The sequence below is a fragment of the Lepeophtheirus salmonis genome, chromosome 8, assembly GCF_016086655.4.
Source record: "Lepeophtheirus salmonis chromosome 8, UVic_Lsal_1.4, whole genome shotgun sequence".
NCBI lineage: Eukaryota > Metazoa > Arthropoda > Copepoda > Siphonostomatoida > Caligidae > Lepeophtheirus > Lepeophtheirus salmonis.
The window spans coordinates 13,814,882-13,886,970 of record NC_052138.2 but is presented as its reverse complement, the minus strand read 5'-3'; the positions used below and the strand labels follow the sequence as shown (position 1 = coordinate 13,886,970).

Genomic DNA, 72,089 nt, shown 5'->3' with positions numbered 1-72,089 from the left:
TCGAACAGTCTCAAATAAAATTTGGTCTAGATACGTCCTTAAAAACATTTGGACTGGATCGATCTTTCAAACAAAAATAGATTTGGATCCATCTCAATGAAAATTCGATATGAACCGATATTTTATATATGAATTATTTATAGCTATTGACCAGTGACACCAGAATCCATTGGGCATTAAAAAAATCCCCAAACGTGAGATGGCAATTCCAGGGATGTCAGGAGAAGGACTGTATGAAATTTTGTGTCTTGAAGAAAAAAAATTAGTGGAAAAAAGAGAAAAAAATATATTTAAGGATTTATTTTCCAGAAAAACAAGGTCTCAAATTCTGGGGGGGTGGAATTTTTTTTTTTTTTAACCAAAGGTGCCCCCCCCCTGTCAAAAAAAAAATATATATATATCAGCCAAGGTACCCCCCCCCCTTTTGAGGAATTTCTATAGTTATATCAATAACAAATATTCGTCTCACCTTAAAAAATATATAAGTCAAAATCTTCAAAAACTATATAATTTTTTTTTTTTAATTAAAAAGTTGTTCGTTCAATTTTTTTCTTTCCTAAAATTTTTAACTCTAATATTTAAAAAAAAAAGTTTATTGCTTCAAATCTAGTCTCTTTCAAAAAGTTTAAAAGAAAAATACTTAGTCAGTGCCCTCCCCCACCCCAAATCATAATTTGGCACTCCACTTGAAAATACATTCCGGTGCCAGTGATATTGACATATAATGACGTCATATGAAGTTAAATGACTTGGATAAATCATATTTGAACAGTTCATAAATCAGAAGAATAAAGGAAAAAATCGGTCAATAGATTTTTCGAAAAAATATAATTTTACATTTTTTCGAAAGAAATTTGCAAAATCCACAAGTGTTTAGATAAAATTAAATTTTTGGAAAAAAAATTTCAAAAATTAAACTGTATATGAAATTTTTGAAAAAAAAAATTGAAAACCAATTTCTTAGGAAAACTATTTCAAAAATCCATGGCTATTCACAAAACATTTCAATTTTTTTTTCTGCTCTGCTACTTTATTTGGCCGAATTACCTTTTTTATTAAGAAAATAAATGATCAAAAAAAAAAATTTTACCCTTAATTTTCCCCTAAAATTTTTTTCATCCTGACACCTTGGGGACGCCCCCTTTATTTAAGTAGGTATGTATGGTGTCTTTTCATTAACAAAAGATACAAATATCTTCCCACAGCCTTAATGTATATAATCCCAGATCTTGGAGCATGTGAAATTAAAATAACATCACTAGCGTATTGTGTTCCAAACATGGGGTATACTGTACACGTAAATAATAGCTATACATATATTTTAAGACTCCACCTGTTGGTAGAAATAACTCTTGGAATTAATTCTTATTTGTACATAAAAGGAATAGTTGGTTGTTGTTTTTTTGTGCTAAGGAAGCCCCTCAAAATGTATAAATAGATGTATTTACTTGTTACTTTTGTTCATATTACAGTGGTTGAGTAGTGTATCAGGCAGGTTTTTTCTCCGTTTGAGCCGCATTAGATCAATTTAATGTCAAATCCAAAAAAATGCATTCCTTATCCCTTGGCCCTGTTGCTTAAATACACTTATTAAATGAAATCATTTCAAGGTTGATTTGACTGATTTGGGTATCATATTAATTATTCTCCAAGAGTAGATCGGTTTTAGCGTGAGTGGGCCGTTTTTCAAAGTATTTTTGCTTTTTCATACAATAAAATTCTACACTACTTATTATTATATTAGAAACAATTAATATTTTCCAGCGGACCTTTTTGATACATTTTTTAATTATATATAACGAATCACTTTATTTATTAATTTTTAGACATTTTTGAAGGAAAGGATAAGACTTACCATGGCCTATTTTTTATCAATTGTGTCCATATTTAATTTAATCACCTTTTTTTTTATTTAGAACAAATATTTCTTTATGGTTTTTAAGGTATTTCTATAAAAAAAAATATTGTTTGTGTATTTATTTACTAGTGTTGGGTTTGAGTTTGGAAATCCTAGACCGGTCTGAGACCATTATATTTTTTGTTGGGCCTAATTACTTCGGTCTAACAAAAAAGCACGGTCTGGACCGGTCTCATATAAATATTCAGTCTAGATCAATCCAAAGGAAAAGTTCTGTTGGTCCGAAAAAAATCGGTCTAGACCGATTTTACAAATCAATTGTTTATAACATGACATCATATGTTTTTCAAGTACAATGACATTATACGAAGTTTAAACAGAGATAGCTCGGATTAATTTTGATCCCCCGTCTTTTATATGTATACAGTATTTTTTATAGAGCTTATAACTTAATCTTACTTTTAAGATTTTTTGGAAAAAATGAATGACAGTTGCTCTTGAAAAAAAATTGGTCCATGAATTAAGACCGAAAAACAGTCGTTCTTTAAAGTGAGACCAAATCAAAATAGTTAATCAAAGTGAGACCGGAAAAAATCGGTCCGCGGTCTGGACCGAAAAATCGATCCAAATCGGTCTAGAATGTATAACTTAAGACCGAACCGAAAAAAAAATCGGTGCTGGACCAAGTTTCAACACTAATATTCACATTTGTACTAAATTATACTCAGCAATTATCTGCTAACCATTTCTATCTAAGATTACTTATGAGATTTTCCAAGCCATCCAGAGGTCCAGGTCTATTTCAGGTAAGACTTCCGTAGTTGGTTCCGTCACTGCCTCCCCGTTCAAGATCGTATGATCCTAGCCTAACCCCTTGATTTATCGAAATTGTATAGAAGCTTTTCACAGGGGTGTTATCATTATAGCTAGTCTGCTTTTCGGGTGTATTAACCTTATTGTACTTTCTGGATAAGAGAAACTGTGTGATAGAAGTAACCTTTATCTCCAAATTTATGGCAAAGGCTTTTTTGCAATTGCTGTGTCGTCCGAAAGACATGAAGCATATTTTTCTGTTTGCTGGCCTGTCTTGCACGTTAAGTATTCGCATTTTTGATTGAATCATAAGAGCGAGATCTTCTGGAAAATATGTGGCAATAGCATGAATTTCCATATGAGAGTCAACCCTGTGCCCCCCCTAAAATCGGCCCTGACGAAGAGAATTGAAACAGAATACATCTGGATTTATTGGTATATAATAAAAAATTTATATTATTATATAAGAAAAGAGTCAATCCATCACTTTATCTTGTTTATAGGCGTGAACTCATTGATTGATTATGCTTGAGTGGTAGATAACCAAACAAAATTTATCTACCTATCTACAAAAAAATATTTAAGATATTTTATATGTTTTTAAGAAAGATTAAATTCCTCTTGAGGAACCCTCTATGTAATCCCGCTATTCGATAAACAAATTAAAGTATTGTTAATACATAAGAAATAGTGATTTGAAATGAATTTGTTGAGTTACCTGCTCCCTATTGACGATATAAAAGATTCCAAGAACCATAAACCGCATAAATAATTATAAATGGAAGAATGATTCCCTCGTAATTTGTTTCATGTGGGAGAGTCCTGAACATTAATATAAATGTATGCAAAGATGTAACCGCAGAACATTTATCTCATAATGTGTATACAATATTCACATGCTACAGGCCACGTGCATTCGGTTATATATCTATCTGTTTGTTGAGTGTAGCTAAATACTTCAATACCAAAGGATTATCCCTTTCAAAAAAGTAATTACAATGGCTCTTTGTTGAAGCATTATAAATACATAACCTCTCTAAAATATGTTTATTCCTTTTGAAGAGCCACTTAATAAAAATGCATATGGGGAATCAAACGTGAAGAAAGGAACTTTTGTCTAAATCCAATCTATAGAAAGCTCTATAAATAATTATCAATTATTTGTGAATCATCAGTAGAGACGACTCCATAGTGTTTTTCCTTCAAAGAAGACCTTAAATGTCATTAATTAATAATTCATGGAGTTTTGGCATTTACCCATATCAATCAGTTTGATAGAACAAAATAAACTTCTGATGAAATATAGGACTAAAGAAGAATTTATACTAACAAATAACCTTGATTTCCGTTTTATATCTATTGAATTATGATTTAGGTATAATATATTTTTATGATACTTGGATACTAAGCAGAAAATGAGTGCCGTTCCTTTCATATTCTCCTCATTTTTGAGCGCCTGGTCGCTTAACGTAAAAATATTTAAAAAGTTTCCTTTCTTCATTGTTATTTTCTATTCTTTTCCAAAACATCAGTCCGGTCCTAATAAAATTGGTCAGTCCTAGGACCGGTCCATAATGGTTTTTTGTAGTAACCTAGAAATAATTAATATAGGTCTAGCTATCATTCATTATTTTCTTTGTTTTTATATTATTCAATCCTACAGCGTTAACTCGCAAACACAAAAATACCCTGTGTATCTTTTTGTCGATTCCCCCCTCTCCCTTGATACGTCATGGCTATTTCATAACATATTCTTTTCGATAAATAAACAAAGTAACAAGTTATTCAATAAGTTAATAACAAGTTAATAATACAATTTCTTGATGATAACTCGAAATTTGTCTGGAGATTTGTTTGCATATAAATTTGCCTAATAAAAATTAATGTTTGACTGAAATATCTGTGATTTTCTTAAAAATTTTTCCAATTCTTTGATTTTTCTTCACTTTTCTTTTTTCATTTTTCATCAAATGTCAATTTTCAGTTTTTTTTTAAAGGAAAAATACACAAAACGATGCTTTTAGCGCAAAGAAATGCCAAAACAACTTAAAAGACGGTGTATTTTCAATTTCCAGAAACCTTTACTACATAATTTTTTCAATATTTGCAACAATGACCCAGCTATTGAGTGTTATTTTTTCGACAACATTATTCTTCATCACTTTTTTTTTTTTCCTATTATTTTTTTATATAATTCATTTTAAAAATGGTGAGGAAGTTAAATGACGGTAATAGTCTGGGAGTTGGTATGATAGACTTATTTAGCTGACTACCATTTGATTTCGGGCTTCTTTCTGCCCCCCTCCCCGGAGGAAAGGTTGGGTAATACAATAAAGGTAACAACGTGAGCTAGGACTAAGGACCTCTCTTTATAAGCTAACTACTTAACCGTTATAAAAATACGATGGATTATATAAGAGAAAAACTTATGATTTATCCATAGTATCTCAAAATTGATATTTCTTGAGGGGAAAATCTAATCATGAAAATTAAATCATATTAAAAGATAGAATCGATAAAAAAAATGACTGTAAGGGGGGAGAAGAATGATTAGGAAATCAGTTCAAGGACCGATCCAACACTATCCAGGACTAAAAATAAAATCAAGAGGGGAAACGATGAACAACGTGATTTATTCAAGTCCAAATTTAATTAACTACAAGAATACTTTTTTATCAGCTGGGATCACTGAGGGTATCATGAACTACTCCTTGTCAACTAACTACTCAACCTTTATAAATAAATAAGATGAATTATGTGAGGGAAAAAATTATGTTTCATCCGTAGTTTCTCAAAATTGGCATCTCTTGAGGGAATAACAGTTTTTTCTTAGAAAAAACTTTTTGTCTAAAAAATAATCACGTGGTTGTTGTTTAATTTGAAAAAATGAATGAATAAATGGAAAATTAACATTAATTAACTAGGGAAAATTTCAAAAATCCATAACTATACACAAAAAATTAAATTTTTGGAAAAATATTTCAAAAATTCACAGCTGTTCACAAAAAATTAATTTTTTTTAGTAAAAAGCCAAAATTCCTTTATTATTTTTGGTGTGTGGGGGGGATACGCCCCTGTTAAGGAACTGCAATTTTTCAGAAATGATCGGATGAACAAAAAAAGATTCCACTTTTGATTTCGATTTGTCATATAAAAATGTACTTATCGCTTCATTTAAATGCAATGTTTGGTGATTATAAATGGAGTAAAAAGTCTTTGATTTATGGTTCATAATTGGAAGAATTAGGCTTTAATGTGACAAAAAAAAACTTTTCCAAAACAAAATTGCTAAAATATTCATGATTCCCTTTAGTATATAATATATGTATGTATTCCAATTCTGTTGTTAGAGTCTCATATATCAAATGAAATTTTTTCTAAGGAACTACACATGAGTGGTTTTGTAACATTACAATATCAAAATTGACTTGACAGGATCTGACGACTTTTATCAAAATGAACGTATGTATTTATAAACATATAATAATTAGATTTAGGTACTCACTATACGGATCAATTCATTATAACAATTACTTTAAAATAATTTTATTTCAATATTTGTTAAATTAGTTTTACCTTCCTGGCCTCAGTATTCAATGAAATAAGATTACCCATCATTTCAAAAATTATTGTAAAATGTAAATTATTTCATGGTAAGTGATTAAAAGAATTTACACCATTTTATAATTCTGCGTATTTTGATTTGACCCTTAAATAAATTAGTAGACCAATTACTCAAACTTTTTCTTTTTCCTTTTCAGTGAATAGTCTTGATTTTTTAGCAATACACCCATTATTGTCATAAATAATTAAACATTACTTTTTAATTCATATTACGTGTGTAACGGGGGGAAATTAGACTCTGACTTCATCCAGAACTGAAGGTCGTAAAAAGTCTTAAATTGAAATTAATAATTTCTATATAGTTTTATTTTAAATAAGAGACAAAAAAGAATATTTCCATTCAATATAGTCCCATTGACAGCAGAAATAGTCTTCAATTATATAGGCCTCGGACATCATTGCAGATGTATTTGCAGCAAATTAAAACATAATTACTTATCAATTATTGGTCCGATTGCATAATTCAAAGAGTTGAGATCTGAGATGTAGGGGGGAGGGAGGGACAGATAAACATTAGTTCAATGTTTTTATGCTCCAAAGAAGAACTTCTGGGCCACTTTAGCAATCTGTACTCATCCTTCTGCAAATCCTTCAATATATATTTTTTTTTATGTTTCTGGATATCGACAAATTGAAGTTACCTAAATGAGCATGTATGTTTTTCAGTCGTGCGACCTTGACAGCATCCTTCAAAAAATTGTGATTCAATTTATGCTTCCTGTTAGAGCCAGAATGTATATCCATATAATACTATAAATCTGTTAGTAAAGGCTCAAGTGTGCCTTCTACAAATGACGTAGAAAAACTAAGAAATTACTACAATGATATAACATAAATTTAAAAGTCCAATTGTCGACCATTTGTCATATTTTTATGGGGGAAAAAAGTATTTATTAGATTTAAATAGTCAAACATATACCTATATATAAAAAAATAAGGACTCTGAAATTCATAGTTCACGGGTTGTATGAAATTATTTAATTCCAATACCAGGCCTATCAGAGGCCTCTTTTTAGGTATAGATACACATTTGACTCTTTGAATCTAATAAATATGTGATTTTTCCATAAAGATTTAACAAAGGGTTCACAAATGGCCTTATAAACTTATGTTATATCATTCTCATAATTTCTGAGCTCTTCTACCCCATTTGTTGTGGGTGCCCTTGAGCCTTCCCTTACAGGTTTTCTAGTATTATATGAAAGAACTGAGAAATAAGTGGAATGATATAACATAAGTTCAAAAGGCCATTTGTAGACCATTTGTCATTTTTTTATGCAAAAAAAATGTTATAAATAAGAGTTAAATAGTCAAACGTGGATCTTTATAAAAAAATGGGGCCTTTGAAATTCATAAATCACAGTTTTTATGAAATGATTTAATTGCCATTTTTTAGATATACGTAGGTATACATTCGACTCTTTGAATATTGTTATTTTTTTCATAAAAATATTTTAATGGTTGACAAATGGCCTTATGTACTTATATTATGCCAATCATTGTAATAATTTTTCCGATCTTCTACTCCATTTTGTAGCCAACGTACTTGACCCTTCACTTATAGGTTTTTAATATTTTATGGTCTACAGGGGCGTTCGCAGGATTATATATATATATATACTTTTTTTTAAGGGGGCTTGGTTATTGGAATTTTTTGTGGAAAAAATCCAAAGATTTCGAAAAATTTAAAAAAAATTAAAAAGTAATAAATTTTTTGGAAACAAATTTCGAATATAAAATTTTCTTGTAAAAAGCAAAAATATATACTTATATATCTCATCTTCAATTAATGTTTCTAAAGTTTATTTAAAAAAATCAGGTAAACTTTGCCAAAATGAATTATGTCATGCCCGGTAATGCTATTAGTATTCCAAATATAATCCAAGTAGAATATTATTAGTTTTTCAATTAAATAAATTGAAAAAAAAAATCCTGTCTAGAAATTGGACTCAAATATACATAAAAATGCATAGTCATAAAACCAAAAGGTTTCTCTTCTTCCATAATGATTCCACTGCTCTATTAAGCAATACTTTCAACATGACTTTGCAGAATATATTTTTCATATATCTTTCGTGATATAAGCATTTTATAATCGTAGCTGAATAACTTGACGATGATTTAAAACAATTGGCTGGAATTTTTACATTCCCATGGATATACATCGAATGATATCAGGGGAAAAACAGCAGACAAAACGCCAATTTTTCAAAGTTCTAAAGATTTTGATTCCATTTTCCAATCAACTCTTGAAGTTATTTTAAGTTTATGTTCTTCCATGGTGAGTATTCGAATAATATTTGCTTTGAATATCTCTATTACTATAATTTGATCTATGGTAGAATCGGTTCTGAAGTTAATTTTACATACAAATTCAAGCTTTATAAAGTGAAATGAGACATTTTTATTCGCTATGAATCATTTTTTTCTGCAAACCTGTCGCAAAAAGTGCTCAGGCTCAGTCTATTTTGTTTATACTCTACAAGAGCTTATAAAATATTGAGTAATTATACCAAATGACGGATATAATATTTAATATTTTATCCACCAGGATTTTTTATCATAGATCAAGAGGCGAGGCTTTGGACTCGAGTCCATATTTTGAAGACTTGATCACACAATCACATGGGTCTTGACTTGGACTTAAATGTAATTTCAATTGTTCCATTACATACATATAAAAATACTCTTTAAAGTATGTTTTATTTTGGAAGACTAAAACTAGACTCGATTAAAATATTCAAGAACTTGGATTTGGCAGCGAAGACTTGAGACTCAACTTAATAAGGCATAGAACGATATCTTATGACTTTGAATTATAATCAACTCTGTAGTTTAGTCAAAAAACACATTCTATTGAAGGATCAATTAGTCGTTTCGATCCTGAGCCTGTTTAGAAATAAATAGGTTGAAATTCCTTCGATCCGACAGACATAATTCTCCAGACAAATCAAAATATCTAAAAAATTCTTAGAAAGAGTAAGGATTGATGAAAGCTGAAAGATGGGTATAAGAACAATTGTGAGTTTTCAACAAACAATCTTGAACATAAATCAAGATTATAATGAGAAATTACCGATTAATTTGTATTGTTCATATATACATAAAAAGATCTAATAAATATTTCATCAACATATTTCAGTCAATTATGTTCCTATTTATGAGATGGATTCAAATCTCTCAAATAATATGTGGAATCACACATTTTTTTCTTTGATTGTGACTGTAAATGTTTACAACTTTAAAGTGTAATTAGCGGTGCCTCCAAAAGATTAATCAGAATAATATATGTATGGATAAAAATTGAAGTTGAAGAATACAAAATTTGTAATCAAGAGTCTTTTTTGAGACAAATCAACCTAGCTTGCTTTTGTTTTGGAGGGCTCCATTTGTCTTTCTAAAAAAATCCTTTAGATTTTTGCTTTTGGCTCTTGAAGAACTATGATTGCCGGACGGTTGAAGGAAGTGTCATATCATATTATCTCACATCTCTTAGATACCAAAGCGATGTTAATATTATGTTCGAATTGATAAATGAACACTTTATTTTGGAGTAGTTATTTCTTTTGATTAATTATTTCATCGCAAACAAATAGTTTTCTTGAGTTTCCTTTCAGAAAAAAATACAAGAGCTGTTCACGTGTTATTTTTTAAGGGTCTGAGTTATGTTTGTAGTCTGTATTTTGTCAGAAGTAGTAGTTTAACCAGACATAAGAGCTACTCGAACCCATGAGTATGTGTTTCCACCTTTGGTACAAAATACTATACAACAGTGTTTTTGCTCACCGGCTGAAACATATATTTATTGTTGTTATTTAAGCCGTAAAAAACAAAAATGACGCCTAAAACATTCACCAACATAGATTTGGCCAATAGTCTTTTTTTTTAAATCACATTTTTAGAGTACAATTTTGATTCAGAGCCTTGTTTCGTCGGAAGAACTATCTTTATACAGTCTGTATATTAAATACTGTAAAATGAATAAATGTAACTAACTTTTTTTATTTACATAATTAGTAGCCAAAAATTTTGCATAAAAAGTACTGAATATCATCGCAACAGATGAAAAAGTGGCACAAGCCACTTTCTTGGGAATGCAGTCTCATTGCCTATTAGAATGAGGTTTCTTGCAGACCTTCTCTTCCAAAATGGACCAGATTTCAAAATCCTTTGGATTCAAATTCGGACTGGATAAAGGCAAAAAGCTGTTACTCCAAAAGCTAAGGAAATGAGTCTCATGCCATTTGTACATTATATTGGATCTGTAAAAGTGAGCATCATCTTATTGATAGGCCTAATTGATAATTGGTTCATATCTTGAGACTTTTCTCGAGAATGGTAATCAATGTTGTTAGTTTAGAGCCTCAGAGGCACAAAGATAATAAACACCTTAAAGGACCATCTGATGGCACCCTATACCATCACTGACTCTGGTTTGTACATTTAACAAATCCTATAACTTGATCATTTGGAGTGGTTGAGTTGAGCATCAGAGAAAAAACTTTAGAATCACTAAAAACTATGTTAGGAGGCGTGCCAAACTACAACAAAATAAGAAATTTCTTGCTTCTGCTTATTTTTTTATCTCCATTAAATTAAGGTTAACCAGAGGAAAAATTTAAACAAACTTTGTTGACAATTGATCCATAATTTATAACAACTTTTTTAAGAAAAATATCTCTAAATTTAGCAGTTATATAAGTTTGTTTAGATTTTGATTTATTTAAACTATATAGGGTCCCAAGTAGAGGAAAATAAAAGTTAAAATTAATTGATAAAAACATTTAACATATGACAGATAAATAATTTATTATGTTATTTTTATTCCAATTACTAAAAAAATATGTCTAATTATACAAAAATCAAGTAAAATGAAGTATCTTAGGTATTTGGAAACAAATATTTGCTCATATTTTTTTCAATTGCTTTATATTATAGCTAAAACTAAAAATACTCCTTTTATACAAATTTAAAAAGATTCGCTATCATAAAAAAGATCGATATTGATTGATTTTGTATGTTTAACATTTAATTTTATAGTAGAATATTTAATAAATAAGCAATTCGAAGAGAAAAGTTCCGAAATTAAATATAATTCGGTCGAATATTTGGATAATTGTAATAAGTAGTTAATATTTTAGAGACAATGAGATTAACTTCAATTTAAATACGTTTTATATCGAATGTATTTTACAGTATAATTAAACTAGTAATGTCAAGGTTGTATTTATTACAGATTTAGTCATCTAATGGACTTAATTATATGCCACTTATTCATTTATATAGTTCCAAAATGTCATTTTTGAATCGAAATAGTACAATAAAAATGTCACGGTTGAAGGTTTTTGAATCGAAATAGTACAATAAAAACTTGATTAAAAAAAATATTCTAAAGGCGGAGCCAAAACTTGGACTTGTAGCCGAGTAAACTCATAATTGGAGTCATTTGATTAGTGTTGAAGGTTTTAATGAGCATATCTCTAATTTTGAAATTTTTTCAAAAATTTAATATTTGAAATATTTTTCGTTACTTATCGGCCGTGGCACCAGAACCAATGGGAGCCAAGAGGCTTTTTTAAACAAAGTGTAATATTTAGACCCTAGTTGACAAATTAAACAATGTTGTTTTTTTTTTTTTAATTATTCTTTCATTATTGAGGAGAGAACATCTAAGTATTTAGTGCAACCAAAAGTGTGTGTGCACAAACATAATGGAAAGTAAGTAACGCTGAGGATTAGTTTGAAAGTTATATTGTAATCAAAGTAGAATTGAGGATTGACATAGGAGTAACTCCTTTCTATGGTCTTGCTTGGTATGGAGAGGGACTTATATTGAATTCCCTCATCTCAAAGCTACTCATAGCCAATTTAAAGGATCGTCATGACAACTAATCTACTCTCCTCGGAAACATTCTTCAAATGGTTTATTTTCTTTATAACCAAAAATACTCCCACTATTTGTGGCATTAGAAATCGTTAAGGATGTTTTTTTATTTAAAAAAAACTAAGTTTAGGAATCTTAGAAACAGTTTTTACGTGTGCTCTTTATTCTTTCTTATTCATTATTTAAGACATCATTGTGGTGTTAACTTCCCCCCTCTGAAGTAAGTATTATCCCCTATCTTTAAGGAAAATTATATTAAAATGGCATAATAAAATAAATATATACGAACTTAAATATCGTTATAATCTTTTCCCTGTACTGAAAGTATTTTACTTGACGAAGGTTCTCCTCTTTATAAGAGTAATTTATTTTGTCCTCCAAAATCGTATAAAAGGTAGTTTATATTAACACAGATCTTTATACAGGCGTAACATATGCCTCCTTCTCGCCTTCTCCTCGCAATCTTTTTTTGATCACAAACTACTCAACTTTATGTATGTGCAAGTATAATTTAGTATCGACATCGGAGTAACAACTGTATATATCCTTGCTTGAGTGGGACTTGTGTTGAATTCCTTCATCTCATAGCTACTCGAAAATAATTTAATGAATTGTCTTCACAACTAAGTGCTCTCCTCTGAAACATTTTTCTCATTGTTTTTTTTTACATCAAAAAATGCTTAGCATTTCTACAACATTAGTAATAGTTCTATAATAAGAGTGTAAGGTTGCATGACTTTTACGTCCCCTCTATATAATTTGGCCCTCGACTCCAAATACATTGCAGCACCGCAGTAACTCAGTTAATATTAATTAACCAAACGTATCAAACAAAGTCATGTAACTCTTGATTTATTAAGCTTGTTAGACTTATGAAACAATTGCAAGATCAACTGTTTTACGTTTAGTGCATTTTAAAACGTGTATCGCATAAAGCAAAACAACTTGCATATTTTATTACAACCACCATAGTATGTTTATGTACATAGTATCCAAATAAAATGTGGTAAGACATCCATCCAACACGCTTCTGTTTTGTGATCATAACAATAATAATATTAATAATGATTTTTATGGTATCGATGAAACGAAAGGAACAGCCGTTAGATTGAACCAGCATAATGTTGTGTTTGTATGTTGTATACTCTATATATTTATGTAGGTTGTACACAAGCGTATAATAAACCGCTGAGTCTTTCGACGAGGGTTAAAAGCTACCTTCAAAAATGCTATATACAAATGTAGGTATTTCCCCTTTTGTCAAATGTGTGTGTAGAGTACTAGACATATAATTTTACCATCGTCATGAGATGGAGAGAGAAGGGTAAGAGAGTTGACTCTAGTCCCTCGCTTACAACTACTTCCTACCCCCCTACATTTGTACCCCTTTTATTTTTATTATTATTATTAAATATGTTTATTTAGAAGAGAGTTTAATTATCATTTTGATTATCCCACACCATGTAGGAGTCGAAAGTTTGATGGATGAGATAATTCATTTGTAATACAGTTAACAAACTATTTGTGTATTCTACAATTATTAGTGTTGTGTTGGTCCTTATTTAGTCGGTTCAGTTTAGTCCAGTCAGTTTAGACTATTGGTCTTTGAGGTTAGATTTAAAGGACTGTAAGTACTAGAACTGATAATATAAAGAAGAAATAAAGTTGAGTGAAAAAACTTCATAAGTTTTTAAGACTGATATGCAGGACTGAATAGGACCAGACCGAGACTGAGCTGGATGGATTGTAGTCTTCACTTCTAAATAGTTATAGGACGATTAATCGGAATTGGCTTCTTTTTCTGGAATTGTAGGTGGATCTAGGAAAGCTCGCCTTTGGAAAATTTGCCGTGCGAAACTTTGCCGTGGGATTACTCGCCTTGGAAAAAGTTTAGCGGGCAGAGTAATTACTTTCCTTTATTTAATATAAATAATAATTGCATTAAATAAGGAAGGCGATTTATTTTATCAATTGTAATTCTAAGAAGTGAACTGCAAAAGGGTATTTTTTGACTTTTATTTAAAATATTCAAGAATTGGAAATTTTTACAAGAATTGCATCTGAATCGGCATTGGTATATGTATATTTTTTTTAATCGTCCCAGCACTACTTGTAGATAAAGACCGAGACAACACTACAAATATCTCTATAGACAACCATTATAAGTCAAAGTGAAACCATTTGAAGGAAGCAAATCCCTTAAATAAATACTTATGATGACAGTTTAAAATAGTCCCCAGGGGTGTCCGTAGAATGTGGGATGGAGGTGCTGTTGCCAAGCCCCCCTCCCCCCAAAATAGGTATATACAGTCCTGCAAACCCCCTTGGTCACGTTGCTACTTGTGTTGTATCTTGCAACCTTTCCTCTAAAAAAGAAACAGAAAAAAGGGACAAATCAGTTGGTAGTTAGTCATTTTTTTTCAACTAAAGTATTTTCTATAGTTATAAAGCCAAGTGTGTCTATATGTACATGTGCTATGTGTATTTATAATAACATCAACTCTTGCTTCCTTCAATCTAAAAGGATGTTCCATTCAGGAAATTGGTTATTTCATTATGTGACCACGAGATAAACCTTGATTTTTCCATAGAGTAGACACAACTTGACTGAGTTGAGTGAAGCATTTGTTCTTTTGGAAAAAATCTTGTCGTTGAAAAGTCTTTAACAATTAACATTGATTCAACTTAAGAGCCATATACAAAAGTGGGCAGAAGTATATACACATAACTTTAAAGCTCCATAATTTCATTATTTTCATAATTCAGTTATAACCTTAACTGAATAACATAATAATAATTTTTAGGCACCACTTTTGGGTTCTTTCTACTCAATATGGCCCTCATTAGCTTTAATCGCAGAGTCCAGACGACGACGGAGAACTCACAGGGTTACATTTTTTGGGGTAAACTTTTTGGCCTTGTGGGGAATGCACAGTGAATGTTTGATGCCCTGCCACCTTGCAGCCGTTTCATAACGTGGTATAACGTTTTTCTGTTGTACTTTTTTTCACAGATGATATCCTTCACAGCCTTTCCGGCCGAGTACAAATTGTGGATCACTTGCACCGCTGGTCATACACCGAAACTTCTGAAAAAAAGCAAACTCAACAGTTAGTTGAAAAGAGCCCGTGTAAAAATTTCAGGTAAGCAAAACTTGTGTAAATACTTCTGCCCGAATTTGTAGGTATTTCTGTAATCCGTCCAATCATTTTTGCTCATTAAAAAAGAAAAGAAGAGCGGAGTACATAGGTCATGGGCTAAAAATTCCCGGCCTTCACACATAGATGGCGCTATCCTTTAATTCACCTCATTTTAGTTTATACCAAACTTCAAAAGACGGTTGTCAAAATTTCAAAACAATCTGTTTTTTTAGTTATTGTACATTTCTTCTTGATAGGAAAAAATACGAGGAATATCATAGCTTATATTATAGAAAAATATTCTGTTTAACTTAAAAAATATATATATATATTTAAAATATTTGAATTATTTGGATTTTTGTTCCATTTTGTATTTTATTAAGTGTTCCTATTTTTATGCAGATGTACTAGCAAATAGACATCATTATCATCTTTTGTTAAGAATAAAGTATGTCGAATCGAGCAACGACGTGGAATCTTTGGTAGTATATATATGTTAAGGGCAATGTGAAAAATCGGGCATTTTGCATAATGCCCGGCCAATGAACAAAATGTCCGTCAGAGCGGACAATGTGCAAAATTCCCGGGCAATCTATAAAATGTCCATGGTAATTTTAACTTCATTTACATTGTCAGGTAAAATTATATGTTTAGGTGAGGCCCACTACTCATTCTCACTTCAAGTAGTATTTTTTAGCAAAATATTATCATCAAAACGCGCAGAACGCTCATAATACATACAAACATTGAAAAATATTTGACGGTATCTCATATTTTCTGAGACTCTAATAGGTTTGGCATCTTAACTTTTTTAAAGCAGTTTGGCCTTGAAAAATTCAATTTGGTCTTTATTTATATTTGGTCTAAAATTTACATAAATTTGTATTTAATAGTTTTGTTTTATATAGCCATTATTCAGGAAATTTAACCTAATAAGTTCTGCAGCCCATTAAAATATTTCATGTGGCAATGCGGCCTATTATATTAAAAGTTTAGATGTCCCTCATTAATTACATTATTTAAAAATTTTATTGTATTTAGACAATCATACTATAGTATGATAAGAAATTTTCACACGAAACTCCATTTTATTTTACAAAATATACTTCAGTCAACATATTTTGCAGGTGGATCAAAATCTATCGCCACTACTATCCTGAGTATCAAGAACTCCTTTGAATATATTATAATATACCCCAGCTCACAGGCTGTGCAAGTTAACCGCTTGTCCACAAGGGGGATCAAAATCTATCGCCGCCACAATCCTGAGTATCAAGGACACTTCTAATATCATATGATTCCTCGGGCCCACGGGTTGTGCAAATGAGCATCTGGTCCAAAAGGTGTCTTATTACCCACCACTACCCCTTCATTGAGCATCAAGGACATCTTTTACTATATTATAATACACCCCAGCCACAGGTTGTGTGAAAGACCTGTAGGTTCAAGAGGTGGATCATTACCCACCACCACCGCTTCCTTGAGCATCAAGGACCCCTTTCAATATCCTATAATACACCCCAGCCCATGTGTTGTGCAAGTGAACAGCTGGTCAAAAGGGTGGGTCATTAGCCACCGCGACTGCTTCATTGAGCATTAAGGACACCTTCTAATAGTCTATAATAGACAAGAGAACAAGACAAGTAAGTTGGTAGATGGACAGTTGTTTGTTCAGTATGTCAAGAATCACCGCTTTCACTATAGTATTGAGCCAACTTTATACCAAGCAATGTATGGCCATCCGATAAAGGTCGGACTTGAGGGCTTACATTTATCCAAAGAATCTGTTATACCCCCGGAGTAGAATCGATTAGATATGTGTAGAAATATAATGACTATGAAAGGCCTGAAGTGGAGGCATTGGCAGAACACCAGTTGATCACAAGCAATGGGTATTCTGTCAACAATTTGTATCCGGACAACAATCTGCGGCCTTAAATGCTACGCTTCAGAACCATCCAGCGTTACCGTGGGGGAAACTAAAGATGATTGGACATTTCGGAAGTGCTCACGTAGACAATCTGCTCAGGAAGGCCCAGAACATTAGAGAGGAACTAATCACAAGTAAGAAAACAAGCAAATAATATTTTGCAATCCTCCTCAAGGCAGTTTAAGGAGACTGAGTTAGGATAGTGCGTCTAAGTCCACGTCCCAAATATCGACCGTTAATAAATAAATCCCCACTGCGTTTTGGTAGATGCTATGTATAATTAAGTAATGCTGCACTCCTGAATATTTATAATGACATCAACTCTTGCTTCCTTTCATTTAAAAGGATGTTCCATTAAGGAAATTAGAGCATTTCATTATGGGATCATGAGATTCAATTTGAGTATTCAGTTAATTGATACAATTTTACTAAAGTAAGTAAAACATCTGTTCTTTCGCAAAAAAAAAAAAATCTTGCCAAATGTCGTTAAAAAGTATTTGAAAGTAACGTCGATTCAACTTATGAGCTGTCTAGCGAGTAAGAAATAATTTATGAATTATTTGAAAATACGTCCCTGAAAAAACTCACTTCACATCCGAAGGGACAACAGTGTCCCATAACTTTCTCGTATAATGAGATGAGCTAGATTTTTTATTTTTATTAATTTGAATAATAATATATTTTTTTAAATTGTCATATACCTTATGAAGAATTATATAACGTTAACTGGGAGCCTTACAGGCTATTTAATTGAGAATAAATCCTGAAGGGATCAGTTGAGTTCTTTTTTAAAAGAGACTCCATGTGAAGGCTTATTCACATAATTATATATTTTATTATTAGTGAGTATATTGATTATTTAATTATAAAACTCTTTTAGCATTTAATCATCTTGAAATATATTGTTTGTTCAAGAGGATTTTTATTCACCTTATGTGTCAGAAAGCGTTAAATAACAATAAAATAACCAATGTTCAGGTTGTTAACAATAAAAAAACTCGAACGCTAAAATCCTATTAGTAATATTACTCTAAGAGATGAGAAAATTGTCGAAATCTTCACGAGCATACAATAAAATAAAAAATATATGTGGGTAACATATATTTAACTACAGAAATTTATAAAATATGTCCTAGAAAGCGAGAGTGTGTTTTTTTTAGTTGGTGATCTGAATAGGGTTTTTTATTATAAAGCTGTTATCATTATTATTTTATTCTTAAAGAGATAACATAGAAATGTAGGTATCCATTTTTTCTGCTATTTATAGATCATGATTACTAGTGTTGAAATTCGATCCAAGGTCGTATTTTTTCGGTTCGGTCTTAACTAATTTTCTCAGCACCGATCTGGCCCAATATTTTATTCCACAAAAATGATATCTGTCCCAGACCTTTTTTTTTATTTTAAAACAGGAAATTAAACAATAAAAATTCAGTAGCAATATTAAAAGTTGGTATTATGTAGAATATCTTTGTCAAATACAGTAAAAATAAGAAATCATTTGGGGAAAAAAGATAAAACTCTCTGGCTTAACTTTAAATAAAGTAGTTCAACTTATTTTAAGTTAAGGTTGATCAAACTCTAATAATTTTTTGTAATGAATATTCACTGTCAGTTATTGCGAGAATTGGCCATGTTAATCCAATTTAACTTAACTAATATAAGTTAATAAGTTACGATAATTAACTTAATTAGTTAATTATTCAAACAGCGTTATTTTAACTTTAAATTAATTAGTTAATTTTTTATTTATCAAAATTAACTTTTAATTTAACTGAATTATCTTAACTTTAACAAAACTTGATTAAGTTAATTAGTTAAACTTAAATTAATTTTTTTATTCTAAGTTGAAATACTAAAAAACCTTTCTTGAAGTAACTGTTAGTTCTTTCATTATGTTAAACACTGTGTCGACACTATCTGTTTTATCAAACTTTTGAACTGAGTCATTCCATACCAAATCGTTTTTATATTATCTCCGATATTATATAATTTTTGCTTTCTTTGATCTCCACTTAATTAGTTAGTTTCTCTAGTATTGCTTTTTGCTTCGAAACAGAAGTTGTTGAGGGGTTTGAATCTGTATTTTTTTCTTGATCGTTCCATTGGAAGTTGAGAAAAACCCAGCCAGAGCGACTAACAGAATAATCTTTATTATAGAGCCTTGACAAATCTCTCAATGGACTAACTCACCATACTTTGGTTAAATTAAAATTAATTTCGATATTAAAAAATAACTTTAAGGTAGGGCGAGTTAATTTAACTTATATTACTCTAAAGTTAACTAACTTAAACTTAACTGGTTACAAAAATTAAACTCGAAGCTAACTTTAACTTAAATAGTCAATTTTTATAGAAATCGACATTAACTTTTACTCAACTAGTTATTAAAAAGTAAAATAATAGTTAACTTTAACATAACTAGTTAAAAAGATAACATAACTTGCCTATCACTGGTTGCCTTATTCTCGATCATTTTTAAATCATTGAAAATTATTTATAAAGCGGATAAATTTGGTTTTAAAGAGGGCTTCAATAAAGAGTTCACACCTTATGAACAGATTTGTGAGCGATATTAAGACAAATTTTTTTAATAACAAGAAATGATGGTTGTGCGTAAATTTTGTACTATTAATTATTACTGAATCGACAAGTAGTAGCTTAAATATTAAGTTACCAAGTTTAGTACTACCATATACATATAAAATTCGAGGAATGTGAAATAATTATAATAATCATTTTAAAGCTAAATAGTTTATTCATAATGTAAAAAAGTTAGACATTATACTACAATAAGTTTCCTATTTATCTAGCATAGTATATTTTCCAAATAATTTCAATGTACATGATTCAAAATATGATAATTATTCGCTTATGATTAATTAAGTTTATATTCGTAAAATAGTTATATAAATTATGATTTGTTTTATATAATTCTTAGACATTTCGAAAAAATACCTCCGGAAAAGGTATAGTTTTAATAAAATATGAAATGGAAAGTAGCTGTAAGAGATATAAAATAAAATAAAGTCCCACTCTACGTCAAGCAAGGACATTAGGAAGGAATTACTCGTCGCGATCATCAATTATATTCTGAGTCAAACAGTCATCAGTGTTACTTTTGTTTATTTATGAGCACTCACACTCTGATTACACTTAATACTAAGAAGTTATCTGCTCAAGAAAGAAAGAACAATGATAACAGCTTTAGAAAATACAAAAATACTGTTCTAGTTACCACCAACCACAAAACTCGCACGCTAAAAAATGTTTAGGATTTACAACCCTAAATATCAGTATTTATTAGGAATTTGATTTTATTCTAGGAGGATCCTCTGAAAAAGCTTAAAATACATTAATATTTAATGTAACAGTTTAATTAAGTCGATTATTTAATTAATTATAAGTAATTAAGATTTTAAAGGGAAGGAGATGGACTGCAATTTAAATATGCTTCCTATAAATATTTGATTAGTTGTTTAATTAGACCTTATTTATATTTAATTTCGGAACTTTTTTCAAGCAACCTTGCGGTGCTTATTTATTAAATATTTCATAAGAATATTACAAGTTAAACGGAAAAAATCAATTGAAATCGACCTTTTTTTTACAGCAGATCTTTTTAAAGTTTATTACTTAGTTTTAGCTAAAATATAAAGCAATTGAGAAAAAAAAATTATTTAAAAAAATAGTTTCTAAATATTATCCTTCATTTAACTTGATTTTTGTTTCATTAGGCATATTTAAAAAAAAATTGTAATCAAAATAACATTGTAAATCATAAATTGTTCATGTTATATGTTTTTGTCAATTGATATAAACTTATATTTTTATCTATAACGTTCGTTCACGTCAAAATATGACAGTAAATCGAAATTATACTCTACGACGTGATTTTTCAAAAGGCTTTAAAGTCCAAACCTATATCAATTGAAGATTATAATGGTTATTTTCGTATTTTACAGTTAAAGTAAGAATAATATATGTGATTTTTATTTGGTGGGCGTTGTAAGACCTAAACTTTGTTGCATGGTGTTCTTATTGTACTTATTTCTTAATAATTTCATTAAATATAACAAAAATAGTTTACTGTATATTCATATCATTAAATAAAAAGTAAATATATATATATATAAGTTGCAAAAACTTTTTATTATCCAAATCAAAAAGAATTTAATGTTTTTAATTCCATTAGATAATTCGATATAATTTACAAATAATTCGATTTGGGGTACAATTATTTTTGTATCTTAATATTTCCATTAAGTTGGAATTTAGGGGGGCTACTTTTGTAGTTTACAGCAAACCTTTATGATGGTACTTAGTTTATTACAGTAATTTGTAATTATTAATAATTATTATTTATATGAAATTGTATATTCCATCTCCTTGACAAATTAAATAAGTTTAATTATATTCTCTGGATTAGTAAGCTATTTCTAGAAATGTACTTGATATCAAATATATCAAAGATGAATTGTTATTAAAAACCTGTAACTTATTTTCTCTTCCAATAGAGTAACTGTATTCCCGCTGGTAGATGCTATCCCAAAATCAGTGACACTATTATTCCAAGAATAATTCCCTCAATCATTATTACTACTGTACGACACCCTCAAAAAGCAAATAAATGTTTTAAAAACAAGATATCAATTACCCTTGATATCATTTCTACACCTCGACAAAAAAGGAGGTTTTAGCCACTGATTAAGATTAACTCTCATACACACAGTAGGGCTTGAAAACGGGCTCACATGTGATGATTCCCATTTTTTAACTTTATTTGTTCCACTTTGGAGTCTGCTCTTGAAATCTTATAACTGCTTTACTACTTAATCCAAGAAATGGCAATGTAGTGTCTGTAGCTAAAACTCAGACTGAAATATAAAATTTACATATACATAATAAATTTGGGGACTTCCGAATAGATGAATCGCATTTTCTCCAAGTTAAAAGTAATTCGGAACAAAACCATGGTATTGATGATGATCCTGATCCCAGTTGCAAACTTAAAAGTAAGTCATAACTTTTCAGTGTGGGTCAAAAATGACAGGCAACGTGGAAACAAAATTATGAAGAACGTATGTACGAGAGCTAAGCCGTTCCAAAATCTGTATATAGTTTATGTTATGACAACTAGAGACAAGTCCACATAAAATAAATACTTGATAGAGAATATTAGTGGGATCTGGCACACTGCATTCCCAGATGCTGCCGTACTTCCATGTCCAACAAGATACATCCAATCAAGTACTACAATAACTAGAAAAAGCCATTTCAAGGACCAACAAATAAATTGACAAGTTGATCACATTTTACAATGTTACTTTTTAATATAAGTTTAGTTGAGCTGTCAAATTGTACTTTGAACCAAAATGTTGAACAATCTATTATATTCAATAAATATTGAATATAATGGTCTCAAAGAGTATCATATTTACAATTAAAAATAAATGAGAAACAGACGCTAACAACAAAAAATTTCGAATGTCAAGGAGGTTTCATAACTTTTCACATCACTATAGCTTAATAAAATTCGTAGCAAATTAGAAGTGAATAAGCTATTTATCAATTTTTTATAAATAAATAGTGTTGATGATTGGTGTATCAGGTCATTTGTTCCAGTAATAGAAAAGAAGCATTTTGGAATAATTAACGTTTAATAAATTTAATTAAATCGATAAAACTGCTCCAGTCATGTATGTATTCTTTGATTTCACATAAATATTATTTCTTATTTGAGAACGTGGACTTTTTTTTAATATCGTCACTGATATAACGAACTCTATAGAATTAAAGTACGACATTAAAAAAATATTAAATGATTACAACTTTTGTTTCATGTAGCATTGAAGTTATATTAGCAACAAAAAAAAAAACGGCTGAGTATTATAATTTTTTAATTCCAGGGAAATAATCTTGAGACCCAAGAACTTGGATAGCTATTACTCGTCATTAATACATATAAAATGAGCGTTGTTGAGACAGCATACATCAACTGCAAATAACATAGCAAAAACCCACATTTTAAACAATAAGAACACAAACAGAATTGTATTGCAACGTCGAGTCATAATACCAATTAGTACTCTTAATAGAAAACGTCAAGTTAACAAAACCATTCACCTAAGTAACATTTGATAAAAACTCAAATTCAATCAAATTCTACTTGCTTAATAATTGTTTTTAGGTAAGAAATGGGCGATTGCATAGCTACTACCAGGACTTGTATTAGTAGTATTTAATAAAGACAAACAATGATCTTATTCATGGTGTTAACAAATGAAGGGATCGCAATACAAATGGAGCATATATAAAGAGCAGAAACATTAAGATGTGGACGCCTGTCGTCTTAGCAAAATATAAATTTTTTCCTTAATCCAGTCTTTGTTGAAGGGCGCATAGGTGTTCGTGGATTTTTGATAGACTAAGCACGACAAATCCGCGAGTTGATCCACGAAGTCAAAGAGTTGACTAATGTCGTAGGTGATAGAGGGGATGTTGGGATTCTGTCTCTTCAAATGCTCTTCATAGATCTTGCAAACACCTTCCATACATTCATTGACGCTTTCATAGTCTGAATAGGTTCGAGTCTCTGGCTTCTGACCTGGTTGCACCAAAAGGATTGTGTGAGACATGATGCTACCCAGAAGGGACAAAAAGGGGGTTGCAATTAATCGATCCAATCATGAATAGTAGCTTTATTTCTTACCTTTCAAATGGATCTGTTCAAAAGAAGAGTCCAAAATCGAAGGGGTGAGGAGGCGAAAGTCTCTGTTATTATTGTTTCAGCGTGCCTGGTGATGTGCTGCAAAACTGAAAAGAGAAACAAATCTAGTCTTCTCTTTCTTTTTTCTTCTTGCTGTGGAGCAATTACCATGTAACGTCAGCTGTATTATTGATGTTGCCCATTGTGGGGGTCTAAACAATCAAGTTTGTTAACAATGAAAACTCTTCTTTCATTAATTATATCAAGAAAAATAGTCAACTACTGGATGCCACTGAACCAACAAATAAAAGGTCTTAAACCTTACATTCTATCCAAAAATTATCCCTCTAATGCCTAGTTTTATTTATGCCTACCCTAAAATGTATTAAAAGTATGTTGTTACATCGTTATACAATAGAAGGAATAAAATATTTTTCTCTAATTATCCTACTTTTTCGTCCCTCATACATTAAAAAAAAAAAAAAATTATACAAATTTAAACATTTCATTCACAACAAATATCTTAAATTATATTCAAATATCACTCTTTATTATTGGTATCAAGCAGGTGATAAGTCTATTTTATTATTCATAAAGCCATTGGATGTAGTTTCATAAAGACTTATTCGAAATTTGTTGGACTTATGTATTAAAATATCAACTTTGAGCCCCCAAATGGTGTCTCCTTCAATTATGATGCAAATTATGACGTCAGTGAAAACGTTCCATATTTCCTATAATTAGTAATTATCTCATTCAAAAGTCAAAACTTATTTATTTAATAATATGCACATTCAAAAACGTGTAATACCTTTTTTTATTCATTAAAATATACTATTTAATAAATCTTATTGCAAGCGTCATCATCACTTGAAATCCCTATCAAACATTCAACTATAATATGTAACGTCAAATCTCTATATATAACGTCAAACTAAATACATCACTATTTTTCTTTTCTTTATCGGAGAAAAAACAGCAGCAACAAATAACATACAAATGAATATAGCGACATCTATTTTTTTTAATGAATATTATTTTGTGGGGACATCTCTTGGTCATTCTTTGAAGTTGATTTAAAAATGCTACTATTAATATTACTATAATTTTCTATAGAAACAAATGAAATATATTATTAGATATTATCTATTGGCCTCGGGATAAAATCTGTTATAACTGAATATTTATTTATTTGTAATATATAAATATATCCACTATCTTTACAGAAATAGAGAGAAAAAAGTTGTTTAATAAATAGTTTTTTAGGTTAATTAAATATGTATGTATTTTAATTTAGAATGGGAGAGGGGGTGTAAAATAAATATTTTACAAAATGAAACTGACACTTTCTCCCAGAGATTCAATTTGATTAATTATAATAACATGTGTTCTAATCATTATTATATCCCATATTTATGTTGTTCTTTGGAAAAACTTAAAAGTAAAAAATATGTAGTAAGAGTTGTTACTTTTCAAGATATTCATTTATATAATACGTAAGATCTCACTGCAACAACATGCTGTTACTATTCTATTCGTAATTAACTTTCTATTGCAATTCATCAAGCCATACCTACATTAACATTAAGGTATATAATCCATGTCTGCATTTCTTTACCCCATTATCGGTCAAGACAATTTCACTACTCATTCCCTGTGTAATATCTAACGAAAAAAAAAGACAAAAATGAATCATTTTTCAATCACTATAATATGTTTTATTTATATATCATGTAGGATTGATCCGAAACATACTAGTTTGACGACTCCAGTTAGATACTAAAGTACATTGAAAGAGTGAGCAGGTATCTGGTTTGTACAATAAATATAATTATGACGATGACATCATAAATAGTAGAGACTAGATCCTATTAGTACTCGTGAAAAGCTATACAGACTATATAAGTCTATATATAATAATAGGGAGATATTCTTGTTAGTTTGCCATGAAACCCTTCAGCACACTACGACGTAAAAAGAAGAAAACTATAATACATGCATGACGTATGTACGTAGATTGGAGGCAATTGCCATGTTTGTTCATTCCGTGGTACTAGTAGCTGCTAAGTAGTAGCAGCAGCTAATATCTGTAGCAAGCTATAGAAGAGAGGACTGAAAACGAATGAACGAGAACAAAGAACGTTAGTTACTAGTCATGTAAATAATATATACACGTATACTATCTACTGAGATATCTGCTCCCGAAAGAAGTTATCTAGAAAATGACATAATGTGGATTCTCTGGATTTATAGTGACGATGATTTAACATAAAATAGAATTTTGAATGATTAATCATAAAAAGTTGATCTTTGAAGGGAATAATAATACAGAAAGAAGGAGATAACAAAAAATAAAATAAATTTAAAAAAAACAGAAGAGGAAAGGTGGAGGAGGGAGAATAAGCAGGTTTATTTTATGTCATAGCAGGGAAATCTTATTTAACGAGCTTGTTTGATAGAATTTGATTCCTACCTATTTCACAAAACAGAAGGGGAAAAAATCTTTTAGCATTAATACTATAATCATTAGTGGATCTTTGTTCAGAGGAAAAATAACTAAATGTAGCAGAATTAAATATAGACTTATAGATAATTAATCATTATTATTAATAAATATTACATCAGATGGATGCATGTTAACCTTTCTCTGATATTTATATAATAATATATGTATATTCCTAAAGAAGGGAAAAAATGAAAGCAATTTTTGTTCGTTTCCTACTTGAGTTCATATAGTTGAATTTTACTAAGATTAGCAACTAAACGGAAGAAATACCAATAGACTGTAGGAGAATGAAAAATCTCTAGTTATATCAGTAGTATTTCTCGTAGTGAGAGACATACCTGCCCATCTTTTTTTATTTAGTAGTAATGTAGTGAGAAATAAAAGAACGAAGAGGGGAAAGAGAGAGAGAAGAGAAGGAGAGGCTAGCCCCAAATAATGTAAGTTGAGAGAGATAGTAGCAGCAGCGAGAGCAAATAAATTAAGAATCGAAGAAGAGGAGAGAGAGAGCTTTAAAACAAAGTAGCGAAATACATGGTCGCAGAGTTATCCTTTTATCGCGTCAGATGTCGCTTTTTATGATATCACAGATGACGTCACTTGTTCATTTTCCATTATGCCTTTTTTAACTTTTTGTTCCCTTTGCAGAGTTTAGCTTGTAGATTGCGGGTAAGGGTAAATTGATAAGGGCTGTGAAGTTAGTTATGGAGGGATATTCAAGACTCCTAGCGGAGGAAAGAAAGAGTCCCTACGACGAGTGCTCGGTTGTACAAATATGGAGCACGTGGTCTTCGTATTTTATTTGAAGGCTAGGTGAGAGAGAGGGAGTGAGAGGAGCGAGGGGGACTGGAGTTCGGCGTGTGGTGGCTAAGGGAAGTGGAGGTAGATAGATAGGAAATGAAAGTGGCGTGAAGGGCCAAGGTTCTTTTCTGTTCCTTGTTCTGAGTGAATTTAACTCCTTCTATTGTCTCTGTTTCTTTTCTTTTTTCCTTTTCTTGGTGTCGTGGATGTGTTTGTCTGGATCTCGAAGGATTTTGACGTAGGCTCTGATTTTTGATTTATCTCTATGTATGATTGTTGTATTTGTAGTTGTGCTCTGCTCTGAATGCCCCCCACTAGATAATCCTTGGTTTGTGTGTGTTCGCAGGTGGAAGTGAGAAGAGAATTGGAATCGATTGTGATCCTTGGTTGTGGAGGGAGCGAGTGTTGTGAGTCTGTTGCGGGTGTGAAGGATCGGTATTCAAGCTGGAGAAAGAGAAGGAAGGGTGCTCTGGTAGCGGGGCAGCCGTGGTGATGGAGAGTGGAAGTACGAGCGGGGCCGGAGGAGTGAACTCCTCTCGTTCCGAGTTCATCGTCGGGGGTCGCTACCGCCTCGTTCGCAAGATCGGCTCCGGGTCCTTTGGGGACATTTATCTGGGCATCAACATTACGAATGGAGAGGAAGTGGCCGTGAAGATGGAGGCCAAAGAGGCTCGTCACCCCCAGCTGTTCTACGAGTCGAAGCTCTATAAAATCCTGCAGGGAGGGATCGGGATTCCGCACATCCGCTGGTTTGGAATCGAGCGCGATTACAATGTGCTTGTGCTGGATCTCCTGGGACCTTCTCTCGAGGATCTCTTCAATTTCTGTTGTCGCCGTTTTACTTTGAAAACCGTGTTAATGTTGGGGGATCAAATGATCGGAAGAGTGGAGTTTCTGCATTCCAAAAATTTCATTCATCGAGATATAAAACCAGATAACTTTCTTATGGGTATTGGGAGACACTGTAATAAAGTTTTCCTCATCGACTACGGCTTGGCTAAAAAATATAGGGATACTCGTACTCGTTTGCATATCGCTTATAGGGAAGACAAGAACCTTACGGGTACTGCAAGATACGCTTCTATAAACGCTCATCTGGGTATTGAGCAGTCAAGAAGAGACGATATGGAGTCTCTTGGCTACGTTATTATGTATTTTAATCGAGGTACTTTGCCCTGGCAAGGTTTAAAGGCAGCCACTAAAAAACAAAAGTACGAAAAAATCAGTGAAAGGAAAATGTCCACTCCTGTTGAAGTCCTCTGTAAAGGATATCCTGCTGAATTTGCTATGTTTCTTAATTACTGTAGGGGACTTCGTTATGAAGAAGCTCCTGACTACATGTATCTAAGGCAACTATTCCGAATTTTATTCCGAACTCTCCATCACCAATACGACTATACCTTCGATTGGACCATGCTCAAACAAAAGGTCATGGCTGACATTGCAAAAAAGAAAAAAGATCAATTCCCACGTTCTGCTAATGATGAATACTAATGCCGAAGGGCAATGAAATAAGACGACTTCTATCCACATTCCGTCGGCTATATTGTTTTTCCATCGCTAAGGTTCTGATTTCTGTGCCCCCTTTTTAAGTATTTTTCGAATGGACTCTTATAAAAGTTGTTGATAGATATAAATTGTGCAGTTCAATGGATACACCTTTTTTTAAATACAAAATTCCAAATTTAAAATACTTAAAACAATGTCTGGAGAAGAAGAAGACGTCATCAATGAAACAACTCATTTTTGGATTTTCTCAAATAAAAAGGATAAATGTAAATAAAATAAAATAAATTATAATCTTCATTAATATTTTGATTTTGGAAGAAAAATTGCGTTTTTGAGTGTCTTTCTGATTCTCGTAGAAGGCAATCAATCCCCCCCCTCATCTTACCTTCTTTTTCTCCCTTGAATCAATCAAAGCGGATTTTAAAGACGCGTTTACTCCTATTTTTGATTAAATAATACCCAAATTCTACGCGAACATTTCCTTACAAGTAATTCACTATAAGATTTCGAATTTTTGCAATTGTTCAATAAAACATTGGCTTAAATTATGGCGAGCTCAATTTGCTCCTACATTATATTTAAGTAAATTTGAATATTAAATTTTAAGCAGTCGTGTGATTGAGTTAAATTCTTTATTTTTACATATTCATTTTTTTTTTTAAATTTAGAAATATAATCAATAAATCTCTAAATGCCATCATGCAATTTAGCTTAGCCAGATAACGCACTCGGATTTGCTGAAACACGTCTATATATTTACTATTTTTTCCCAATTTCTCTATTGTACATATTGAAACTACTTTCAGCCTGCAGGAAAAATTTAATAATAAATATATCTTAAAATGATTTTTTACTACTTATTTCAAGGTCAAGTGTTATGTAGGTCTCATTTGTTCGTTTAGTTTAACTCGCTTAAGTTATTTATGTTCCCTTATGACGCAATACTAACTCCATTTTCGTTTCTCTCTTTTCTCACTCAGATAGACAATCTTATATTTATTTATTAAACTACATGACATAATTGAATGATAAAGCATTACGCCGTTTGTCTGTTTAGGCTTTCTTTTTAAGTTTCGTCTATTGTATCCCAATTGCCCTGAGTGACTAGGTCATTACTATGATGCTCCCAACTAATTTTTAATTAAGGCCTATACTTTTCAACGCATCGTCTACCCTATTGATCAGTGGGGTAGCTGAAAATTATTGGGGTTGTGTGCAATATTAACAATGGTCTCCCACGAAATGAAAGTATGAAATGTTCGAGCCCGTAGCATTACACCCCTTTCTGACGCTCCCTTTCACCACTGCAAGTATGTAATGTTTATATCATATGCATACATTAAATAACTGTATAACTGATTATCTTCTGACTACACAATATTTTGTGTTGAAAAAAATCATGCGCCACTAAGTCTAGATAGAATGTAGACTGTGGGCCTTACTCAATCAGGAAATGTGGATTCTCACTTACTTATCGCTTCTTAAGTTTCAAAATAAATAATGCATACATTTGAAGTGATAATTAGTCTACATAATATAATACGTTTTTATTACATGTTAATATGTACAGATGGTTAACAAATCATCAACATATAAAGCAAGTTTCAAGGACATTTTTTTCAAGGGGAGTAATTAACATATTTTATTCATATTCATTCCTTTTATTTATAACATGCTTGTTGGTTTTTTATTTTTTAAGGAAATTGAGTAGGCATCAGACCGTCTCTGCGCAAAAAGAAGCTTATCTTCAATTAAATTAACCGCATCTAAAGTTAACACAAGGGTTTTATGCTTTAACATGGAATGCACGTTAAGTCCGAACGACGGCATCACATTGACATGGAGAATAGATTCACTAGCAGCTGTGATGTTTTCTGGGGCAATGGAATCGCCATTAACAAAAAGTGTAGAAAGCCCCCATCTGAAATGCAGTAGAAAAAATTACTTAGGTTTCCCTCGAAATATTGAATAAAAATACCCCCTCTCAGAGATTAAATCCTCCAAGTCCTCTGGATCTGTTGACTCCAAATCATCGAAGTTTTGAACAATTATAATATCATCTTGTGCGAATTTGACACTTAACGTATGTATAAGGCCGTTCACTCGATGTTGATAGGGTAGCATGAAAAAATTAGTTTTTGGTCCTTTTGGTCCATGTGCTTTCCCTCCTTGTAACCAAATAGGAGATCGTTTACTCTTGTGTCTTGCTCTTCCAGTTCCCTAAATATGAAGAACATTAGAATGTAGCCATATCTAACAGGGTCGTCGATATGGTTTATAATTTCCGTTAGAGACAATAGGATCCCAGTCGGAAATTTGACTATGGACTTCTATTTAAGGATTATTAAAAAATATGTCAATTAAAAAAAAGAAGGACCAAAAGTTTGATTATGTATTTATGAAATGAGAAGGAAAAAAGTAAATTTTCTTTCTTAAAAATGATATAAAAAACAATTCAATCCTATTTACGGGCCTTACATTCCAGGGATTTGATAATTGTGTAAATCCTCGGTGAGTGTCAATCAAAAATAAAAGTATATATTGGCAACTTTGATAGACGACACATATGAGTATAGCGCTCTTTGATCGCTAATATAATACGTTTTTAATTAGAGAAAAATAATTAATAAAGAGTATAAATATCTTATAGAAATTTACCAATAGGTACTTCTTTCTTAAAGTGTATGCTCATGAGAATTTCGACAAAATTCACATCCCTACTGATATCAACATTGAAGATTCATTGTGCGCACAATATAAAAAACTTGACGTATATTTATGATTAAATAGGTGTAAAGTAATTATATCACATTTATCAAATGTAATAAGCAACTAAGACATAAGAGGTGTTTCTTAAAATTCTTGATTGTGAGACAATGACTTTACACCATTATTATATGGATGAAATTAATATTCAAGTGTATTGTGTTACTTTTTGAGGCCATGGCCTTGCACCTTTACCAGGGAGTTCATAGCGATCCTTGACGTAGTTGTATTCTACTTTCTTATAGTTTTCCTGCCATTTTAAGTTATCCGCAATTATATCCAGTCGAGGGGCAACTCCCCATACGTCTGGATGTAGATCAACGATTTGTCCTGCACTCCCCGTCGAGGAAGATCTTTTTAATGATTCAATCCAGCATTGACGAGGCACAACCCCCTTGGATTCAACCACGGGATACTTTTCAAATATGGCTTCTCTAGAGAGGGAAGAAAGTAGCCTTCGAGTTTGATGAATGAGGCGATGTGAGAAAAGCATCATTTAAACAAGGGATGGATGACTGATTACAGATTGAATCGTCAATAATTCGTAAATTCACTAGTTTGAGTATTTAATATTTTAATTTACCGTATTAACTCATTCTCAGTAATCCACATGATGCTATGTCAATGACGTCATTGATATACATAAATAAACAAAGCATGCCATGATGAATACTTAATTATTATTTCCCATCCTTTCCTAATCTAATAAATTCACACTTATACTAGATGGATAATTAACTTTTTAGAGAATCTTGTCTAAGTAGTATATCATATGCATTGCTGTTAGACCAGAGATGTAATAAATGATGGAGAACCAAACTTAGATGTTACCCAATGAGTCTTTATATCAATTGGAGAAGCACTAACTCTAATGACGCAACCTCATGCGGCGAATTCTTTATTTTTAATGAGAATTTCCAGCTGACCTGACATAGATACTTTATTCTGGAAGGGCAAATTCATCAGTTCAAATAAATAGTCCAATAATGATTTAAAAGTCGACTTTATAAAACCCTGTTACATTATATCAAGTAAGTCCACTATTATTGTCTCAAGAACAATTTATGGGGATTTCGAATATATCCCCAAATTATAGGATTGATTAAAATATCACGTGATGTTAATATAAAAATACAGCTACGACAGTATAATATAGTTTTATGATTGTACAAAATTTTATTGGTTTACCAAAGTATTATTAGTTTACAAGCATGAGTTTATTATAATTAATGATTTTCTCATCTGCCATAGGTTGTGTGATTGAGCTGGTGCTCCTCCAGATATAATAATTAGACCTGCGTGTACAAACTAAAGTGATGACCACACATTTTACTATGACGTCATTTATCCCAACTTTGTTTTTATTTGAATGATTTTTAAATAAATATTATTTAAATTATTAAATGCTATTAAAATTGACAATTTGTTTCCAATCTGTTCGTAAATAGACTGATCGTCACTGATAGAGTGAAGTCACCAGTGACTTTTAATATTATAATTATTGATTATCGAACTGTTATTTTTTAAAATTGAATGGATATTAAAAAATCTCTGATTAAATATTTGGAAAAGAATCCTCCAAAGGACACGGATTCCATTGATGAGGATGAGCTCTTTCTTCACGAATATGCCGCTGTACATCTTGAGCCACCAAAAGGAATTCCTACATTTTACTACCCATCAGGTTTGATTATTTAAATAATAAGATTTGACATTTGTCCTTAGTGATGCTAAGAATTGAACTTGAATTTGCAGGTCTGCCAGAACATCCTTTAGCCTGTCGGCTTCGTGAAGAAGCAAGAGCAAAGATTCTTAAAAGAAAAGAAAATGAACTCATTAACAATACGGAATTAAAAAATCTTTGGACTCTACTGGATTCTCATGCCTCATCCACTAGTTCTGACTTGTTCTATCTGCCCTTACACTTTTTTTAAATCATTAGCTATATCAAATGCTTTAATTTGCAATGTGGAAATTGTCGAAATCTTTGTGAGCATACATTAAAAAAAGTATATCCTGATAATACTAATATTATAATTAGGGATGAGAGTAATTCAAAGATATATTTTTATACTATTAGGATCGTTATATATTTTTGAGACTTTACATTATTTCGCTATTTTAGCTAAAAAAAAAAGCTTCAATTGTAAATTTAAAATTAGAATTTACCTTCATTATTTTGTTATATCTCTAATTTCGACATAGACAAAGGCTTGAATCCAGCAAAAAATAAAAGTTCCTATAATACAGCATTGTAGAAATTACAAAATCTAGTGAAATAAGGATTGTAAATGAAAAATGGAAGGAATAACAGTGGCAAAATTAGGAGTTTTCTTTAAAATTGGCTTGTGTCCTGGTAAGCAATACTTTTATGTTAAATCTACAAGATATTAGTGCTCATATTAATTATGAAAATTCAAACTTATTATGAGCGAGCGAAGAGTAAAATAGTTTTTCTAGGTATCTCTGTCGGCAGATATGTCGGCTATCAAAGTTACCAACATATACTTTTTTTTTTGTCTCAAGGGGATTTACACAGTTTTTACTTCACTAGCAATAATAATATGTGCAGTTCTGTGAAGGAGAGAAGAACTGAGTTAGAGTTTAAAGGGTTTTTTATTATTTTTTGTAGAAGAAAACGATGATAAATATCTTACTTATCATGACTATAAAAGGGTTCGTAAGGAATCAGATCCAAAGGTACAATCCTTTCTTTCATCCAGACTGTATCTCACTTTGGCTGAAGAGTCTTCTGGCCGCCTTCTAGTTGCAACTCTCTTTGACTACATCATGCGTAAAACGTGGTTACTACAGACACGCATTGAACTATCACTCTATGATAAAGATGGCTCTGGGTTTCTTGAAGAAACGGACTTAGAGACTTATTTGGGGGAGCTCATTCATACTCTTCCAAAATTGGATATTCTGGAAAAGTCCTTTCATCCCTTTTATATTTGTACAGCTGTGAGAAAATTTTATTTTTTTCTTGATCCCATTCGTACGGGTAAAATTAAGATACGAGATATTCTTGCCTCTGGTTTCCTGGATGACTTTTTGGAATTGAGGGACCAGGAAGCAGGGAAGGATTTACAAGAAAGTAATTGGTTTTCGGGACCCTCTGTTTTGAGGATATATGGTAAACTACATTTTCTATTTTTTAAGTTATGAATTCACAAGTCAACAAAATATTCGTTTTTTTTAATAAATATTTTGGATTCCAGAACTAATTATATAAATCCCTAGGGTTAAGTGTTCAATTTTTTGAAATTCCCTGATAATTAATTATGATTGTATTAAAAAAGGAATATTGAATAGATCAACTTGTAGAATTTATATATGATATCGAATCAAATTTAATGAAATTTGGCTACTAGTATTGCTGTTTAAACTAGAACAGATAGAAGCAATTTTCTTTTGAAAATGAACGATCAGTTGTTAACGCTTGAATATTCTCTTTTGCTCTAGATTCATAATAAAACAAGGCGTTATTCATATCTGAACAAAACCTTTAAAGAACATGATTTTTTAAACTTTTTACATTGTTTTTTCTTAGTGAGGATGATTTTACATGAAACATAAATCCATTCTTTTATATAAGGATAATTTTGTTTGGGACAGTTTATTTTCATTTGTATCTCTGGGATATTTTTTTTCAAAACTCCAAAATTTACCTAAAGCAATAAATGTGTAAAAATATTAAAAAAAAATAATAATAATCAATAATGATCAGAATCCAAATTTAATCTGAAAAAAAAACTAATTATAGAATCGTAATGAAGTACTACTATATTTAGATATGAATCCAAAAACAAATTTTTGTTTATTTGTGCTATCGATTATCTTTCTATTGATCTTTGTAATGTAACATATTCAATACTCATTTATCCTTTTTCAGGTCAATACTTAAATCTTGACAATGATCACAATGGAATGCTCTCCCCGAGTGAGCTAAAAAATTATGGGACAGGGACTCTTACTGATACTTTTATTCAAAGAGTTTTTCAAGAGTGCCTTACCTACGACTCTGAAATGGACTATAAAACCTATATAGATTTTGTGCTTGCTTTTGAAAATCGCAAATCTCCTCAGTCCCTCCGATATTTCTTTCGTATTTTAGATATTAAACAACAAGGTTACTTGGATCATTTTACTCTTAACTACTTTTTTAAAGATATTTTGAAGGAAATGGACAAATTAAAGCAAGAGCCGGTTCTCTTTGAAGACGTCATGGATGAGATATTTGATATGATTTCTCCAAAAGACCCTAATAGGATAACTCTTCAAGATTTAGTCAACTCTAAACAAGGAAATACCATTATCAGTATTTTAATTGATCTAAACGGGTTCTGGTGTCATGAGAGTCGGGAAGATTATATTACAGAGGAAGATGAAGTCTCATCTGATAACTGACCGTATTTTTAACTCACCTTTTTGTATTAGTATTGATCAATTAATTTTAGTTCAATTTTGACATCAGGTTTTCAAATTTTGAAACTTTATTTATTGTAATTAATCAAAATTATGAAAATATACATATAAGCATAATTCTTTATTATTAAAATGAAAGTGAAACATAATTAACAGGTTATTTAAAATATTTGAGTAAGTATTGATGTCACACTTCAGAGGCGTCTGTAGGATTATATATATGTATATTATTATTATTTTTTTGGGGGGGGTACGGCTACTCCAGCCCCCCTCCCCCGGTAGACACCCCTGCACTTTGCCATCACATCATTAATACATAAGGGGCAAACAAACACGATGTTCAGTTTCTTATCACTGTTCCGTAACCATTAACTATCGTCATATTCCGATGTACGATTCCTAATTATATCATAATAAGTAGCGTCTGAAAGGTGGGTGTAAAATTGAGTTATTTGTTTAGGATCTCCCAAAACTACAAATCAAATGTTTCCTTTCACAAATCCTAGGACGCTTTCTTTGCTTTGGGCATTTCATATTTATATGTTCTTTACATCATTAACAAACGGAATCATATAACAAATTTCTGGGCACCTATGCTCACTCACCCAGCCATAAATAGAACAGTTTTGAGGATGTGTCTGTGACGGACCTTGATCACTGTTTTCAAAATTGTTCATAGATGTGAGCTAGTAAAAATTTAGTCGCCATTTTGTACAAATATGGATCTTGATGCATAATGACCTTATTATCTCCTCCATGATCTCTTTGATTATCCACCGATACAACTGCATTTTCTCCATTCAACATGTTCCTTTAAAAAATGTTTATTTACAAAAAAAAATACAAGACTAATGAACTTACTTCTCCATAATCATTCAAGCAATGAAATTCCTGATCATCAAGACATGATATCCAAGAACGGCCTCCAAATTATGTCACTTTTCCCATGTTGACGTATTCATCTCGTAGGATGGCCTCACCTTCGCACAAAATTACTTCCAAAATATATACCTACCAATTTATTGTGACTTGCATTTATTTAATCCTTAAAATGAAAGAATATGCATACTTAAAAATATAAATATAACAATATATATAGAATATTTCATACTTCAATTGCTTTTAAATCTTCTGGCTACATATACTTTGCTCCATCAACTCTAAATCCTCTAATAACTAAACTCAATAACTTAATTGCATTTTCTTATATCTTCTGCCTTACGTATTCTGAGCCTCCATTCAAGTAATTCAAATCAACTAAGTAGCAATTACGAACATTCTACACATAAAAATAATTATAAAATTTACAAATGAAAGTCAAGCAAGGAATACTCGGGATAACTCTGTTGATAAAAATTGAATACATAATTATGTTATTTAATTTTTACCCGCTATTCCTATTCCAGAACTCGATTTTCCTGACATGTGATTTAAAACCATATGTATGATTATTTCAACTCCAGCTCTTTTACAACGACATATCATTAACTCAAATTGATTCAGAGTACCCAATCTAGATTCTAGAATGTATGATATGGTTTAGTATCGGGTTAACCATTGAGATCCTAGAATATGCTCATTTTCTGGATAAATGAAACAACACAAGAGCTCAAATTTTAGGGGTTATAATATAACTTGATTGTAGAGAATATTGTAATTGAATTGTTTATACATTTTATCTTGATTTTAAAACACTGAAAAAAATATTTTAGTTTGTAAAAACTCTCATTATTTTTTATTATTACAATGATTATTATATATTATATCTTATCATAGAGATTAATTTTAATTATCAGCAGTCTGATATTTTTTTATGCTTTTAATTTTTTCATTCACGACATTCATATTTCGGATGTAATTTGCAAGAGTTTCTAGTTCAACATAATACCCTTTCTATATTTGAAAAATAGATTAATCAAAATACCAATCATTGTGTACTTATCTCCCATCTTAAAATCCTGTTACAGTTATTGATAATTATAATTATTTTAAAAGTTTATGATAAAAATATTACATCTATTTATTTCCAGAATATTATTGTATTTTTCAAAAACATTTTCCATCTTCTAATAAGGACCATTCAAATCATAAACATGATTGCAAGGGAGGAGGGAGAAGGAAATAAATAATAAAATTGACAAGAATTACTCCGATGTCGATTCTCAATTCTACCATGAGGACAACAAGGACTTACTACTATAACTCTGCAAGAAATCCTCAGAGTTACACTCCATCTTTTACCAGGTGTAGAAAAAGTGATGCTACCTTCTAAAAATATAGTTTTGAATACGTGTTGTTGATTAAATCTTTAAGTTCCGATTATTTTTGAATAGCTTAGATTCTAAGTCTTTGTTTAATGTATATGTTGTCAACAAAAATTCTGTATATGTCGAGATGGAGACAAGAAGAGCCCTTATAGGCAACCCACGCCGGGAAGACTATCTCGGACATCATGAAGGCCTTAAACATCAGCAAGGCCACACTCTGTCGGATCCGAAATAGTAAGGCTGATGAGGACAAACTCAAGAGAAGAAGACCCACCAAAGTGAAACCTGAAGAGATCATGGAGGCTTTTAAGGTGAACCCGACGAAGAAGATATCAAAGTACGGCAAGAAAAAGAAGGTGCATTGGTCTACTGTGGGCAAGAACATCCGAAAGATTGGAGGAAGGTCTTTTAGAAGAATTGAGAGGCCACTCCTGTCCCAACGTCAAAAAAAACTCCGTCTTCAGTGATGTCAACAACTCTTGAGTGATCTGAAGCACAACAGTAACCGGGTAATTTTTTTCTCTGATAAAAAGACCTTTATCGTCCACCCTGTCTACTACAAGCCCAAAGACCTAACATCCGGATTCTGTGATAATATTGGGGATTTTGGCATCAACTGGAGAAAAAATGCTTCAAATTTGGTTTCCTGTTAGATACCAGTTACCTGCATCCGACTACTTAATCATGTTGAAGGAAAATGTGGTCCCATAAATCACCAAGACCATGAAGAAGTCCAACAAGGCAACGTACATATTTCAGAAGCTCCAGCCCATACTGCTAATATTGTACAAGAGTGGATGGATAGCAACATGAACTTCTGGTCCAAGAACCTTTGGCCCTCTCAGAGCCCAGATCTGAGTCCACTGGATTACTCAATTTTTTTGCGAGTTGAGAAGAAGGCCTTCAATGTCCGCCACCCGAATATTGATGCCCTGAAGACCTCCGTTTACCAGCAGTGGAGGATCGTGAAAAAGGACTACGTTGCCAATGTGTACAAGGGGTTCCAGAGGTGGTTGGATGATGTCATTGAGGCTGATGGTGGCCAGATTTATACTTAATGTGCATTGTTAGAGTAAAATATATTATAAATTAAAATTTTCTATGTACATCATCGTCTTGATCAATTATGAGTATTTTAATGACTACTTAGAGAAAAGTCTCGGTATCTTTTTTACACCCGGTATGAGCACACATAAATATTCAATTAGGTTTTGAATATAATTGAATCTATTTAGGAAAGGAATTAAATAATAATTACACTGCTAAGGAAAAGAAAAATCATTCTTCAGATTACCAATTCCAAAGGAACAAAAAAAAAACGTACCAGCTAAGAAATTCACTAGATTTAGATCACTAGTCATGCCGCTTTATTATATCAGCTGCAAGAGGAAGGAAATAAGTAAAAATCCCACTCCGTATATTACATATAGTCAAGAATGACTCCGATGTCGATTCGCAATTCTACTCCAAGTCTAACAAGAACTTTACTAATTATTTTCGAGTAGTTTTGGATCGGTCCCAGGACTGATCACCTAATCAGTCCGATCTTTTTTACCCTTCAACGGTCATAAGGACTGATAAATCGGTCTTTCAGTCCTAAGGTCATTGCTATCTTTTTATTTTCTTCACTCCCAGCTAGGATTAAAGAATATTATAACTAAGCAAATAAATATTTACAGCTAGAACGTACTATAATACGTTATAGTCACACATTTCCTACAGATATTTTGTCTCTTTGAAAGAGTTTATGAACTATGATTTAACTTCAACGACTCAAATGACGTCGTTAGTACTAACTACGTCATTTCAGCTGTTGTAGTTTTTACAAAAGACCGATAAGGACTGGTCCTAGGATTGACAAATTTTAGTAGGACCCGACTGACAGAACTGCAGTCTTTTTAGTTTTTAGACTGATCCAACACTATTCCCCTGCAAGCCCACATTACTACTAGTGTTGTGTCATTCTTTTTTTTATTCAGTCCAGTCCATTCTTAGGACTGGTCCTTCGTTCTGTCAGTTAGAACTGATAAAAAAAAAAGTGAGAGACCTCATCTTTATAAGTGTTAGGACTGATATGCAAGACTGAACTGGACAGGACTGAAGTCCTAAATAGGGACAGACACAACACAAATTGTCCCTCCTCGTCTGCCATGAGCTATACACTAGTTATTTCTTTATAGTTAGATGTTCTGTCTTCCAAGGTTAAATGATAATCATAACAGCTTTGTAAAATTAAAAACCCAACTAAAATAATCTGCTCAGGATTTTTAGGACATATTTTATACATTCCTAGTTCTACTTTCATAACCAACAATCCAATCAGGGGCAGAATTATATGTTTTTTTGGGAGGCCTTAGTTTTTGGATTTTTTTCAAAAAAATCCATAGCTATTAACAAAAAATTATATTTCTTCTAAAAAAATTTCAAAAATCCGTTTCTGTTCATAAACATTTAATTTTTCGAAAATTAATTTCATATATAATTTTTTTTTAAACTCACAGCTGATCCAAAAAAATCGAGTAAATTTCATATTTGAAATTAATTTTTCCAAAAATGTAATTTTTGAATTTTTTTTTTGTGAATAACTATAGATTTTTGAATTTTTTCTTCAAAATAGCCAAACCTCACATAATATAATCCTGCAGACCCTCCTGAATAAATATAATTAATATTTATTATACAATTCTACGTTACTAGAGTAACGAGCTAACTAAATAACAATTTCATTTCACCTAAGCGTATCATTAATTTTAATGATACAAATAGTAGCTACTAGGTTCGATTTAGGAATTAGATTGGAAGTATTAAAGCTAATACAAGATGTATACAAGCTACAAACTTCATATCCTTATAGAGGAGGACAACTCCAACTTTCTTCGAATATTAATCAATTGTTTATAAAATTGTTTCAACTATGAAATTAGACGTTTTCTAAGCTATTAATTCTATCAATTTAAAAATCATTGTTGGGTCTTGACGAGGTTGAAGAGACCCAAACTATTAAATAAAGGAATCCAGGACGACTGAGAGAAATGAGGAGAGAAAGAGACGTGGAGGAATAAGGCAACGATGTAATTTAAAAGGACCACGTATATATTCTTATTAATACATAATCATTCTACTCAGAGATATATACAACAATGTCAGGGTATTTATACTATAAGGCTACAAAAGCGTGCGAGGAGAAGGGAAGAAATACTAAAATGATAAACATCTTCCACTATCAAGAACCTTATCAATCCCGCCTTTATGATTAAATATTAATATAATATTAGATACTTATCATCGATAGAGAACTGAATAAAATGCCTAAAACAACGTCTCCTTCTGTCTGGATTTCGGGAAATGGAGGCCCAGGAATTTGGAAATACTTACCGAGAGATGGGATTTGAATAAGAGTCCAAGGAGAAGTGGGAGTGAGACATGGTACACCTGAATTAAGACCATTGTTAATATGCGTGATGCCAAAAGCGTGTGCTCTTTCTTCTTTTTTATTCATTATTTAATAAGTCGTGGGGATGTTAGTATCTCCCTCTGAAAGAAGAATTATCGCCTATCTTGAGTAAAAATTGATTTTAAAATGTATAATGAAATAAATATATATATGAATTGAAATATAATTATGATATTTTCCCTGCATTAATGCTATTTTAAATGGAAAAGGTTCTCCATTTCATAGCCATAATTAATTTTCTCACTCAAAAATAATAATTATTTCCTTCACCTCACAGCTTCTCGCAGCTAATTTAATGAAACTTCATGACTGCTATTCTCTTCTTCTCCCAAACAATCTTCAAAATATCAAGGTAACTACGTTCATTTTATGTGTTTTTTGTATGATTCCACCGGATAATATGATTTTCATCTAGGGTTACTGCTTTAAATAATGCTGTTGCAAATAAAGTTAACTTTCTAAATGCTGATGCTGTGTTACATCTTAAACAAACCAGTAGCACTTGTGGCATTGGGATTAACAATGACCATATTGGTGATGATGATGATGATTTGCAAGGTAAGTTAATAGTTGGTTCAGCTGGTAATACAATTATACTTGTTGTTACTAATAATGGTGTAACTATTGGTGTTCATGAGACTCATAGATTTGAAAAATTAAGTTTCACTTAATTAATTCGCCCTATTTAAAATAAAGTTCCGAAAGTAACTGAAGAAGTGTCAAAAGTGTTTGCCAAAAAACCTTATTGCTGCAAATCAACCTGACGAATACCATTTTACCGAAATAAACAATAAGCATATTTGATGATACTATGTAATTATCTACTAGACTTGATAATTGTCGAGTCAGAGACGAACTCACGATAGAGAAGTGTCGATCAAAACTTGAGCAGGTACATAGGAACTACAACATATTCTATCCAAACGATTGGTTCATTTGCATTAAATCTCAATAATTGATCGATTGACTCCTACTATTCTTTAAACTTTTTTTTTTCTAATTTATTTATTAAGTGGGAGGTTGTCATTAACTTTGTTACAACAGTTCTAACAGTTGGTTCGAGCCAACTGTTGAAGAAATCTGATAATGAAATGAATCAGTTATTAATAAATCAACACTATATCATATCATTTTGTAGCTCATAATTAAACATTTATATGTTTTGGAATTGGTGTAACATGGTTAGAAATCATAATTACAGGGTATTGAAGCATGAATCATCATCAAATGTATTTATTATTTTTTTCGTCAAAGTGTCGCTACACTCATTGTATTGAAAATAAATGAATATTTATTGAGGAATAGCAGTTTCATTCTGTGGTTGAAGTCCAAATATTGAAAAAAAAGTGTTTGCTTATGTTCTTTGTTCTGTTGCAAGCACCAAATCAGAAAGATCAGTTGAGCAATTATTTGTCTTATGCAGCAAAACGGACTCAGAATGATTTAAACATGGTATACCCCCCTATGTTTTGTCAAGAAGCTGGTCTCACCCAATAAGTAGTTTTAGTGCTGACAGTACGAAGGATCTACAGCAAGGTGTTTTTTATTTTGTTGAAATGTCCAGATCACTGGGTTAAAATCCGTTCATTTTGATAAAAAATACAACAAAATTTAAGAATATTACGATGTAGCTCAACGACCCCAAAGTCAAAAAAATTGACCTCTTCCTCAATAACCAGGAAAACGGTTTACTCTACAGCTTTTTTCAAGATGACTTAATTTACTTTAAGAAATATTAAGGTTGTTCTGAGAAAAAAATATTACATATGTGAATTACAGTGCAAAATAGTTGAAGAGAAAACAAAAGCAATGTTTTTGTTTTTTCCAATTTTCCTCCTGCAAAAAAAGAGTAATTATGTTGGTTGTGTTGGTCTTTAACTTGGAATGTGAAATCAGTCTCATTTATCGGTCCTTTATAGGTGTCCCAAATTTCAAAACCCCCTCTAAGAAACATCATTTTTCAAATGCACATCTGGAGTGCTTTTGCTTACAATTTAAATCCATTTAGTATAGAACTATCCTCGTACTGCAATTATTAATTATAATAGTTGAAAACTATTTAGTAACAAATAATACTAGGAAATACTTTGTAGCTCCTTAAAAGTTAATTAGGACGGATGCTAATTTTAACAAAGATAGAATGGATATATATTACTCGAATATTTTTAATAAAGGAAAAGGTCAGTAGTATCATAGTTTATTCAACAAAAGCGGTGTAAATATCAAAGTGCATAGACAGACACTATGGAAAAATCAACATGATCGTAATGTATGTTATGTCTTAATGACGTATTTATTACCAAATTGACTATAAATAAATTGCTTTCATCCCGCATGACTTTGTGATTTTTCCTATTTCATAATTTTGAATTAAAAAGATAATTCTGAAATTATCAAATATTACTATGAAAGAAATATCAACTTTCGGGGAAAGATTCCTCTGCTCCTGAGGTTCTACACTTTAAAATATTCCAAAAAAGGTGGCAAACGACATTAATTGTAAGCCTGAAATTGTAAATTGTGAAATTGTAGATAAACAACAAGAAATTATCAATTTTGACAATGAATACCTTCAACGGATTCTTCCAAGAGTTGATTATAAAGAATTTTTGAAACTCCCAATAATTTTTCTTGTTAGTAATACAAACTGTGGAATTATATTTATGTTACTCTTTCCAATGCACGCACCACGTTCGTTGGTTGTCTAAAGTATTGTATAGTTTAAACATTTTTTATTAAAGTAGTGATTTAAATTAACTTCTAAAGAGGAACGAGGATATTTGTATCTTTCTTATGTGAATATATTTGACAGCAGAAATCTCTGTACCTACAGTCTCAGATGCTCCATTTAATTATTGAATTTGATAAAACAACTACATAATTATTCCAAAATCAATAGTCTAATTTCAAAAACGACTTCCCACAAACTTTCTAAATATTTATCTGAAGAGCTTGTTGGTTTGACACTATTTGATAGTCGAGTCAGTTTAGCATCCAAAAGGAAACCATTATTTGAAATGAAAAATAAGAAAAAAACAAGACCAAAATTCAAAGGAAAAATTTATACGTAAAAATATTAAAAGACTTTGCTTCGAACAAGACAAACAATATTATTCAAATGTTGAAACTCCCCGAAGAGTTTTTAAAAGTCGATCCAAAATTATGGTCAAGTAAATATGAGTATAAAAAGTCCCTTGAAATAACTTATGCATTTAAAGTCATCAATGACCAAGCAGAACGAGGAATGGTACTCATTGTATATTACAGTGGATCGTTAACAACTAACAAATCGCATCTTGAAGAGCATCAAAATATGTACCCTGACCCGAAAATAGAGACTATCTGAGTATTTCAGACATATTACTCAGAAAAAAAAAAGATAACCATTTATTAAAATACGTATATTATTTAATAACGCTTCATAGAGTCAAACTTGTTATTTTTATGATATAAATTATCTATTTTAAAAAAGTGATAAACTACTAAAATAAGTGTTGCACAAAACAAACGAAAATTGTTGATGATAATTGAGTATGAAATCTTTTATATAAATTATCAATTTTTAAAGCCGTTGAGCTACCTCTAAACAAAGTTCAATTTGATATAAAATTTACCAATTGTATTTTTTTTGTAATCAGAAAGAACCAATTGTCACTCTAAGACTTTAATAATTCAACAAAAATGAAAATATTAAATGAAAAATCTTCATGTTCTGTAGTGAAAAAATGGGAAACTATAAAAAATATTGCGCCCAAAACGTTATATAAGTATTAGTTTTCTCTTTGAATATTTTGGATTGTAATTCACTCCATACTTTTTTTTCTCAGAACAACATTAATATTTCTTAGAGTAAATTAAATCATCTTGAGAAATCCATTTATGAAAAAAAAAAGCTATATCGTAAACCGTTTTCTTGATAATCTAGAAAGGAGTCACTTTATTCTAGATGGAAAAAATTGGCAATTTTCAAAACTTTCAGGTTAATGAGCTACCTTCAAACATATATCCATTTTGATCAAACTTTGCCAATTGTATTTTTTTATCAAAAAGAACGGATTTAAACCCGACGACCCGGACATTTCTACAAAATAAAGAATAAGAAACACCATAATCTGCAGTCTTAAAGACCGATTTCAAGGACTAGTAGGGCCGCAAAGCAAGGAAGCTATGTTTTAGTAGTTCTCAATTCTAATTGGCTTAAATTAGAAGTTGCTACATGTTCCTCCAGCTAGGCACTCAGCCAGTGGGGGAGGGGAGGGAAAGAGTGCGTTTCTCCCCAAGTGACATAGAACATAAGAACATAGTCTTCCTTGTTTTTAGATTGAATTGTTTATTTTTTCATTGACCGCTCTTTCCCTCTATTCCAGGGGTCCGCAACCTTTTGGAGAGTAGAAGCCAAATAGCTATGTGGTATCATGAAAGAGAGCCAGACAGGTATTGCTACAGAGTCATGGTGAATTAGTATGCTTATATTGAAATGAATGCTCATGATAAGATCGTGGAACGATCAAAATTCACTCGCGGGACGATATGGTTGCAGGCCGGGGGTTGCCGACCTTTAGATGTACCTGCTTCCCTTTTCTTTTTTTAATATGAGCTTTAGCTACATACACTCGTTGGTAAAAATTAGTCCGCAATTCATATTTTATAGTATTGAGTTGTATTCAATATGAGTTGACCTAAGCTCCAGCGAGATTTCATTTATTATTACAATCTGTTTCTATACATACAAATATACTTTTCTTTTTTAATATGACAAAAGAGTCGATTCAAAAAGCCTGCAAGATTTCATTAAAATGACTATTTATTAGATCAAAAATGTATGTACAGATTACATATATATACATACGACCGTACAGATAAACTTTGTTTTTATCAATAAAAGATGCTATTCCATATTTTAATTCAATATAAAATGATAGTATATAAATTGGTATGGTTCATAGGCTATATAATATAATTTTACTAATTATCTTCATTAATGATGGTTATATAAACACAACACCCAGTAGTTTTAGTTTGAATTTTATTGCTACTAAAGTAACTTTTTGGGTAAGTGGGTTGGGAAAGAAAATTCTCTTCATTTTCTTATCTACTCAGAAGACTCAAATGCCCTGTAATCTTGATCAGGATCTATTTCCAGGGACACATTATATAATGGTGATTTCTTTGTCACACAACCTTTTAATTATATATATGCAAACTTAGTCTACAAAACAAAAAAGTAAACAAAAGTCTTAGTCTCTGTTGAGTTTATATAATAATTATCAGTATATATATATAAAAGAGTTTGTGTCTGTATGTCCTTTTTGCGTGCTCACAACGTTGAACCTAGGAAACTAGGAAACCTAGGAGGTATACATTTTGCATGAGTGCCTCTTTTGAACATGATCAGGCTAAGACGGGGTTGCCGATATTTTTTTTTGAGGAGGTCATATAAGGGGGCTTATTCTATATCCAAAACACGTATATTGTTTTTGGAGCTCAAGGAGACTATATAGGGTGTCGAATTATAAATCAAATAGTGACTGGCATCTCAAAATACAACTTTACGATTAACGACATTATCTAATTTATTCAAAATCAAAAAAAAGTTATGGAGAAAATAAGAAATCTGTGAAATGTGATTTCTCACTCCCTCCTTGGGCCGAGTAATGTCAGGTAACCCTTTGCTAGTCAACTGTTACAATGAATAAATAAATATGATTCTGCCAAAGAACGCACATTAATTTATCTATATGACATAACATACCATATAAACAATGCCTATTTATCATACTAGTATTTTAAATTAAATTAAAATATGTAATTGCATTAATCCATAAATTTAAAATCATTTTTCGGCCAAATGTTCTAAATATGTCAGTAAATAGTACGTAGTCTTCCCTCTCCTCCTGCTTGGAATCACCTTACATAGTTGGTTGCAGAGCCTGCATGTGTCACTAGTTGACAATGTCCACATCCACGTCATGATTTTCTATCCCCTCTCAACTTCGGCTTTCAAAAGGGAAAATGAAAAGTTTAACTAACATTTAGTTCCTAGCCTTCTGTATTTCTCTTGTTCCCACTGTTAATTATTATGAGCGGATTTATAATTTACATATTACTAAATGAATATTTCTTTCTTTATGGACATTATGTATATAAAATATACATTGAATTAAAGTCCTTGATTTCCATTAATTAAGGACTCTGCACCGTTTTTTTAATATTATGTACCGATGAATTATTTATAACTTTGTTTGATCTTATTCAAAGTAAAATTAGGAGGTACTAATAGGTAGTAATACGGTTTATGATTAGAAAGGGAAAAACAATTGCTACCTTGCTCTCCTTGGGACTGTCAATACTAAAAATGATTTAAAAAGGAGAAATAACGTTGAGTGACCTCATCATGGAACGAACTTTATAATTTTTAGGACTGATATGCAGGACTGAGCTGGACGAGACTGCCGTCTTCAGTATTAATTAAGGACCGATATAACACTTTTTGTGTCATTCCATGTATAGTCATTGACAAAAAATATCAATTCAATTTTTTATAGATTAATATCTAATAGTAATTCAAAGTTGGGAACAAATTATTTTTCTAATTTTTCCCTTCCTTTTTATAGTCGAGGTTAGGAGTGATGAAAAATGCTTGACATGAACACCCACAAATACTTTTCCGAAAGGGTAAATGTTAGTTAATAGACTCATAGCTCCAATCGTTCTCTTAAAAGAACTGACATTTTTAGCCGGTTCGATGTAAACTGACACATCACTAATTGATATGTACATTTTAAATTTACATACATAGGCATGCTCTCTCGGAACTTGATCCCTAAGACATATAAATGCCTCAAACTTTTTCTTTCATGATCGTGCATTAATGAAACTCATTGTTGATGCTGAGAGAATTATGAAAATTTTAAATTCTTAATTTATGACCCATCATGCATCATTATTCAACAGAGTTAAAAAAAAGGATAATTATTGAAGTGTGCTTATGGTATGGACTTCGGCTGTCTTATGTTCGTGACTAAATTTGATATATCTCTAGTTGCTTTTTCCCCTCTTCATGTTAGTGTATTATTTAGACACGAAGTCAGAACACAATTCATAGTGAACCTGAAGTGTGATTCAAAAGAAAAATAACTGAGCTTTTTAAAATTTTCGTTTCTTACATAATATTTGTGAAGTGTATAATTGACTAACATATTTTTTTAGTAACATAAACTAGAGCATAAATAGATCCAAAATTTGACCCATAGACTAAAAAAAAAAATGGATGCTAATAACGATTGGGATGTGGAAATTTTTTTAGACAGCCTTTTGAATGATACTGGTCCCAAGAATGATGTGTTGAATGGAGGTATTTTTTACTGTATATGGCAAGCAAATTCCCAAGTTCCGAAATACCAATGTTTGATATAATTTGAAAAAAAAAAAAAAAAAAAAACCTTACTAAAAAAAATATTATTTAAAGAAATACAAGATTATTTGTTATTTTTTCTTTTCCCGCGAAGTTCAGTAATTCAAAGTACACACAATTAATTAATTTTGAAAAAAAAAAAAAAACCCAACTTTTATTTATTTGACTCAGCCTCAAATCCTCAGCTAAATATCCTTCAAGGGTTGGATATACGATTATTCTGAAAGGCTGGCTTCGATGTCCTAAGCGAGAAAATTTTAAAAATGCTTTAAATAGAGTGTGGCTCACGATAATTCCATACATTTGCTAGCCTTAGTGCAGGCTCATATGGAATTGCCACTCGCTGAAAGCACATCTCTTTTCTGTAAGTATACGTTTTTTCCAAATGTTTTCTATTGTCTTTTAATGATTGAACCAATGACTTGAACTATTCAAATACATTCATATATGAGGTATAATATCAGGTATAACATTCATGGTTTGTTTATGTACAATTAATAAATATGAAACTTAATCAAATATTGAATGAATATACGGAGTGGTCCATTAAAATCTGAACACTTTGAATTTTAAAGTTGAACAAGATATAGTTTATTAATTTAGAATAAAATTTCAACAAAATTATTACAATAAATAAATCTGCGTCTGAGCTCTCTTAATCAATAATATAACCTCCCTTAGTGGCAATGATGGTTTCCACGCTACGGCAGAAGACCTGACCTGATTACTGTGGATGTAGTCCTCTGACATGACGTCCAAGAGCTGGCTGACAGTGTCTTTGGGGGATTCACTGTTTGGATAACAGGCATTGTAAGCCTTTCCCTCGACATACATGCAAAAGTTCATGGAGTTGGAATAAGGTCTGTAGGAGGGCAAAAGTGTCAAAACAGAGTTAAAAAAAACTCAAATGACTCTTGCAGCAGAGGCGAGGAGGTTCTTTCATTGCTGGTATAAAAAGTGGCATTTTCCCCCTCACAAGGGTCTTTCCAAACATTTTGTATGGCCCTCTGGACACTTTGGTCTGAAACTTCAAGACTCTCTGGCATGGGCCCTCGTGGACTTGAGGGGATTTGTCATGGGCTATTTTCTTTAACTCCCTCGGGTTCAGTTTCGCCTTTTTGACAGACTCCTTCCTCCTTTACAATGTATCGAACTTTTCTGACGGCATAGAAGGTGGTTTTGGAGACACCCAACTGCTTGGAGTTCTTGAATGAAAATTCGTCGATCAAATTCAAGTTAACTTGTCTCAACTCGTATGTTAGATAGAAAGCTAAGATTTGTTTTGCTTTGTACCTAATTGATTATGCTCTCATACATCAAAATATGACTAAATTTCAATCACTCAACCTTCATAAATTATTATTGAATTAGTAAATGTTTAGATTTCAATGGACCACCCGGTATGTGGGTAAAATACGCACTGGACTTGGGATTCTAACTCTTTCATCAGATTAGTCCTTTATCATTACTTTTCACCCAAAACTGTCACTTTAACTGATAACCCCCCACTCCCCCTCAAACTTGACTATTTAAACTCTCATTTTGTCTGAATATTATGCTAAGAATAGAATATTTCTTTTTTAATATTAGGAGACTCTTCCATTCAAGACTTCAAACTGGACCTTCTCTCTTCTCCAGAGACACCATTCGAAAATACGAAGAAATGTGTTATTTGCTATCAGGGCGAAGCAGCTGATTGCAGTTTCTATGGGGGGAAAGGCTCCTGCATAAGTTGTAGAGCCTTCTTTGGACGAGCCGTTAAGAGTAAGTCATATACTAAGTTCAAATGCTCTGAAAGTGGGAAGCTCAAATGTATCGTTGACTCCAAGTCCAGAAAGAGCTGTAAGCATTGCAGATTTTATCGTTGCGTTAATGTTGCTCATATGAAGACAGGCCTTGTCAAACTGAAGGGAGAAATTTTCCCTAATGAAATAAGTATGGGGCTTACAAGTGAAGAATTAAAAGTAAGACTGTTAATATCAACAATATGCATTAAGTATGATTTACTATGGAACCTATAAATTTTTTAAATCAAGTTCTTTGTTCTGTTTAATGAAAATTAACTAATTAATAAAATTATGATACATTAATGAATTAAATTAGTATTTTACTCGCTATTACCTTAATAACTATTTTTTTTTCCTTGTACAAGAAAATTGTTTTTTAATTAATGGATGCATAAAAAGTTTATTAAACTATAATATACATGATAATTAATGATTGTAAAATTCATTTCAGATGATTAAAAACACCATGGATAATATTAATGAAGTCATTTTTATGAAGTATTTAGATTTTTATCATTACTATCCAGAACATTTTATCAATATGCTTTTCTCTATCAAATCCGGACATCGTATTCCCTTCCGTACAGTGCAAGCTTGGGAATATTTAGAGAGATCTGCAGTCTTTCCTCTCTGTATACTTCAAATCGAAGAAGTAGGGTATTTGAGTAGCTCAGATCGACGCATACTCTTACATCAAAGCTATCCCAAATATTTTGGAATGGCCTGGTACTCTCTTGGGAAAAAGGATCCGAATTCCTTCATCATTAATCTGCGAAACAGAAAGGACGTCTCCGAGGCTCAGCTCAATACTTTCACATCCATACTTGAAGAACTATCAATTTTCACAGAGAATGAGAGTCTTTCAGTTGTTCAATACGAGGCCGTAAGTTTTATTCTTTCATAGCCTAGATATATTTTTTGAAACTAATGAATCATTAATAGATTTACGCATCGCCCTGGGCCAGCAGTTGGGAAATTGAAGAGAACCATAAAAAGCTTCAAAACCGTATTTTACACCTCAGCCGAAATGATCCAAATTACCCTCGGGATCCAATTCTATATACTTTGCTCATTCTGATGCTCCTTTTCTTTACAGATGGAGTGGAGTTCGAGGATCCCAACATGGTCGAGAAACTCCATTTGAAATATTCCCAAATGCTGTATAGATATCTAAGATCTAATATGACACAAGAGAAGGCTCAATTAAAGTACGCGCAGTGCCTTCTTCTATCCAAGGATACACGTCAAATCTATGAACTTCATTCCAAAATGCTACCCACCTAGTCTTCAATGGCCTCAAATACCCCTTTATTCATTTCTGTATAAAAATAGAGCTATATAGTTATACGTTTCTATTAAATATATATATATTAATAAAAATCGTATATGTATGTATCAAAGTTTCGTTTTTTGGGGTAAACGCAAACCAATTAGTCTGAAAATTGATGAGAAAATAATACATGGAAAACGGGTTAAATAAAATATTTTAGTTTTTTGTAATTAACCTTTTTAAAATGTGCGTTTTTCGAACCATTTAAAAAAAAAAAAAAGAATGAAAGAGTGTTTGTTTTACTACATATAAATGTAATGCACTTTTGATAAACCAAAGCAATGATAAGCAAGATTAATACATAATTGAAAGGCTATTAGTTAGTTAAGAAAAAAATATATTAAAATTGTTAGGTGTTTTTGACCTAGTAAGACCTTTTTTTCATATTCATTTTTTAAAGCTGCTATGACTATTCTTTCATCCTTGACCACGACAACATTCGGAGTATGCCCTCAAAAAATGACGGGTAGTAAGACTAAGGATTTGATCAAGTTATTAGTGTAAGTCCCTGTTGAATTATAATCAAAATTGAGGATCGAATGCGGTGTGATAATATGTCTTTGCTATTTATTATGAGTAGGACTTGGGTTTGTTTTCTTGATCTCAGATATAATTTAATAAAACCTCATCACTAGCGTTGAACTATTTGTAAGACTATAATATACTTCATGTTGTGACCAGTATTCTTTTCCCTAACATTTCCGCGCCCTACATTTTTTCCACTGGTCATTTTTCCTCAAGGAGATTTTGTCGCATAACATCCTCGCTGACTTTTTATGTTTTTCTATTATCGGTTCGAACTTTACTGTTGTATCTGGAACTGATTAATTAGGGGAAGAAGAAAAAAAGAAATAATGATAAAGAAGATATCTGTAGTCTTGTGCTATTTATGTATTTAATATTATTACAGGTGTGCGCGGGTAAAACTGAACACTCCTTTAAATTTTATGCCATGCACATATTCATAATTTTATGGAGTTGAAACCGGGTTATACTTCGAGGCAAGGGCCTTGACTAGTTATAAACAAAACTCCAGCCAAATCTAAATAGCAACAGTGAAACAACAGCCGATAATATGGAGAGACGTCGAGTCGCAATTTTGGAACTTTCCGTCCGGGGAAAAACTCCCACTGAAATTGCCAAGGTTCTGAACTGCAGCCGCACCACTGTTTACAGCGTGGTAGCCAAAGGGACTCCTGAGGCGACCTCAAGATCTAAGTCAAGGCTTCGAAGGTCGGACGAAATGGTTGCTGCCATGAAAAAGTCTGTCGAGGATAAGAGAGGGTAGGTCACCGTCAGCGGCCTCTCCAGGGAGTTCAACGTCAGCAGAAGGACCATGGAACGGCTAGTTAAGAAAGATCTTGGCCTTAAGGTCTACAAGAGAACCCCTCGTCAAGCCCTCAAGCCGTAAAATTTAAAGGAGTGTTCAGTTTTAGACGCGCAGACCTGTATAAGAAGAAGGAGTAAGGAATCACGTATCTAGGATGCTGAGTCTCTTTCGAAAGGACTCATTGACTTGTGGCACGTTAATTAATCATAGTCGTGGCCTTAGTTGAGGCTTGAAGAGATGGAAAAAACTCCAAAGTAGGAAGGAATAAATATTTATTGATGGATCATAGGTTTGTTCCGAAGATGGTGGCTAGCTTTTTATTTCTCTACCGTATCTACTTTTACTATCAACGAGATTTAATAGCTCACGAAGGTGCATCTCTTTTCTTGGATTCATCTCACTTGGCCTTAGTCTTATACCATTCTGTAATATATTTTATTAATATTAGTTATTACGATACCATTACTTATTTTTTCATTCTTTGTAGACTCCGGCTCGATTTCCCTACTTTCGGTGATACTTCCTGAATTGGTTAAAGGATTTGGTGAATATCATGAGTCTACTTAGCACTCAGTCTTTCATATGGCCCCCAAAAGTTAGAAAAATTGCCCATACACAGTTTGTATTGTCGAAAATTCCCTCACAACACCCTAATATTATTATTTATAATAAATAGGTTTATTATATATATATATACAATAATAATGTTTATTTTGTTTTGGGGAGATAACGACACAACTGGTCATAATTATAAAATTATATATTTGTAAAATGTAAACATACATACACGGTTGGCAAATTTAGAGTGGGAGATATATATGTTATGATTAGTTGGTATATTTTAAGTAAATAGGGAAATGGGCAAACTTCATGGGGTTAATGCAACAATTTTTTGTATCTTTGGACTCAGATACTCTTCACTTAGTGAATACATATACTAAAAATACATTTTTAGTTATTTTGCATTAAATAATTTTGATAGACATTTTTCTAATCTATAAAAAGTATTACAAAGGTTTTTTTTTATTCGAAAATTGTCTTATTGAGTAAAATAAGAGAAAAAATACGCCTCATTTTCTTTCATTTTCAAGAAGGAAAGATCAAATTTTTTCAATGTTTTTCTCTCTTTTTGCTCGATAAAGTATCTTTAGATAAAAAACTTATTAATTTTTGTATAGTTTAAAATAATGTATATCTTAAGTAATTAATGTAAAATTATGATTAATGCTATATTTTAATCCTTTTTTGACAAAAAGAAGAATTTTTCTCTCCTTTCAAAATTGGAACAAGACCTGCTACCTTAAGAATGCATCGTAGAAAAATGAAATTTTGCAAAGGTAATTTTCATAACAAATGACAACTTTTCCACACTACCCCTAATCGAAATTCGAATAAAAGTTGAAAATCAAAACGGAATTCACATGATGTTTGTCTTTGCTCATCACCTTAACACGTTCTTCAAAGATATAAATATATATTATGCGTCCCCACTTTTTTACAGGATATCTGTTTCAAATCCTTTTATATATATATATATATAGAATATGTAAATATACACTTTTGATAATGTATGGTATGTATATCATCATTGAAGAGCTTCCCTTTCCTTTTCATTTCATCATCATATGTAATTTGTATCTTAGGGATATATTATGTTCGTACATACACTTTCTTGTAAAAGGAATATTTCCTAAGTGAAAACGTAATTGCTCATAACGTATGTACACTAATCAAGGATCTACCTATTTTGGCTCTTTTCATGATAATTATTTACACCGATTTTGCACGACATCTTTATTTCCTAACTCATATTTATAAGGGGCCTCCAATTAAATTACTTCTTCACATGCTTTATTTCATGTTAATTAGGTAGTTCGTAAATAGTTTGTGTTTATTTGTCAAGGAAACTCATATCTGGAAAGAAGAGCCAGCCTTTAGTATGTGGAATTCGTGCTAGATGGGACTGAAAAAACTAAAAAGGACTAATCTCTTCTCAGTCTGGACCGGTCCTAATCGGTATTTTATGGTAACTAACACGTCGTTATCTTGATTGTATCCGGGAACCTTTCATCCAAAAAGAAACAGAAAAAAGGCTCTAAATAATCTGGTAGTTAGCCGTATAAGTCAATCATACCAACTGCTACTACCTATATCTCTATACACTCTTTAACTATGACCGTCATATTATTTCTTCACCATTTTAAAAATTAATTACATATGAATAAGTTTCGTAATATTAAAATCTACATAGTATTTTATTCGATACGCTATTATAATTTTCTATTAAAAGCGTAGCTATAAATTTGTATTTCTATATGATATCCAAAATTTATTCATATAAATAATAAAATAGCCAATATATATATAATGGATTAGAAAGAAATTGTATTCCTGTTATTTTGGAAACAAATCATGAGTATAGAATAACTTATTACTTTGTTTATTTATAATAAGAATACATTATGAAATAGCCATGACGTATCAAGTTAGCTGACAACAATATACAAAGGGTTACTGACTACGTAATTTCAGCTGTTGATGCTTCATCATAACCTTTTTCAAAGAGGCGATATACCTCAATACACTCTATAACTTTGGTATCAGGTATTAAAATTTGTTTATTCGAAAATTTTGCAATAGTCTAATACAGTACTTTGCAAACAAAGGTACGCGAGCTCTCTTTAGGTTCACATTGTGGGAGGCCTGTGACTACGGTTTTATCAAGAAGTAATTTCCTCCCCAACAAAAAATCTTAGTCACAACTCCATGGAGGAACGTCACATAAAGAGTTATTTAGAGATCTTGAAAAACTTCGAGAACCATGGCCTAAGATAGCTTTAGACTTTTCTATTTATGGTACTCTCAATTGTATTTCCTAATTATGACAATTTTGACTTCTACAATATCAAAATTTAAAACTATCAGTTTCACTCTGATCAAAAATTAAGTATTATTGTACAATCATAATTGACAATTAAAGGAATTGGAGTAAACCCCAATCAGTCAATCAAATTATCCTTAGATAATATATCATTTGCCTTGTGTCGTCTCCTTGGTGAACAATTAACATCCTCCATGAAAATTTAAATAACCTATAAACTATCAGAATTTAACTAGTTTGATTGAATTGATGTATAACTTGAGTTATAGTTAAATAAGCTATTTTTTTACCTTAAGCTAATTTACAATTCTCTGTTTCCCTCGTCAAGTAGAAGCTTGTCAATTTGACGTGTATATTTACATATATTCTAGTTATATACTATATATATGTATTCTTGTATGTAAATCTACTTTATCCATACAGGATTACGCAATGTATCAAAGTGTTCTACTGATAGTTCCACTATTTTGAACTTTGATTCAATCAAAATTCAATTTTTGTTCAATAAAGTTAGATTTTGGTAAAATAAAACAAAATATATTACCTTTAAAGGTAAATTGTCATACGAGATCCTCATCCATTTTCAAGCTTTTAGAGCTCTCAAAAATTTCTGGTCTCCAGGGTTTTATGAAGCTCATACTCATAAATGAACTCCCTTTGTGTTTAATTACGCAACACACATAAACATTTTGCACCTCATTTCTTCTATTTATCGAATAATCAATTTTTACTTTCAAAAAATATGTATTAGGAACCCTGTCCCATTTATATTTGCCCCCAATTGTTCCTAAGCTACTGGGACTCTATCTATTGTCAGTCAATTGTTGTACAAGTTAATATAGTCGTTTATTTGTAGCAAATAAATATCCTAGCTATTGAATTAAAGACAATCTGTCTTAAATTGAACTGACACATTTACTGAAATAAACTGGAAAGATTCTTTAAAGCTAAAATATGTCCGAGTATTATCATTACATGGAGTACAAGTAATATTATTTGACAGAGTAGCCCTTGTCCTATCTATAAAACAGACTAAATGTTGCCCCAGATATGATAACTCAGTTATCAAAAGATATTTATGTGCGTAAAAAACAGATCCATTCATCCCACTAAAAATAAAAAATAAAATATTTACAATTGATTATTCAAATTTACGAAATAGATATTTTACATATGAATTTAGACAAAAGTACTATTAGATATAAAACAGAGTAGTCGTACAAGAATGATTCCTAGAGAGCACCAATCTCTTCAAAATCTTATAATTTGGTGGCCTGAAATGTCTTTGTGTTGTTTAAGCAAACACAACATCTCCTATTTCTTCGAAAATTCAAACAATATGGGAGCATATGATCTTCCCCCTGGTTTTAATAATATTTACTTACACGGCGGTAATCCCTCTTTTTCGAACAAATCTATTCATGAATAACTTATCATGGTTCCTTTTTTGTTTAAAAAAAGTTTGAGAACTATTCCCTTAGGAAATCTAGGAGATTGTATAAAAAAGTAGTTCTTAAAATGTGATAGGCGTACCACAGTTAGTACGTGAAGGAACGTCATACATAGGTTAAGCCTTTACTATTCTACAGAGTGGGGACCCAAAACTTGTCATAGCATTTAATTACAATTTTAACCTCGTTATTTTTCATTACGAGGTTCCAACACGCAGCCAATCGAAAGCTGAAAAAAAAAAGTTTTGCTATATTCCGTAGGTTGCAAAGACCGTCTCCCTTCGAAGATATCCACATCATCAAGAAGTCTATGAAGGATGTATTTGTCTCTTGAGTATTGTTATCTTACATTTTTGCAAGCAACAATATCACTAACTCTGGCTTCCCTCCGTTTGGCCCTCCTCAAGCCATGACATCAAGCCCTTGAAATTTCCAGTTTAGTCGGTCTTAAACAAGAATATCTGCCGCACCTTTAATCCAAATTCAGATTCGTTCTAAGCCGCCATCATGAGAGCGTGGTACAACATGGGCAAGGTCGTCACAGAGCTTCCAATCTGTTCGAGGCTGTTATTAATTATGAAGGAGTACATATTGAATAAAAGTTATAGCTAAATATAGTATTTAAACATATCACCAATTGGTTTTAAGTTGTATTTTCTTCATCCTATAAAAACCACATATTTTTTGTAATTTAGTCATGCTAGGTCCCCCTTCTGTATCATATACAATTTGGTCATGATGGTGGTTTTTGGAGATCTTGAGATTTTATTAGGAGATACACACTGTAAAAAGTTTGAGAACTACTTACATAAAAAATAATTCAATCCTCTGACGTTACTGAAATACGTCTCCATATTGAGAGCTTAGAATTCATTAAAAAAAATCTATAATATCTTGAAGAAACCAGAAAGTGAATCTCAAGCAAAAGTCCTTTTCTTCATAAAGTCCTATTTATAATTTTTTTTTTTTGTGCGCTACAAAAAATTATTTACGTAAATATGCAATTTGTTATAAAAAAGTGAACCCGAGTCAACACATTACACTAATGAAACATTATTTTACTCAAATAAAGAGTTAAATCTTAATTATTACTTTTTTTATGCTATCATTAATTAATTATTTTGAAGGTGATGGTAAAATAAATATTGGAAACTTTTTTATCAAGAGAATAAAAAGAAGAGAAAGGGTTAGGCAATAATATATATATATATATTTACATTGCAAAAGCTAATATTGACTTACATTCTGTTTATTAACTCTGAAGTTTTTTTTTATTAAATAAATTTCGACCATGGTGGTGTGAGCATGTTCTCCTAGGCAATATATAAGGTATCTCTTTGTCCTTTTTTAAAATATTATTTTCATGCTGTTTTTAACTGTTAGTGTGACAATTATTTGTGGAGTGGTGATCGTCCCATCAAAATTTTTAGTCTCAATTTCAAGGTCAGATTGAACAAATGGAAGGATAAGAAAGCATTCCTCTACCCACCGACTCTATTCTTTTCTTTACTTTAAGACAATGACCTAAAAAGCAATAAGGGACGCATTGAAAATGGCAAAAGCCCAGAGGTCGGAAAGTGGTGCATTAACTTTTAGGGAACGCAACAATAGAGTGGAGATCTTACTCCACTTTCTGTACCTTGGGGAATGAAAATTCGGAACATTTCTTCGTCCTATGCCCATCTGTGCAGCAATTAATTCACAGAGTGGAGGAGATAATAATGATCTTGATAAGGATAGAAGTTGATTGTGTATTCAACTTTTTTTATTTTGTTCTAATTTTTTTAAATAGTTAAATTTTGAGTCTTTTTTTTTATGGGAGAAACAATTGGATATCTACTTTTAAAATCCAAAACAAAAAATGAACAAAGCCATGTAAATATAAGTTTCTGCGATAAAGGTACTTTAAGGATAACAGCGCAAATTATTTTTAGAGCTCTTATTTAAAGGGTATTGGTGATCTCGATGTTGAATTAAGTAATTTAGAGCTATAGAAGGTTCTACAGGGTGTACAAGCAATTTGTGTCGTGAAAATAATTTTTTTAAACACAATTTTCTCTCCAACCAGTTAAAAAAAAATTTGTATAAAAATAAAAACAGATTCTGAAAGCTTAATGGATTCTAAATTATTTTATTTAATAAAATCATTTCCAGCCTCAATTATAGTATCTATACGAGGCCGAAAGTGAGAGCAGACCTTCGCCACTTGGTCACTTGGCAAATCCTGAATTTCCTTCTTGATCCGACTCAAAAAGTTGGGCTTTGGTGTTGTAAGGGGTTTCGATGGTATGTAGTTCGATCGGGATCTACACAAATTCAGATACGGTGAGTTTGAAGGCCAAAATTATGGAAAGATGAAGTCGTCAAAATTGTCTTGGAGTCATTGGAGACTTTTTATTCCTGGTGTGCCAGGGAGCTGAGTCCTTTAGAGGCCTCAAATTCAAACCTAACCTTGCGAAATAACTTCTCACTGAGTCCCAGAGTTCGAGCAATTGCCATGCTATCGCTCCCAGTGAGGGCTCTTTTTCCAAATATTTGGGACAACGAATTTGTCAATTGATTGAGGAATTATGAGAATAAATAAAGAATTTCATCTATTCAGAAATATTAATATTTCTGGTGCATTCTGAAAATTATTTAAATACAATGTAGAACCAAAGGAATAAGATGCGTTTTCATCAATCTTAAAGAGGGTTACCACATCTATTTATAACTTGCTTGTGAACTTATTACTTAAAAAAGAAATAGTAGTCAAATCATCAAGAAATAAGATTAGTTCGTCTTCTATGATGATATCCTCCTGTGTATATACATTTTGAAGAGAAATGAAATATGATTTTTTGAGGGGAAGTTGATATGATCGTAACATAATATTTTTTGACTGTCATTTTACATCTCAAGGTAATTTTTTTGTACATAGTCAAGGATTTTCAATCTTGTTTGTAAAGATGATCGATAGGGAGTTTAAGAACATATAAAAATAGTACCATCAGGAAGATCATCCCTCTAACTTTCATAACAAGACTGTGTGTACATCATGGGATACACTAACAAGGAATGGAACAGGAAAAATTAACAAATATATTAGTTGATAGAACAAACTTAGTTACGTGCACTAAATAAGTCATGGATTTTGTATTCAAAATTTGGATATTTTGAAGGTTTTTTGAGATTTTAGATGAATAATAAAGGTCGATAATGATTTGTAACAAAACAACTGGGAAAGCAATATTAACAGATAATATTTATAAAATAATATTAGACTGCTTGGAGTACGTGAATGAAAATTCGTTGATCCCGTTCAAGTGTCATTTTCTTGACTTGTCCGTAAGCTGGGGAGCTCGGATTTGTTTTTCTTTGTAAATAACTGTTTATCCTTTCATATATCGAAATACGAATAAATTTTAATCACACAACCTTACTTAATTATTGACTTAGTAAGTGCTCAGATTTGAGAGCAAGAAAGGAAGGAGAGGGGCTGATAGAACTAATTTTTTCCAAGGTGGAGAATCTAGCAGTTATAAAGGGGTAAGTGACGGGAAGCCATTTATAAAGAGTTCTTAGACTGGAAGGTAAATAGCGAAGATATGATAGAAAGTTACTTACATGATATCAAAAGTTGGACAAGGTCTCATAATTTAAGAATAAATCGATTCTAATTTAGAACTACCACTATTCATTAGGAGAGCATTTGGAACTTCAAATTTAAAAAAAAAAGAAGATGTACATATATGGAATACTCTCAGTCATAATAAGAATATCCAATGCCATATCAAGGGAAAACTCTGGAGTTCGGCATCAACAAAATTATACTCTTTGGTATGCAAAGAAATAGATAAACGTCTACATATCATCTCGGAGTACGGAAAATCGTTGAAGGGAGAACATTTTGCGGAAGTATTTTATCACCTGTTGGGATTGAACGACTATTAAGAGGAATTACCCTTGTTCTGTCCACTTGGAGTGACAAAGAACGACAGACTGTTCGAAATATATCTGCAATTACAAAATTGATTTTATAATGAGAAAAAAATACTCGTTAGGGATTTACACGACCAGCAAAAGCGTTTACAACACTGATTTAAACAAATTTCTATATAACTAGCTTTCCAGGAGTATGTGGAAGTTTTAAATTGAGTTGGTATAGGCAGTGACGATGGTTAGGTAGTACTAATTGAATGTGCTCCTTTGCTAGTTCTTATGTCTTATTATATGAACTTTACTTAAAATGACTATTTTCTCGATAAAAATCTAATAATTCAACAATATTTTTAATTTTATTTTAAAAAATAGGAAATTTCTTTAAAAATAAACATCGACTATACAAATTTAATATTGAAATGATCTCATTGTTGTAAATATATTTTTATATAATATTTATATTGTCTTTTTTTGATACCATAATCATAATTATACATTGTAATCGAACAAAAAAAAGTATCGATTCAAAAACGATATCTTAATAGTAATATAATGTAACCCCTTATTCAAATACATATTATGATTATAAATAGTGATGTTTTGGCTCTAATTTAAGTTCGGTTTAGGGACAGTACAAAATCTTCATCAAAGTTAAAACAAAAATTAACATTATTTAAATAAATATTAATAATAATAGATAAATAATAATTGTCAAATCGTTTGAAAATTTAATTAACCCCAATTTAAATATGTTTCATTTGCGTTGTATTTATTGATTAGATATAAGTAATCTAATCAACTTATTTACATTGAATTTCTTAACTTTTTCTCCCTGTCAATCATTCATTACTTCTTAGAATTAGTCAAATACTAAACTTCATTATTTTTAACTTTGAAACATTTTAACGCAACTATACATTGCTTATTTATAAAATATTCTAAAAGAAAAATTAAAAGTTAAAATGAAAAATCAATCCAAATTGAACTATTTTTTTACGCCAAATCTTTTTAAGTTCTAATATCTGTAGCGTTTGTAATAACAGAATGTAGTTGAAAAAAATATGAATAAAGAAAGAAATTAAATTTAAATTTTTGTACGATTAGACCCATTTTGTAGGAGATTTATTAAAGATAACTCAATAAATCAGTTATTTTTTGAATGGTGGAATGTTTTTTATCTGTTGTAATTTCTTTAATCATCATCTATTTAGTTATTTTATTTCTAAATATGACTCAAAATCAAAAGTATACTCTAAAACGTTATGGAACGACGTAGTTCAATAGATAACGTGCTCGGGAGAAATTATTTTCTTCAACTCAATCTACGTAGTTTCGCGCCCGGTAATTCCTAGAGAAGGAAATATACTTTATGTATATGGAATTCGAAGAAAACTCAGATGGAGTAAAAAATACTATAATGTTTATTTATACTTAATCAGTGCAACTCCATCTGAACAATTAGAGGAGCATTAAAAACAACAACGTGATTTTAAAAAAAAAGGCTTTAAAAGCTAAACCTACTGCAATTAAAAACTGATTATTTTCTTGTTCTATGGCTTAAATAACAATAATAAATATGTGATTTTAGATGGTGTGCGTTTCAAGTCCCTAATTTTAAAGGCATAGTATTATCCGTCAAGAGGTGGAAATAAGTTTTTAATGTGTCCAAGTCCAAGTAGAGTTTCAAGTCTTTGCTCATAGTACTATAGCCTTGAATATTTTTATCCAGTGAAAAAATTAAAATGACTTACTTGTCCAAGTCAAGACTCGAGTCTTTGATTGTGTAATAAAGACAAGTTGTAACTATTCAAGATATGGACTCGAGTCCAAGTCGATTCGTTAGTCTCGACGACTCCAAGTCCTAACATCAAACTACTGATACACTAGTTTATTAATAACTAGGGGTTGTACCAGGAGCTACTAGGGACCGACAAACAGACAAACGTTGAAAGTAGGATAGATTTGCTTTATTAATATATAATATCCTCCCCAAGATTTTTCTGTGTTACACTACGTTTTTAATAAGCACACTCACATGTAGCTACTCAATACTTATGTAGATGTTCTCTCTTCAAAAATGAAGAAGTAGTAATAACGGCTTACTAAAGTGAAAACAATTGTTCAGCTTGGCAGCAACAAAAAACAAAAACAAAAGAACACGCATATTAAATGATTCTTCGTATTTACAAATAAATTTTTTAAAGATTTTATCGGTTTATTATATTATTTATGAACATTTGGTTCATAAATAATATCAACATTTATGGAAGTGTAGTAATTATATACTAGGGAAATAAAATCTTTATATGGCATAATTCAAGCTATATTTAATAGCCTAAATACCTAAGTATATTATTAGGGAATACGAGTGCATAGGTAATTTAAGAAGAAGGGATAAAGACCAGCCTTTTGTAAGTATGTGTGGAGTTTAGTGAGTAAAATCTATTTAGTTAGGTATACATTTTTAAATATTCTATTCTTTTTAAGCTATAGTATTTGTTATTCATACGACACGTCGTTATTTTTATTGTATAATGCAACCTTTCATTGGAAAAGAAACAGAAAAAAGGAAACTGGGAAAAAAACGTCAAAAGACAAAACGTAGAACGTACAAAATGTCCAATGAACAACTCTTTTTATTGTATATGTTTTGCATAAAAAAATATATATGCAAAACCAAAAGGATCAGAGGGTATAATGCAATTACAGTCAGATAATGTAAATTTACGTTTAAAAAGTTACCATATTCACTTTATTTATTCTATGAAGCATTTTTTTACTGAAATATAATAATTTACAAATTTTGTTCAATAGCATTGATATATAATAAAGATTTTATATATTGAACAAAAATAGTTTTAAAGTCTTTTATTTAACTTTTCCTATACTTCTTTTGTTTTTGTATGTACTTTCTAATATATCGTACATTTTCAAGTTTTCTATAAAAAAAAATATCAAATAAAAGTGAAGCTTTTTTATTTTTTCTATTACTTTTTTTCAAGGAAACGTAATATTTTAATTACATTTTTTAGAAATTTTTTTTTTAATGTGATTTGATTGAAAAAACAATTAAAAATTTTTTTCTTCTTATTTTTAAATTATATTATTCAAAATATTAATTACCATATCGTTATGGCGTCGTAGACCAAAAAGGTTTTAGCCACAAGATTAGATTGTTATGATCCCATTGTTTGACTCTAAGTGCCTCCTCAATTTGAACTGGTATGTACTCAATAGTACAATAGTTAATCCCAACAATTACATTGGACTTTTGACCATGTTCTTAAAAGCTCTAAAGGTCGACAGCCCTCTCAAAAGGAGCAATTAGTGGGGTTGGATAACGAAAAAACCCCCACACTGCAAATTTGATCTGGAACTTCATCAAAAGTGCAGAAGATCCCCTCCTACCCCATACTCCCCTGAACTAGCAGGTTTGGAACAATCTATTTTAGAACTCACCATTTTAAGCTACACCCAAACAAACATTTTATTTGTTTGATTAGGAATAACTTTTCCATGTATTGTCTGTTCAACATTTATTACGTTCTACGTTTTGTCCATTCGAAAGTAATAATGATGAAAGCTTTGGAAAATACAAATAAAACCTACATTCATTTTGCAACTAGAAAATGCCCAGCCCTCTGTCATTATAATAATATTTTTATATATGGAGTTGTATAAAAATGGTATATAAAATGAATGAAATCTTACAGTTGATTATGTACAATCATATGACAAAGGATAAAAAATGGGAAGTTCAGTATATGAGATGAATGTGACTTTAAATGAGGTTTAACAACGAGCTAAAGTACCTCCTGGCTCATTACATCGTACTAAAAAAAGCCTGAAGCAGGTATTCTTCTTCTTTTATTATTGAGGAGAGAATATCTAAGTATTGAGAAAGTTAGGTGTGAGAGTGCTCTTGAAAAATGGAGAGTAACACTGATGATTTCTCGGGGAGCTTTCTTCAACACTTGCCTGTTCGTCGGTCGACACCTAATAACTCCAGCAATCAATGGTGGGTAGGAACACTAGCTATTTTATACAATTCAATTAGGACTAGAAGTACCCGTATTATATATTTTATTAATACTTTAAATAACTCCAGAATTTATTAAAACTTGTCGATAGAAAATATAATAATCAAGCCTCTTTCAACCATAATCAAAATACATACAAAGACAAACTCGATGATTCTCTTCCTTATTCCCTTTTTTCATTTGTATTTAATATATGTACGTGCTCCATTTTCCATTAGTACAATAGTTCGTTTATTGGATTTTTGATATTTTTGGTGCATTTTAGAAAGTACAGCCAATACCTTAAAAAAACTTTGAGACACGGGAAATCGATCTTTTTTAATAAAAAAAAATCAATTTATGAGCGAAAAAAACAAACTTGCGCTCCAAAGCCCAGGAATCTGGTCTGATCAGAATGAAACGTAGTTCTAGGTACGTTACTCAGCATTTTGAGCAACTTTTATTTTATGTCTAGGACCTCTATCTGTCTCCTTTTGGGAAATAAATACCCTGGCTATGCATTTTTATTTGCAGACAAACATGAAACTATAATATTATATAATCGTAGATATTTTGTTACATTTATTAGATTCCCAAGTTCACATGACTATCGTTTTAGTATTGCTCTTCTAATACTTCAAAATATTTTGTATATAGGTGTTAATACACTTATAAATAAATGCAGAATCAGAGGTTGTGTTTAATTAGAATTATCTCGAAAATTCATCAATCTTATGCTAGTATTTAATGGACTTTTTAAAAGACTCAAGATGGAAAAGAGTTTGGCAGGGCTGGAAGATTGATCACATCGTTTAATTTATTTTATCTTGCAACTGTTTCTCTAAAAAGAAAAAGAACTAGCCAAACAGGTCACTTTATCTTTTATGTATCATACTTGTCAAGTAATTAAGAATTAAATAAAAAGACGATGTCAACTAATAATTCCAAGGACCAAGTCCAAAGGATATTCAAACTTAAAAATAAGTCTTAAGAATCTAGAGCTTATAATTAAACGTGTGTGCTTTTGGAGTAATGCCGTTGGATCTATAAAATAGGTATACTTTTTCTTAAAATCCTTAGCTATTTATATATAAATGAACACTAACGTAGGTAGGACGAAATGAATTTTAACTTATTCCAAAAATAGAGTCAGTTATTGTTCATTTTAGATACATAAATAAATCAATTTGTTTTACTGCAATGGTTTTTGAATTGTTTGACTCTCTTTGAAATCTTATTTAATTAAAATTATGATGTTTTTTTAAAATTTTGTTACTTAAGTTAATTTGATTTTTTTGTCTTCATATACTGGGTCGTGCAAAAGTATTGAGACTAAAATGAACAATTAAACAAAGATGAATAATTTTATATACATACTAGGACGATCCCGTCCTATATATATTTTATTTAGAATTATTTTATTTATGCTTTAAATAACTCCATAATTTAGTAAAATTTGTCGATAGACACCATTTGAAGTTCTTCCATTCCTTTGGCCATTATAATTAGAAATGTGTTCCTCCTTCAATCATAATAAGACTAACTCGCTAATCCCTTTTTAAATTCTTATTCAATTCGTTCTCCCTCTTTCTGTTAATACAATAATTCATTTTATTTTGGTGCATTTTAGAATCGATAACCTATACCTTAAAAAAACTGCAAAACACGACGAATGGATCTTGTTTTATGAAAAAAAACCAATCTATTAGCGAAAAAACAAACTTACCCTCCGGAGCTGAGGAATCTAGTATGATCATAATAAAACATACTCTACGTACGTAGATTTCTGAACAACTTTGATTAATGTTTATTGTCTGTATCTATGTCCGTTTTTGAAATAAATACGCTACCCTATGCATTTTTATGAGAGAACATACTATGATACAACTATAATACCCAAAACTATTTTATTTATATAATTTATAATAATGATATTATGGATAATTGATTTTGAATACGACCAACAGAGACAGTAATAAGACTTCCAGGGGGGTGGTAAATTTTGCTGCAGATGCTTTTAATGGAGCCCTCTGACATGACATTCCATTACTCATTGACAGAGTTCTTTAAGGCTTCAACATTTGGGTGTCGGATTCTGAAGGCTTGGAACTCTACATGTCACCAGATCCTGCAATCCAGGGGATTCAGATCTGGTGATTGGGGAGACCAAATGTTCATCAAAAAACTGGAATTGAACAGATTGCTCACTTTTTCAACATCATTGCTTGCAGGAGTGGTACTTTTTGGGCTCGTAAAGAGACACTACCAGCCTCTTTGATGCGCCTAGACCTTGAGATGGTGGTTTTTGGAACCATTTTTGAAAAAATCCAAAAATTAATTTTTTTTTGAAATAAAATTTAAACAAAAATAATTAAAAAACAATCACTTTTTTAGAATTTTTTTTCATAAGCCCACAGATGTTCACAAAAATTGAGTTTTTTGGAAAACATTTAAAAAAATATATTTCAAATATTAAATTTTCCAAAAATTAAATTATTGATATTAAATTTTTGGAAAAAAAATTCAAAATTTTTGCAGCTCTTCATAAAAAATTTAATTTGTTTGAAGTAAAAATAAAAAATCTACAACTGTTTACAAAAAATTGGCAGAATTAATTTTTTTGAAAAAAAAATTATATAGCTCTTAGTTGTTTACAAAAAATTATTTGTTTTGGAAAAAAATTCTAAGAATATATTTCAAATATAATTTTTTTGAATAGAAGTGGCTTTTGAAATTTTTTTTCCCAAAAAATTATATTGTTTATATATTTTTGAGAAAATTTTACAAAAATTCATAGTTTTCCACAATTTTTTGGGAATTTTTTTAAAAATTAATGAAATTTAAAATTATAAAATCAATTAAAAATCAAAAATTCCACCCTCTGTGGACACCCCTGACATACAGGGTATAACAATAAAACAAAAACTGAGCAGAAGATACAACCCAATATACATATCTCACTCTATGTAGCCTTCATTGGCCTCAAACACGGCAATGATTGGGTCGTGAACCGTGTGTAGGCCCTGGAAAATAGAGCCCAATGCATCACGCAGGCCACGGGTTGACATCCCTCATGCAGTGCTTGGGGACATCCTTCCTTGTAACCACTCTCCTGAGGTCCTTGGTCTCTAGCTGTGCTATTTTTAACTCCTTAACTTTTTTTCTCTCGATCTTTGTCCTTTTGTGATCTCAGCATTGCTAATATTCATATCTTTGTTCACCAAAATCATCACAACAGTGCACTTGCGATCTGTCTCTAAAAACGTAATAAGGTTAAAATCTTCTGTTATGGACTCCATAGTGGTGTATTGGGTAATAAGTTTACTTGTATATTTTCCACAAAAAAACATTGCACCATATTTTTAATAAATTTAGTAAACGTCCTTGTTTGTATAGTTATTTTTTGAGACGCCAGTTACTTTCTGATTCATAATTTAACTCTCTATCTAGTCTCTTTGAGCTCCAAAAAACAATATTTGTTTTTTGGATATAGAATAAGACCCCTTATATGATCCCAGACAATCGAGATCCCTGTTTTAGCTTGACCAAGTTCAAAATAGGCCCCATCATTGTTAGGCCCAGCAGTGTCGGCACCCATAAAGTAAAGACACACACACTCAAACTCCATTAACTGTATATATATCAATAATTTAAAGTATTAAATTTAAATTTATCAATAAAGACATTCTAAAACTATATATTACAATACTCCTAGCAAATTTTACTTACACACAATTCAAAGCATGTTTTGAGATAAATTTAATTCAAAGTAATACACATTGGTAATGTTTGAACAATAAAGCGAGATGTGGATCACACCACCAGTCATAACATCCTCTTTTCCTTGCTCCCCCAACAACAACCAGGGATGTAGTGTGGAAAAGAATACACCCGGTCTTATGTTCTTAAATCCGTGTTGCTAGGATAACAAATACAAGGGAAATTGGTGCAGTTCCAATTTACAATATTTAAATACTTTAAGTGCCTAATGAGTATCTAAACCATTTTTGATGGTTAAATGTTAAGTTGTTTTTAATTATTGTTTCAGGGTCTAATGACTTTACCTTTTCTTTCAGTACAGTCTTTCCAATCTTTTGTTGACGATAGGAGACGGTCTTTTGTCGTAGAAACTGTTTATTGTTGATGCTATTCTAATTCTATGAGAGACTACTTCCACTCCTATGATAAGAGTGTTGAAGGCTCGAGGTTAAAGTTTTGTAAGGATACTAATCTCTTGGTTCTAGCCCTGTATACGAGACATATTTTGTCCAAGAGAAGTTGGTCCTTCTCCTCTGAAAAAAATCATCCAGACAACTCAACCTTGGATGAAAGTTTAGAGGTTTCTAAGAGCTCAGGAGTTTGTAGAAATTTATTCATAATTAACTCACATGACCTACCAGCCATCTGTTTCCAGTAGTGATCACAATTTGTCATTACCTCAAATAACTGATGGTCCCGTAAATAGTCTGTTAATAAGATCCATTAGGATTAATCAAATTCAAAGTTTGTGAATAAAATCAAATATAACATTTTTGACCCTTTCATTACTAAGTGTTTTTACATACGTCCCATATATACGGAGATGATATATAATTTAAACAAAAAATACAAGTTTGAATAAAAACTTGATTGATCTCCATCAGAGGGATTTAAAATTAAAAAAAAGACTTAACATCTTCATTGAATACTACTGGATTGCAATGAATAAGTACTGATATCTTAATTAAATACAATTTATTAGTACTAAAAATTCTTATGAAATTGAGTGATTTGTACAATTAATTGTGTTATAAATCAATTAAGAAAGAAAAAAGTAGGATACTTAGAGAAAAATATTTTATTTTTGCAAATGAAGTAGTTAATTTATTGCCTATATTATAAAAATAAGAATATATAAATATGTCATTTCATCTTTTTAATACATATTAGGGTTGGATAAATAATAATATACTGGAGTAGGTCTAACCGGAGTTGCCCGGGACATAAAGAAATTAAAAATAATTCTGAATTCTCCTACTTGTTATGAAACAAAAAATAAAGACCCTAAAATTTTAAAAATTATTATCCATGTATCTTTTCACACTTTTTTATAAAGGAGATTTTAAGGTGTAGAGAATAATAAATATTGAAGCTCCGAACGTTGAAATGTCGATCGCTCAACTTTCATATTAGTGTCAAAAATTATTTTCTTGTTCTTTCTTCTTTTTTTTCTTATATAAAAATATATATCGTCTCTAAAAAAAAGTTTGAAAAGATACATACCAACATACAGTGAGAATAACTTTTAGGATTTTACGATCATTAATATTTGTTTTATAGGAAGTAGACAAAAGTAGTTTGTCAAAAAAATGGTTTTTAGAAAAATACTATTTTAAGGACGCCATTGCCTTAAAGTACAAAAAAATTGTTTCCAAAACTATTCTTTGAGCTTTAAGAACCTAGATACAAAAATGCCAGCTTTATTCATTCATTGGCTTGGCCGTGATTCTTGGACATACCCCCACACAGACATTTGCATTTAATATATCGATAAAACCAGACGTTTCTTTTTTTTTTAAACCTTAGTTTGAATGAAAAAGAATTGATATTCTTTTAAAATTGGTTTGTTTACACCCCCAAGATAGCCTGCATCAATAATGCTGACGTCGGATGAAAATGCTCTATTGTCTTTAGCCAAAGGTGATGACTTGGACCTGGTACTTCTTTTGCGCTTGAGTTCATATATAGAAGACACTACTTGACTACACAATCAAAGACTTGACTTGAGCACTAAAGTCAATCCTTTATTGTATGAAAACTTGTGTATGTTTTTTAGGTTGTCCATATTTTGGAATTAGTATTATGAAGAATGACTTTTCTATTTTTTTAAATTGTCGTGATTACTATTTAACTCCTGAATAAAGAACTTTCTTTTCTACTACATTCAGTTACTTTTAAAACCTGATTGAACATTTTTGTGTACTCATACATGACGGAGAGTAACACTGTGGATCTTTTGCGGAGTTATAAGTGTAAGTACTTGTTAGACTCAGAGTAGAATTGAGGTTGGGGAGTGGAGTAATTCTTGTTTTTAATATTGCTAGATATGGAGTGGGGGTTGTGTTTATTTCCTTCATCTCATAGTTGCTTGCAGATAATTTAATGAAAAGTTAAGACAACTAAGCTGTTCTTCTCTACTTTTTTCTCTTGAAGATCTCAGTAAAAAATCATAATTAATAGCGTAAATCAAGGAAAATGCTTTTGAGGATAAAAATTAGGAAAGGCAGATAT

The 72,089-nt window shown here is 31.2% G+C and overlaps 4 protein-coding genes, 1 long non-coding RNA gene and 1 pseudogene across 16 annotated transcripts; 3 read left to right on the top strand and 3 right to left on the bottom strand.

The window, feature by feature from the left end:
* Nucleotides 1–20,998: 20,998 nt before the first annotated feature.
* LOC121123037 (uncharacterized) lies at nt 20,999–26,273 on the bottom strand. Of its 8 annotated transcripts, none has more exons than XR_011781492.1 (4): nt 25,714–26,155; nt 25,532–25,623; nt 23,962–24,692; nt 20,999–23,891 (listed from the first exon to the last, which is right to left on the bottom strand). It is a non-coding gene; the product is annotated as an uncharacterized lncRNA (long non-coding RNA). The 8 variants fall into 8 exon arrangements; XR_011781493.1 differs by having other exon boundaries at nt 25,536–25,623; XR_011781489.1 differs by having other exon boundaries at nt 23,962–24,065; nt 24,127–24,692; nt 25,536–26,141.
* Nucleotides 26,274–27,328: 1,055 nt separating this feature from the next.
* LOC121123034 (casein kinase I) lies at nt 27,329–29,617 on the top strand. 3 transcript variants are annotated; one of them, XM_040718111.2, is made up of 2 exons: nt 27,329–27,500; nt 27,609–29,617. In XM_040718111.2, exon 2 carries the CDS (start codon nt 27,755–27,757, stop codon nt 28,754–28,756), a length of 1,002 nt encoding a protein of 333 aa, XP_040574045.1. In that variant the 5' UTR covers nt 27,329–27,500; nt 27,609–27,754; the 3' UTR covers nt 28,757–29,617. The 3 variants fall into 3 exon arrangements, with proteins under 3 accessions (XP_040574045.1, XP_040574047.1, XP_040574048.1); XM_040718113.2 differs by having other exon boundaries at nt 27,347–27,500; nt 27,551–29,617; XM_040718114.1 differs by having other exon boundaries at nt 27,376–27,529.
* Nucleotides 29,618–30,287: 670 nt separating this feature from the next.
* On the bottom strand, nt 30,288–32,033 carry mRpL4 (mitochondrial ribosomal protein L4). The gene is made up of 3 exons (XM_040718115.2): nt 31,704–32,033; nt 30,750–30,991; nt 30,288–30,692 (listed from the first exon to the last, which is right to left on the bottom strand). Exons 1-3 carry the CDS (start codon nt 32,031–32,033, stop codon nt 30,437–30,439), a joined length of 828 nt encoding a protein of 275 aa, XP_040574049.1. The 3' UTR covers nt 30,288–30,436.
* A 467-nt stretch (nt 32,034–32,500) lies between these two features.
* Nucleotides 32,501–36,811, top strand: LOC121123033 (serine/threonine-protein phosphatase 2A regulatory subunit B'' subunit gamma). Of its 3 annotated transcripts, XM_040718108.2 has the most exons (5): nt 32,501–33,221; nt 33,293–33,433; nt 34,170–34,673; nt 35,433–35,929; nt 36,426–36,811. In XM_040718108.2, the coding sequence occupies exons 1-5, from the start codon at nt 33,071–33,073 to the stop codon at nt 36,522–36,524; spliced, it is 1,392 nt and encodes a 463-aa protein (XP_040574042.1). In that variant the 5' UTR covers nt 32,501–33,070; the 3' UTR covers nt 36,525–36,811. The 3 variants fall into 3 exon arrangements, with proteins under 3 accessions (XP_040574042.1, XP_040574043.1, XP_040574044.1); XM_040718109.2 differs by lacking the exon at nt 36,426–36,811 and having other exon boundaries at nt 35,433–36,082; XM_040718110.2 differs by lacking the exons at nt 32,501–33,221; nt 33,293–33,433 and adding an exon at nt 33,474–33,893.
* LOC121122969 (alpha-amylase-like) lies at nt 36,016–37,390 on the bottom strand (annotated as a pseudogene).
* Nucleotides 37,391–48,739: 11,349 nt separating this feature from the next.
* On the top strand, nt 48,740–52,278 carry LOC121123146 (uncharacterized). Its single transcript, XM_040718266.2, has 4 exons — nt 48,740–49,040; nt 50,691–51,064; nt 51,339–51,770; nt 51,830–52,278. The coding sequence occupies exons 1-4, from the start codon at nt 48,953–48,955 to the stop codon at nt 52,169–52,171; spliced, it is 1,236 nt and encodes a 411-aa protein (XP_040574200.1). The 5' UTR covers nt 48,740–48,952; the 3' UTR covers nt 52,172–52,278.
* Nucleotides 52,279–72,089: the final 19,811 nt, after the last annotated feature.

Bases quoted from the DNA above. Each gene is read 5' to 3' on its own strand.
- LOC121123033 (XM_040718108.2), top strand. From the start codon at position 33,071: ATGGATATTAAAAAATCTCTGATTAAATATTTGGAAAAGAATCCTCCA. The intron at 34,674-35,432 runs GTAAACTACATT...ATCCTTTTTCAG, and splicing joins CTCTGTTTTGAGGATATATG to GTCAATACTTAAATCTTGAC. The intron at 35,930-36,425 runs GTCTCATCTGAT...TTATTTGTTTAG, and splicing joins ATATTACAGAGGAAGATGAA to GATCTCCCAAAACTACAAAT.
- LOC121123034 (XM_040718111.2), top strand. From the start codon at position 27,755: ATGGAGAGTGGAAGTACGAGCGGGGCCGGAGGAGTGAACTCCTCTCGT.
- LOC121123146 (XM_040718266.2), top strand. From the start codon at position 48,953: ATGGATGCTAATAACGATTGGGATGTGGAAATTTTTTTAGACAGCCTT. The intron at 49,041-50,690 runs GTATTTTTTACT...TTTTAATATTAG, and splicing joins GAATGATGTGTTGAATGGAG to GAGACTCTTCCATTCAAGAC. The intron at 51,771-51,829 runs GTAAGTTTTATT...AATCATTAATAG, and splicing joins CAGTTGTTCAATACGAGGCC to ATTTACGCATCGCCCTGGGC.
- mRpL4 (XM_040718115.2), bottom strand. From the start codon at position 32,033: ATGATGCTTTTCTCACATCGCCTCATTCATCAAACTCGAAGGCTACTT. The intron at 30,992-31,703 runs GTAACACAATAC...CTTCATATTTAG, and splicing joins CAAGGCCATGGCCTCAAAAA to GGAACTGGAAGAGCAAGACA. The intron at 30,693-30,749 runs GTATTTTTATTC...ACTGCATTTCAG, and splicing joins GATTTAATCTCTGAGAGGGG to ATGGGGGCTTTCTACACTTT.